The 72,089-nt window shown below is 35.2% G+C and overlaps 1 protein-coding gene across 1 annotated transcript; it reads right to left on the reverse strand.

Annotated features, from left to right (window-relative positions):
• Positions 1-4,060: 4,060 nt before the first annotated feature.
• LOC145693161 (uncharacterized) lies at positions 4,061-31,911 on the reverse strand. The gene is made up of 2 exons (XM_081768913.1): positions 31,856-31,911; positions 4,061-8,515 (listed from the first exon to the last, which is right to left on the reverse strand). The coding sequence occupies exon 2, from the start codon at positions 6,187-6,189 to the stop codon at positions 4,072-4,074; it is 2,118 nt and encodes a 705-aa protein (XP_081625039.1). The 5' UTR covers positions 6,190-8,515; positions 31,856-31,911; the 3' UTR covers positions 4,061-4,071.
• Between the last annotated feature and the right edge of the window lie 40,178 nt (positions 31,912-72,089).

The raw sequence follows: 72,089 nt of genomic DNA on the forward strand, positions 1-72,089 counted from the left end.
TTGTCATAGTCCATATTTTCGTTTCACTTCCAGAGACCAGCATATACAGAGTGTTCCAAAAATACAGGCAGCTCCAACTCAATGTAGCTGAGCATGCTACATTTCTCCCCCTCCAAAGAAAAAAATCTGAGAAGGATTTTTTTGTATGGCTACCAGGATTCATCCACCTTAATGTCTCAGCTGGAAAACTCACAAAAAAATTTCATAACAAAAATAGGCATTAATATAATGAAACACTCTCCTTTAATTACATTTAAAACAATTCACAAATCACAATTTAAATTTCACTCCAAATAAAAACCATTCTCAAAGTTACTAGAAATTTCAAATTATTTTTTAATTATTTAATATCGCAAATTTTAAAAGTTTTCTTTCCAAAATATTTAACTTTAAATCTCTCATTAAATTTAAAAAAAACATTAAGATCATGATCTTTTTAACAATTTTAAAATTTTTAATTAACACATTAAAAATTTATATACAATTTCATACAAAATATATCAAATTACAACAAATTAAAATATAATCTGATCAAAGACATCTTACTCCCTTTACATTTAATCTTACCATTACTGTAATTCCTTTTTTCCAGAAAGCGACGAGAAAATCATCTGATTGAATTTTCAGAGATTGTAATTAAACATTTCTTCTAGGGAAAAACTTCTTAACATCCGACACATGAACTCGCTTATATGAGTCGAGAATCATCAGCATCAGATATCAATAATGTATTAGGGGTCAAAAACCTCCGAATAATAAAGGGTCCATCCCACTTAAAACTCAATGATTTTGCTACTTTATCAGCAAGAGAGGATTTAATATGAGACTTTACCAATACTTGGTCATTGACAGAAACTACAACTGGACCTCTAATTTTGGATAATAAAGATTTCCTCTTTAACCATGCCTTTTCCATATTCTCAAGAGCATTGTGCCATACGTCAGCATTCTTATGCTTGAACAATTCTTGATCGCAAATCTTCCATTTTAATTCTAATGGGGTGTTCAAGGGACGTCCAAAATATAATTCGTATGGAATCGATTTGAGACCAGAATGCTCGCATATATTTAGCGTATATTGTAACACAGGTACAAAATTAGACCACTGTTGTTGTTTTTCAGCACAATAAGCTCTTAATGACGCCTTCAAAATTTTTATGAATCTTTCCGCCAAGTTAGCCTCAGCATGGTATGGACTAATCCTAATATGTTCTATTCCTAGCCCAAATAGAAAGGATCTAAAATGGGCAGATATAAAGACTGATGCATTATCAGTAGACAAGGATTCCGGAATTCCCAGCCTACTAAAAACATCCATTAACCTGTTACAAATAACAGTTGAATTCAATGTTCTTAATTTTTCGAGAAAAACAAATCTCGAAGCATTATCCACCCCAATTAATATGAATTTAAAGGAATTAGAGGTCGGCAAAGGTCCTATTATATCGACCATTACATTCTGTCCAACTCTTGTTGAAAATTTTGATATTAATGGACCCATTTTCTTTTTGTTGTTTTCTTTGACTAATTGACAGGTTTTACAAGTTCTGACATAGTCCTTAACGTCATTTACTACCGAGTCCCACGTGTAGCGTCGCATTATTTTCTTTAAAGTACGAAAAGTCCCGGTATGACCACCTGTCAATTCGTGATCGTGAAAGAACTCGATCACTAATTTCTGCAAATTCTTCGGAATTACTATTTTAAAAGGAAGGTTTAAGGCTTTACTCTTTTTCATTAATATGCCATTATTTAAAACATAATTTCGAATGTTCTCACCATATTCCAACCTTTCTATAATATTTCTCAACTCAGGATCTTCTTTTTGTAACTCCGATAAGGGCTCTTTCACCATAGGCAATTGCCAAGAATTTGCCATTTTAAAATTCCTTTTCATTATAGCCATACCCACAGGTCCGTCCACTTGCACAAATTCAAATGGATCATACATCCGTGTCAGGAAATCTGCAACTACGTTATTTTGGGACCTAACATGTTGGATAGTAAATGAGAATTGACACAAAGTCTCGACTAAAGGACCATATTTTAACAATCTCTTAGAATTACCCAAAATCCAGGATAACGCCTTATTGTCGGTAAAGACCACAAACTCATTAATCAAATAGTGGCGAAACCTATAAATTGCTTTAACGAGACTGATGAACTCGATCTCATAAATGCTCCTGTGTCGGTCAGCTTCCGTCAACTTTTTACTAAAGTATGATACAGGAATAAGATTATTATTCTCATCCATTTGACTTAAACAAGCTCCAATCGCTTTTCCTCCCCCGTCAACATGGATGAAAAACTTCTTGGACAGATCAGGAGTCCTTAATATAACATTATCTAATAATTCCTGCTTTAATTTATTCAAAGTTTTCTGATGCTCGATGGTCCATTCGAATTTCCTTTTTGTTGATTTTAACTCGCTTAATGGACCCATCAATTCCTGAAGACCACTACAAAATCGAGCATAATAAGAAAACAATCCTCAAATTTTTTGTACTCCGCGCCTATTTCTAGGTGGAGGGATTTTCTTAATAGCTTCAACCCTTGATGGATCAATTTCGATAGTATCCCCATCAGTTACAAATCCTAAGTATTTTATCTTTTTATAAAAGAAAGCACTCTTATCTGGGGAAACAGTAATTCCATATTTTCTCAATCTTTCGAGGACCATTTTCAAAACTTTTTTATGTGATTCTACATCAGATGTACATATTAAAATATCATCAAAATAAGTTTTTACGCCTAGATCCTTCAAATCACCAAGAATTTTATCAATTACCCTCGCTAAAATACAACTTCCAGTCTTTATACCGACTGGTACCCTCGTATACTGAAAGCTACCACGTGGGGTAACAATAGTGGTTATTTCGCGTGATCCCTTTTCCAGTTGCAACTGGAAATATGCTTTGGTAAGGTCTAGGCTCGTAAAGAATTTCTTACCCGCTAAACTCGTTAAACACTCTTCTAAATTAGGCGCAGGATACACGTCATCCTTAATCAAGGAATTCGCCTTACAGAAGTTACCTACAATGCGATGTGAACCATTCTTATTTCGTACTAAGAAGCAACTACTTCCATAATCTGAATGATCTACTTCAGTCAAAATACCCTGAGACACAAGGTCATCGATACAATCATAAAAAATTTTTTCTTTGTTTTTAGGAATCGGAAATGGATGCTCCTTAAATGGTTTTTGTTCTTTTAAATAAAGTTTAGCTTCAAAGCCTTGACAACATCCTATTTTTTCCGTAATAACATCAGAAAATTCAGTACGAAGACCATCAATGAATTCTAAAATATCTTTATCTTTATATTGAAAATCCGAACCCGAATCTCTCAATATATCATTAGAAGTGTCTTTTGAAAACGACTCCGTTTGCAAATTATCCTCAGGATCTATTAATTGTTTTTTATTTTTTTTACTAATTCATAGAATTTATTAGATTGCTCTAAATCCATATCTGAAGCTGCCGAATCACTATCACAGAAGTTCATATGAACCGCTGCAACACAGTCTTCCTTTCCTCCCACACATCGTTCCACTGATTTCTGTCTAAGTTCAGAAGAGGTAGCATTATTATTCAAAACTCGTCGACTCTTCATTTTCCTCTTCTTTCTCTTCTTTTTCTTCTTCACATCAATCTCCATTTTATCACCATTTCCATTATTGGGTGCAGATCCAAACTTCTTATCCAACTCTCCTTGATGCAAAGATGTGGAAGGAAACGATCTCAGATTCGCATCTCCAACAGATTCTTTCCCCAAAAACTGAAGATAATCGGGTTTACTATGGCTATTTCTCAAATCATGTGAAGAACCATTATTCTGAACTGATGCAGTTAAATTCACATAATTGGAATCTACAGAGTGTCCAATTAAAGTCTCTTTTTGTTCGGGTTGTTTCAATCCAAAAACACGATGAATTTCTTCAAGTTGTGCTAAAGTAGGTGTTTCCAATAGTTGCCGCTCAATGGTTGATAATTCTATATCACATTGGACCCCAACATCCAATGATCTTCTGCCATGATGAACTGTCTGACTCCTTTCCAAATTCCCATATGATCATGATTGGCCAACCGAGTACCCCGATCTAAGTCCGTTTCTTAGTGACGAATCATCTCGAAAAAACAACGAAATCGATTTCTTAGGTTTAAGTTCTTTCCAACCTACACTTCCACCTTGATGGTCAACACGATCAACTGACTTAAATCCTGAAGTCGAATTCTGAATGGATAATGTATCGTCTCTAAAATACAGGATAACTGATTTGCGATTATTACGCAAATTCAATCTTCCACGAACAAAGTCCACACTCGAAGAGGTACTTTTCAAAAATGGAGTTCCCAGAAGGCAATCGCACGGCAAATCATTCACTACTAGAAAACTAACTCGCTCGAACCAACCGGAAAAATTTAGAGTGAGCTTAATCTCCTTACTTGATTCATAAAATGATCCCAAAGGTGCACGAATTACAATCGGAGTGGTTTCCTCAAGATAATGCACGACCCCACAACGTTCAACTACCGATAACGTAAGTAAATTATAAGACGACCCGCTATCTAAACAAGCACGAATTAACTCATTATTAACGCGAACATTTACAAAGGTAGCTACTGTTCCGTTTAATTGCGAAGGTACAATATTCTGTTTTTCCGAACCCGCATTAGAATTCATTGATCGTCGCAAATTTTTTGAATTACTTTTACCAAAATCACATGATTCAATTTTTTGTCTATTTACATTCAATTCTTTAGAATGGTACTCTCTATCATTTTTCTTTACCAAAGCAATTGAAGTACCCGATGACTTATTTCCGATTCTTTTATTATATTCAACTTGATCTCGAAAGATTTTAGAAAACTCTAAAGAAATTCTTCTAAGTTCTTCTAAATTCCTAGGAATAGAAAGACCAAACATTTTAAATCTCACCGCGGGATTCATGCCATCAAGCATGATACGAATCAATTGTTCTTCATCACCATAACAATCCAAGATCAAAGCAGTATAATAAATATCATTAATATACTGATCAACAGATTCAGTTAACCTTTGCTTCCTAAATAACCTTTCTGATATTAACGCATGCTTAACTGAATTAGTGATAAATTTCTCAAAAATTAACTTCTTGAATCGCGGCCAAGAAATATTCAAATAAATAGCTCGCTGAATTTCATCCAGAAATTCTCCTTCACTTTTAGATAACAAGGTACTATAAATAGCATTCAAAGGAAAACTAGTACTTTCAATGATTTGCTCTAAGTTGACCAACAAATCAAAAATAATGTAACTATTTTTTCCATCAATCTTCCTAAAATTCTTAAATTTCTGATCCAACAATTCAGCAATTTTTTGAAAAATAAATTGATCGCAATAATTGCCAGAAAACAACATTGGAAGCGGTTTAGGATTTAATTCCCCTAAATGCTCTTTTCCTTTTGAACTACCCTCACACATCTGTTGATTACTTTTATTTATTAATATAGGATTTCCTCTACTATACAGATTAACTGGAGTAGAATTTTTTATTGCTGAAACTCTCCTGTAATACTGTCCTAAACGTTGATATTTATCACATCCCTTACTCTGGCCCACAGGTTGAGAACTCTCAGATGGTAAGTTAAATCCTACCTGCCTATTAGCTATATTGCTAACACTCGAACGAACTTTTCCCAAAAGATTTAAATTACTAGCACTTCCTAACGTGGCATTATTATCAAAATACTCATTTGAGGGGGCTTGTCCTACTTCTGGCTCATTCAAAAACAAATTTCCTCCAGAATGAAAACTATTTCTTTCAAAGGATCTATGGACAGTTGAAGGAGGTTGTGCTAAACAACTAAAGTTTCCACTAAAAGGATTCTCTAAACTGGAACTATTTGCCCTACCAAACAAATTCCGCTGACTTCTATCTCCTTCTACATTTTCACTCGGGCTATTCAACATTTCTCTATTTTCTCTTGAATTAAAAATTAACAATGAATCTCTAAGCGGTGGCGTTAAACTCATTGTCGATCTATCAAAAATACTATCGTCAAATCCAGTTTGATCAATTGTATTCCAATCGAAACTCGAATCTACCTCGGACATGTTTATGCTAACGTACTCCTCCGACATTTTCATTCCATATAAATTACAAAGTATAATTAGCAAAATACAAAAAACAGCAAAATTATTAAACATATACTATTAGCAAAGCAAACTACCACTAAATCTAAGCAAGATACGAGATACTACAGAAACTATCCCCAGGGTTCTAAATATACACAATTCAATCGTATTTTGTTTCCTCGCTCTCTGGAATTTTTCACGCTTTAGCATATATAGCATTAATATACCAAAACAGTAGTAGTCGTTACCCTAATTTTAAATAACAATTCAAAAAATGAAAAAATTAAATGCCTTACAAATTTCAGGGAGAGATGCCTCATCAAACCAGAGGTGAGTTGCTGCGCTGAACTTGTAACGAACCTTGTGCCGAGGATTGCTTGACACCCACCTTAATTCTATTTAATACAAATAAGCAGTGATTAAGTTTAGCCAAACTATCATTTGACACGGTTCTGATATCTGGCATAATAAAAAAAAAGAATCCCCCAAGTAATGCAGGCTTCAATCTCCCAAACGAAAATGCAAGGTTATCAAGATTACAAATATTAAATATTATTTTAAATAAAAGAAAATATTCAATTGGCTTTTTATTACAAATAATCAAATATTAACGAAATAAATACAAATTAACATCAACAAATTTTAATTCTGTGAATGAGCTTCTAACTATGACAAGTGAAAAAGTAATTTAATTGCAACTGAATAATAGGTGAAAGTTACTTGAAAAATAGTTAAATATACTTTGATAAAATGAATAATTCCAAACAAGAACAATTCTAACGCTATTAACAATTTCAAAAGTTAATAAAATTTACTCGGAATAGAAAGTGTCGAAACTTAGTCAAAAGCGACCGCGACTCGATCCAATAATTTTAATAAAAATATATATATAACGCGAAAACTATTAAACTCTCAAAGCAAGAAACAAGAAAAATTTAATTCGACGTCGAAATCAATCTCTCAAATAGAAATATCAAAAGATTAATGGGACGCTAAATGCAACATTCCTTTAGATATCAAATTACGAATTATTTTCATACCAAGTTAAAAATCTAATAATTAATAGTCTAATAGCTACTTCTACTGTTAGCAGGAAAAAGTATTAGTCAAATTGTTAGTTAATTAATCAAACCAAGGTTATCTGGGGTTTAGGTTCTAGAAACTACAGCTAGGTTTGTACTTACCAATTTTCAAACTGCTCTAATCGGTCACTGGGATCGTCTGTCCTCAATCACCTCTACTCGATTCTACTGTTCCCAATTATGCAGTTAATAGAAGAAAACTTGGTAGGAAATCTGAAGATTTTAGAAAACGCCAAACCGAATTTAATAATAACTTCGTATTATTCCGACCCGTTAATTCAAACGAAGAAAAATTCAACTTCAAACTTTCTATTCCTCCGTCCTCCGTTAACATTCGACCAAATACAACAGTCAGGTACTTCCAGAAGGACAATCCAGATGGACATTCCAGATGGACATTCAGCGCAGCAACTAACCTGGCTCACGGCTTTCGCTCACGAGCGAGGCAGCTGTCTACGCACAAACGACCAGACATTACGTCACGAGATTTAACCTTGAGTTTGTTGCAAACAAACTCGCTTCTACAACCTTCGCTCTTATTCTTATTACCTACAATTTTACTCTTTTTTTTTTTTTTTTTTTTTAAAAAACGTAAATACAATAGATTCTCTTAATCGAGGAAATACAAAAATAGGAGTAACTTATACAATCAGATATAATACATTTTTCTTTCTTTCTTTCATATTCTTGTCATAGTCCATATTTTCGTTTCACTTCCAGAGACCAGCATATACAGAGTGTTCCAAAAATACAGGCAGCTCCAACTCAATGTAGCTGAGCATGCTACAGTCCCCAGCCCTGGACTAGATCCGCCACTAGGGGCCGCGGTGGCTCAGTGGTACAGCGTTCACGTCTGGTGCTTGGGGTCCCGGGTTCGATCCCAGCCCCCGCCAAGTGAACTTTGTGGTGGACAAACACCGTGTGCGTGGGTTTTCTCGGGGTTCTCCCGTTTCCTCCCACTTTCTTCATTTCATTCCTCACTCATCATCACCGTTTCCTTTAGCCTAACCGGCATAACCGTGGGACGTAAAACTCAAAGATTTCATTTCATTTTAGATCCGCCACTGCCTTTCACGTTCCTTAAACCATTTCGAAACCTGCCTTGTATAGTTATATGATATTTTTGATATCTCTATTATAAATGCTTGAAGGTATATCATCTGAAGTTAAGCCATATGTCAACTATAATTTCTTTCCCTAAACCGTAGTATATTTATCAACTAGGCTATATCATTTTTCTAAGCTTCTATCGCACCAGGCACGCAGCCAAAATTTTTTGTTAGGAGGGTTCCAGTACTACGTTTATGTAGATACACCTGAAAAGATGATAAAGTAATTTTAAAATACTGCCATCTATATTTTCAGGAAAAATGATAGAACTAGATTGTTATATATATATATATATATATATATATATATATATATATATATATATAAGAGAAAGAGTACAAATGAAATGTAAGATCAACTGTTCATCAATCATTTCCTTGTTAAACAAGTATAGTTTTATTAAGAAAGTGTACAAATGTATGTTAGGAAGTTTGGGGAAGGGTCCGAACTCGGTGAGCCTCTACCGTCGGTGCTCCCCTACGTCAGATTTCATTATGCGTCCTGCTTTACTAAAAATAATACAAAATTTACCATTTTTCTTTTGCTTGCTTTTCGTAAGTGAAAGGGTATAATGAAATGGATCATAGCACAATCATAGATAATGTTATTCTACAACGGAAAATATGAACCTGAAGAATCATCAGTGTTGCCATCCATAGAAATTACAATGTTGCCAGAATAACACCGCCCCTAAAATCTAAGGGAAGACAGTGAGTGACTAGAGGAACGAACTCAACTGTATTTGGTAACGTATCATTTTGTTTTGGTTTTCTGTGAACTACTTTTTAAATAATAGTTGTACTTAGTTTGTAATAAACAAAATACTTTTAACATACAGTTATTAAAACTAATAACAATGTTATTTAAAAAGTAGTTCACAGGAAACCAAAACAACATGATACGTAACCAAATGCAGTTGAGATTGTTCCCCTAGTCGCTGTCTTAATTTAGATTTTGGGGGCGTTGTTATTCTGGCAACACTGTAATTTCTATGAATGGCAACACTGAAAATTCTTGAGGTTCTTTATTTTCTGTCCTAGAATAGCATTATCTATGATTGTGGTAAGTTGCATTTCATTGTCTTCTTTCACTTATGAATAAACAAGCAAAAGGAAGATGGAAAGTTTTGTATTATTTTTAGTAAGTCAGACTCTTATAGAGTAAAAATTTCCGTCCGCATATATTTTCCGAAATTCTCTGACTTGTCTCGTATCCCGTGGCGCCGACTTCTTACTTCTCACCTTCTTTCTGCATGTATGGTTCTGGTTCCTTCTACTGAACCTTTGTTTTTCTAGTGTTTAATGAACACACTCTCACTCTCACAGCTAAGACTTTAAATCTAGGCACACTATGATTCTATTTATTATTATGTGATCCTAAAATTAGTATTTATATAACGAGTTAGCGAGGAAGAAATATGTCCGCACTTTGACGTTTAAAATATAGTAACCCTATTCATATTCAGGCCCGTGCTGGCCCACCGGGACGTGTCCCGGTGCGCCCTCCGAAATATCACACTATAAATAATGGCACAAGTTTTTAGTAATAAATTCTTAAAGTTTTATTGGTAAAGAACCCGTGAAAGGTGCAGTGCGCCCTTTACATTAGGCGCCCTTCCGAGACCACATCAAAGATGAACGATATTATTTACTCTTCTGTATAGCACAGTTCTGTACAATAAATACACACAGTTACTATTGGCGAAGAACCCGTGAAAGGTACAGTGCGCCCTTTACATAAGGCGCCCTATTAAACATTACACTATAGATAAGTGGTTTTAGTTATCCTGTATACCAGCTTTGTTTAATAAATTCAAATACTGACTGGTAGTACAGAACCTGTGAAGAATACAAGGCGCCCTTTACATAGGATGCCCTGCGAAATATCACATTATTTTCTTTATTTTATTCTTCTGTATTTCAGTTTTGTATTATAAATTCATACACTACTCTTTCTCTCTTTCAGTTTTACGTCCCACGGTTATGCCGGTTAAGCTAAAGGAGACGGTGATGATGAGTAATGAATGAAATGGTGGAATGAAGAAAGTGGGAGGAAACGGGAGAACCCCGAGAAAACCCACGCACACGGTGTATAAATTCATACAGTTGCTATTGGCAGAGAATAGGTAAACAGTATAATCACTTACAAAAATATTATAAAGTTATATAGCTATAAAACGAAACAATGTGATACATCAAGAATAGTTCGGATAGTCAAACGTACGATGCATTTATGTAATACTATACTGACACTAGTCTCTAATTTACGATTTTTACGGCATCGAAACTTTCACAGTCTTAATATGCATCCATATATGCGAGCATATTGATTGTTCCTGTGTGTTTTAAAGCAGTGTTCGGATAATCAGTACCTGTTGTATTTCTGAAATATAGCTATATTAATTTCCGTAAAATGTGGTCTTCCTGTCACCGCGGCACGGCGCGTCCTCAGGTTGTGGATCGAGGAGAAGGCCTCTGGGATATAGAGGTAGCTGCGAATATACTGAGTAAGCAGTCGTGGACAGATAATCCAGCTTGAGAATTTGGTGTGAGGCTAACAACCTCATTCTGAAAAAAAATAAAGTTCAGATAAGTTCGCAGAATCCTCGGATCAGAACTGATAACTTGGCACGAATTCCGCAAATTAAAATCGACATAAGATTTGGAACATGAAATATAAGAAGTCTCTATAGGGCAGGCGCGTTAAAATTTGTAAAAAATGAGTTTATAAATAAAGGTTGGACCTAGAGGGATAAAATTACCAACTAGAAACAGGGCTTTCCGTTCACAAACGAATACGTAATATCAGCAATTACATAGGTTGAATTTGTTAATGATATATTTTCTTTTAGTCGATGGTGTAATATTATTTTAAATGAACATGGCCCAACAGCAAATATGGATGGCGATTTAAAAAAAAAAAAAAAAAAAACAGTTTTTACGAAAGAATAGAACGGGTATTTAATCATCTCCTGCAATGCCATATGAAAATTCTGTTAGGCGGTTTCAATGCGAAGGTAGGACCAGAGAGTATTTTCAAACCGATTATTGGGAATAAATGTTTGCAAAAGGAAGATTGTGACAATGGCGTTAGACTCGTGAACGGTGCAATATCCAGAAACCTTATCGTGAATATTACAAAATTCCAACATCGCGACATTCATAAATATACTTGGACTTCATCAGATGGAAAAACACATATTCAAACTGATCTTGTTTTAGTAGACAGTAAAGAACAGTCTGGCACAACTGATGTTCGGTCGTTCAGAGGAGTTGGTTGTGATAGTAAGAGAGAGACTATCGTTGAATAAAGGAAATATTCAATATCTGAAAACGAAGCGGTTTAATTTTCTTTTTTAAATAGAGGACAGTCGGGTGAAAGGGGAGCCAGATTGAAGTGTCGAATAGATTCTCGGTTTTAGAAGGTTCGGAGTGCACTAGTGTTCACGATACTTGGTTGAAATTAGAGATAACATTAAAATTTCAGCAAAAGAAATATTGGAGCACGCAGAAATACGTAGGAACAAACCATGGTTCAACCAGGAATGTACTAAAGTAGCAGAGAAGAGAAAACAGAAGAAACTGCGTTGGCTACAAAGTCCGAACGAAATAACTACATAAAATTTCATTGTCATCTGGCAGTTACTTCTAAAACTTTTAGAACAAAGAAACGCGACTTTTGAAAGTTAAAATTAATTAACTTGAAGATAATAGTGAAAACAAAAACATTCGGGACATGTATAAATGCATCAACGAACTTAAGAAAGGCTATCAACTTCGTGCTTATATATTAAAGAAACCTAAAGGAACAATTCTCACTGATACAGATAGCATCTGAAATAGATGGAAAGATTTCTTTGATGATTTGCTTAACACATAGCCAAAAACTAATGCGCGTGGAGAAAGTGAAATGCATGCAGCGTAACCGTATATTCCAGAACCTAACCAGACAGAAATAGAAATCGCTATTTAAAAAAATAAACACACATCTCCGGGTGTAGACGAAGAAAAATTGTAGAGCAAGATACACAAACTCATTATCTGGAACAAGGAGGAATTACCACAAGATTGAAGACAATCAATCATTGTTCCAGTTCAGAAAAAAAGCAACAAAACAAGATTTAATAGTTATCGAGACATTTCTCTTCTGTCAACATCCAATAAATCCTCTTAAACATTGTATTAGCAAGATTGACTCCAGATGAAATTATTGGAGGTTATCAGAACGGATTTAGGTAAAATCGATCAACTATTTACCATTCGACTAATACTTGAAAAGAAATGAGAGAATACAACATCCTGGCACATCAATTATTGACTTTAGACTCTGGTAGAAGGAAAACATTGAACAACATGCTAACAGAATTTGCAATACCCAAAAAGGTAGATTAATTAAGATATGTTTAAATGAATCCCAAAGTAAGGTTCGAGTAGAGAAATTCTTGTTCACGAGCTTTCACATTGAGAATGACTTGAAACAAGAAGATGCGTTGTCGTCATTATTATTTAACTTTGTTCTGGAGAACACGATAAGGAAAATCAAAGACAGCAATCAGGTCCTAGAGCTGAATTGTATTTGCCAGGTTATGGCGTACGCTGATGATGTAAATTTAATAAGTAATGATAGAATAATAGAAAGGAATGCAGAAATCTTAATTAACGCTTGCAGGGATATTGGCTTAAAAATAAATACAGAGAAAATTGAATAAATGGAAGTTTGTCGGGATCGTAATACTGCATTTTATTGATGCGTTAAAATACCCAGAGCCGTAGCTAATGGGGGGCCAGCGGGGCGCCCGCCCCGGGCGCTGATAGCAAGGGGGCGCCGAACGAGCGAGGAGAAAGAAAAAGTGGTGTTGGACATGAGTAAAATACGAGTCGCCCCCAGAAAGTATTGGCGCCCTATTAGATCAATATTGCTGTCGGTTATCAATGAAATACGCAGATTTCTTAAAAGTTTTCTTGCTCGCTTCGCTCGCAATCCAAAAGTTTAAATAAGTCATAAGTTTTTACTTATTACTTAAAGGGTTTATTATAGATGATTTCTTAATAACATGTGATATACAAGGTCCCGAATAATGACTTATAGTGTATGCAGGACAGTGGCGTATTTACGATTTTGTTTCGGAGGCTTTGCTAACTTTCGGGTGGGGCTTTTTACCTGAAAATGTGAAAATCCTGCAAGATATTTCATATACTTTACTATAATAAGTAAGATTTCGAGAGGGGGGTTAAGCCCGGAAGCCCCTTAAATACGCCACTGATGCAGGAGCATTTTTAAAATCAGAAAGAATCAAAGTCGTGTTCGGCATTTAACAGCGATGAGTTTGCTTGTTCAAAACGTTTTTTTTTTTCATCTACCCAATCGGATTAATCATGCACAGTAGGGCGAAAGCACTGAATTCTTGGCAAAAATAAGAATTCGCAATATGAAGCAGAAAATTGAAAGAAAACCAATTAGTTCGGTGTGTGCAGTGGCTACAATAATGTTATTTCGACATTATTTCATCAAAAGCATAGTGTTTTACATCATAAAAGGAAATAGGTCTATTCCTTATATTCGCGCCTAAATTATATAACAGATTATATGATTGGCATAAACAAACGCGTGGGCAATATGCTTTGATTTGGCAATTTACGATTGGCTTATATTCTTACGCATGAAAGGAAAAAGTGTACTTATTCATTTTACAACTGAAGAGTAATAAAATTGAAGAAAAGTTCTTGCTTCTCAAAATTATTTCAAACTTGTGGAGGATTCGTTATGACAATGAAGATGCAAGGACGCTTCAATACATAAAAATTATCTCTTCACAAGTTCTCGATATGGATATATTATCAGATATATTAAACATATTATGATTTACAAGCATCAGTAACTTGTTCAGTTTGTTTTATATAATGCATCGTGCATTACTTGAGCTCATTTCAGGGCTTGATTGGAACATTCTCAGTTGGAGCGAGCGGAGGCTCATTACAGTTGATTCCAATGTCACTTCTGTGCACGCATCACAAAAAAAAAAAAAAAAAAAAAAAAAAAAACTAAATTGATCAACACCATTTTTAACATGGTTCTACCTTATGGTCCATAGATTGTTTAGCATTGGCGTTTCAAAATGTCACCACCATTAATCAAATATATTTGACTAGAGTTTAGTTCTGTTGGTGAATGCCAGAGAAGTATGACTAGATGTTGGAAACAAGATGGGTCCTGGAGGCGAAACCCCCAACGAGGTCTGGGGGCAAAATTCTCAGAATCGACCTATATTCAACTTCGTCACTGCGTGCATGGGGATCACACGTCTAATAATCTAACACTTGCTCTCACATTCATCCCAGCTAAATTCAAAAGCAGCATTGCATCCAGAATGCGGTTTTCTTCAAACATTTTCATGTGCTATACTTCCCAAAAGTGCGAATATGTGCAGGTTTTCTTTTTGCATACAGTAAGAACAATGTTTCCGCTACGGCATATTAAAAAATCACAGACATTCGTATATGCCATATTTTCTACTAAAATGCCATTCTATCGCTTGACGATAGTTTATATGCTTTCAGTATCACAGCATTTTCCAAATATGATATTAAGTAGGGGATTACCATAGGGATATGATACTGATATTAACATCATTCCAAATATGACTATTGACTACACATCACATCAACATTCTAAATATACAAAACGATACATACATGTCGGTCGTGTCACCATGTTTACCAGCCACTGAATATCTACACGCAATGTAGGAATAGTCGCATTCAAAGTCAATTTCCTATCTTCTGTCGCTAAGCAGCGCCTCTCCGGCTTCGGCGGATAACCAAATTTGCACGTCCCATGAGTTCATTGTAAACTGCTATCACTTCTTTTCCTGCACACTATCTTATGTGTACACTATTAAGCTTTCATTATAACAAATCATATCAAGTCAATCTTTTACTTCATTTTTCGAGTTTTTGCTGAGAATTTGGGCCCAGTGTGCGACGGTGAGAATGAAGGTATGAAAATGAGAAGAGTGAAGGGACATTCAAGCTGCTGTTTGCGCGGGAATATTAAAAATAAACGTAACGAAGGGGAACAATAACATTTTCGAACTTCAAGCAGTTGTAGAATAGGGGCTTATCCCAAGGAAGTTCGACTTTTTCAGACACTAGTCACTATCTATGATTTATTTTCAAATTCCATTGACATATCAAATGCTTCCAATTTGGAGGAATTTATTGGGTTCATTTTTTCATAAACTTTTTGTATCGCAGTATATTATTTTGTGCATACGTGTTTAGTTGTGTGATGTTTTTATCTATCTACATACACACATTGTTTATATATGTACGTGTTAGTGTATTTTAATATTCTATGTTAATTAATAATAAGTACCTTAAATTCGGAACTTTCATTCATTAAGAAATTAAGTACTAAATAATTACTATAATTTCAGACATATGTAGTAGCCAAAGTATATTTTGGATTTTAAGTACAAACATTGAACATATTCTTCATCTCCATCGATCAATATTTAGAAATTCACAAAGAAGGCTCCTTCTGAATTTCCATTACATTTCACAAAATATTTTTTACCGTAAAAAGATCGAAATTAAAATGCTATTGATGTCGTCACATACAGAATAAAATTAAATAGTTTACAATTATTACTGGCAATTAATACTATCACCCATTTCGAACGATTAAAAGAACATAGTCTAAATGTATTGAAATTTCATTTCTTATCGTTAGTACGAAACGTTGTAAATAGTAGTAACTTTTAGTAGTATTAGTAGTAATCAAAGGTAGTTTTAACAAGTTTAACAAAAAAGTCCAAAATAACACTCTTGAAAACAACTCTTATTTGAAAAAGGTACATAATGATCGCGTTTGGTTTTTGCGATGGTCTTTCCAAGAAGATTAATAAAAATTCAACATAGCATAACAACAATAACAACAAAAGCTGTTTTGCTTATATATATATATATATATATATAATGATTGATAAGTAGAGTGTAGGGGCGCCGAATTCTACTTCGCCCCGGGCGCCGAAATCTCTAGTTACGGCTCTGAAAATACCAAATAATATTTTCTTTCGACAAAGTGGATACTTTCAAATATCTAGGATCATTATTAACAGACCAAAACCATAATCACTAAAAAAATTGATGTCAACTGAAAGCAGGGATTTCGTGCTATTATTCAGTTAAAAATCTTTTGTTGTCGCTAATTCTGTTGAGGAATTTGTTGCTCAAAATATAAAACGATAATCATGCCTGTTGTGCTGTATGGTTGCGAAACATGGTAACTGACTGAGGAAAAATCGCAGACTAAAAGTATTTGACAACAAGATTCCTAAACCAATATTCGAACTCCAAAATGAACGGGAATGGGGAAAGCCGGAAACTTCATAAGGAAGAACTGCATAATTTTATACCGTTTACCAAACATTATTAGGGTCATCCAGTCTAGGAGGCTCAAATGGACATTTTATGTAGCCAGAATGGAAGAAATTAGAAACGCTTTCGAAGTTGTAACTGGAAATCCAAATAGGAAAATGACCGTTAGGAAGACCGAGGCGCAGATGGGAGGACAATATTAAAATGGTTCTAGCAGAGATTGAAATATAAAATAGAAACTGGGTCCAGTTTTCTAAGAACAGAAATCAATGGAGAGCTTTTGTAAACGCGGCAATGAGCCTCCTGCGTCCATAGCCGTGCTATATTAAGTTGTTGATACACTTAGCTTCTTTTTATTTGACAGAAATGTTATTACAGGAACTAAAAAGTTTTTCTGTAGTAAAGTGGATATCTATTTACGTTAATACTAAAACAAATTTGGTGGTGATTTTGATATAAAATGGCACCCATACTTTCTTTCAAAGTCTCTATTCTCTCTCTCTCTCTCTCTCTCTCTCTCTCTGTCTCTCTCTCTCTCTCTCTCTCTATATATATATATATATATATTCCCGTTTGTATAGGCGCCCTTTTAGTAGACTTGTCCACCGCCCTCATTAGTATCCCAGCACGGCCCTGTTCATATTACATATTATACTCATACAATACGGCGCCTCTTTGCTCTCCATCTATCATTTCTTGTTTCCTTATAATTCTTCTCCTACTACAACTAAATAGAGCACAAACTACAGAAAAAATAAACATTTATTTTATTTTATTCTTCATAGCTTCTTGACCAATCTTTCTGTACAGTAGTTAGCCTTCCGGATAATAGATGGAAGAACAAACAATCGGTTTTACTTGTATGAACGCTTGTGACATCTGTTGAGATTACTGGAAACTGTTTTCTGCGTGAAGAAATTTAAAAAGAAAAAAAGTTTCGTAAGAAGAAAAATGTATCGTAGCACTTACACATTTACACGTCTAAAGTAAATTTCTCGCTTAGAACCATATTAAAGTTTTTTTTTTTTTTTCCTAGAGCCCCCGTGGATACGGGCCTGGTAAGTGGGAGGCTAATTTTAGCATAGGTAAATTTCTCCCTGGAAAATATAACTTTTTATTTCGTATATTTTTTTGTCCAACGCTTGTTTCTCAAGATATTTTGCTGTATGAAATAACAAAATTCACCCTATATTTTAATGAATCTCCTCCATTTTCTAAGTCGTTTAACAAGGGAGCATGAATGGTCAATCATTTCCAAATGCCTGTAAGTTCCTGCAGTGGATAATATTCACTGCAAATGTTTGCAGTGGCTAATATCCACAATTACAATGCAGAAGAAAGTTGAATAATACAATAAGCACTGCGTGCTATTAATCAAACACAATATTCAACCTGGCCGTGTAAAATACAACATACCCTGTAAATATACATTATAAGACAATCATTTCAACATTTTTGATTTAAAATCAGGATTTTGAGACAAAATTGGCTCCAAAATTTGGGGTGTCTCTTCCGAAATTCATTACATCGTGGGATGAGTACCGGTATATATAATTGTTATTTTCATATTCTTTGAAGATGCGAAATATTATGAAAAATAAAATATAATTACGCTTGGACTGGTAGACTTGACAGCAGATCTCCCCCTCATTTCCTGGCTACTCATCAATTTAAAAAATACTTAAGAGTTGAATTATTATTTAACACTGTATTAAGAATCCTAAACCTAACCTTGGTGGAACCAACAATACATTCCTGTATTTTGTTGATAAATGTATGCCCTAATACAGATTTTAGGTCCATATTCCTTGTGATTCGATTAATTCAAGATTGTTTACTTGTAATCATTGTCATCAATATTCCCTATCATGGCAAAATTGGAATTTGGTCAACTATTTGATTTTTAAGGTATATACGCTGAATAAAACGCAAAATAAGCATACAAATTTGTATCGCTCAACTCAATTAAACCACGTAGAATATTTATTATAATGATAACTTCTTTATAATCAAAGGATGAATACAATATCATATTAAGCAACTATATTTTTTGTTTCAACATGGTTACCCTTTAAAACATTTTTTTAAATTACAGTTCATTGCCTTGCGAGAATATTCCGAAAATAGTTACAAATGTTATCTTCTTAATACCAGTCCAAATGTGTCCCATTCAAATTTTTACAAAAGATTCCCTGAATCTATACCAAATTTTATAGTCCGTTACTGAATTCTCTATGTCTGTGTGTCTGTATGTTATTTGCGAATTTTTCAATTTTGAGCCCTCTATTAGATAGGGCATCAAAAACTATCTAAAAAAGTGATGGAATTTTTCGCGTCACTCTTACCGTTCCCAAGATATTGGCCAAAAAATGTCCAATTTCGGGAGATTTAAAGAGCCATATCTCAGGAACCGTAAGTCATAGAGACGTGATATTTTGCGAATTTTTGCTAGAAACAGAAGAAGGTGCGGATAAAAATATTTACTTTTACATGTAGGAAAAAACACAGTTGTCCTTCCCACTCCATATCTCTCCATTCTTTTTAAGTTCGTTCTGCTAATGTTCTTGGTGTATTCTCAGCTGGTTTATTATGGATTTTAAAAATGAATAATTGAAACTAGAAATATTACTAATTTCTTATTATTGTTTAAAGGGGAAAATTTCACTTTCTTTTTCCTATACAAAAATTTAAATTGGCGGGTGGAGAGAAGTCGACATTTACTTAAGTCATGGAAGTATTTGGTTATCACGTGTGCCAACCAGCGAATTTCACGAACATCCAGAGCACGGCTATCATCTTTATACATATATATATATATATATATATATATATATATATATATATATATATATATATATATATATATATATATGTGTGTGTGTGTGTGTGTGTGTGTGTGTTTCATTAAGAAAAGCCACCGAAGTAAATTCATGAGGAAATCAATGAAACATTACGGGATTCTCCTCCGTCAAATGCAGTGGTGAAGAAGTGAGTGAAAAAATTTAAACGTGATGATTTCTCAACAAATGATGCTTTACGTCCAAGATGACCAAAAGCAATGACTGTCCCCGAAAATAGTGGATGGAATTCATGACATTATTCTTAAAATTTTCAGAATTTCAGCAAAATGTGTGGCAGAGATTGTGGGCATTTCTCTGGAATACGTACATCAGTAACACAATTAATAATGACTTGGGCATGCACAAACTCTTGGCATAATGGGTTCCCGAAAATCTGTCGGAAGATCAAAAGAGTGAAGGAGTGACGGCATCAAGGGGAGTCTTCTCCCATTTTTACCGCAATGCCGATCAAGTTTTGTCACGAATAGTAACCATGGACGAAATATGGTTATACACGATTCTGAAACGAAGCAACAGTCAGTGGATTAACTCATTTTTCCCTCTCCTCAAGAAGTTCAAGAGACAAAAGTCTGTTGGAAAAGTGTCTGTAACATTCTTCTCGGATAAGGATGGAGTCTTACTCATAGACTACCTGCCCAAGTGTCAGATATTAAGTGGAAAATCTCTTATTACTCACAAAACTGAAAGGCAAATTGAAAGTGCAATACCACGAAAACTGACAATAAATAAATAAATAAATAAATAAATATTCTGTTTCTTCAGGAAAATGCATCTGTATATCAAACACTTGAAACACAACTGACATTGCATGATCTAGGGTTTCAATGTCTACATCATCCTCCTTATTCCCGATTTAGTTTCGTCTGATCATTACTTATTCCCTAAACTCAAATGACACTTAAAAGGATGCCATTTTGGATTTTGATAAGGGTAGTGCTATGAACAGTGGTGCAAGGAATCGTCTCCAGATTTTTAAATGGTCTTCAAAAATTGGAGCACCGTGCAAGGAAGCATTGAACTTCGGAGGAGAAAGTAAAATAACTAAAATTTCTTCATTCCAAATGCACTACTTCTACAGTATGTTGGCTACGAACTTTTCAGCAGCTCCTTGCACATTTCTGCTGAATATGGCAGACAAGATGGAGACGTCACGTCAGGGCTTAGGTGCAAAAGAGAGCACTAGTACACACCAATTACTAACTAAAGATCTGTACTCCGATAATACATTTTATTGAAAGCTAATCAGTTTAATCCCATACATTTATTATTATTTACGGTAACGGGGAATGCATAACACTTTTCAGCTCCTCCAAAAATTTAACTCTTGGTACTCACAAATTAAGCTGTTATAATCCCATCCTATGAATACTGAATATCGAGAATAATATTTCAGAATATATATCTATATCTATATCTATCTATCTATCTAAGAATATCTAGCCTTTGGCATAGGACTTCCCGGTGGGAGCTCATGTAGTTTATGAAATGAAATGAAATTTTTGAGTTTTACGTCCCACGATTATGCCGGTTAGGCTAAAGGAGACGGTGATGATGAGTAATGAATGAAATGGTGGAATGAAGAAAGTGGGAGGAAACGGGAGAACTCCGAGAAAACCCATGCACACGGTGTTTGTCCACCACAAAGTTCACTCATGTAGTTTAGATTCGACGTTAATCAGTAGATCCCATCTCATATAGCCTCACTGCTGAAAGGGATATATATATATATATATATATAAAACTTTTAAATAAAACAAAATGTGTAATTGAACGGATAAACACAAACGAGTTATTTAATGTCCGGTCTTTCATCTTTCTTTTGTTTCTAACAGCGTTGCCAATGTGTGTGTGTAATTACACAAAATGTGTGCAATTTTGTCCTGTGTGTGCATTTTGTGTGTAGTTTGGCACAAATCAAAATTTCGATCAATAACGATTTTTGCAAAGTTCCTTTCATTCAAATATTCACTATTTCCATTTTTTTTCTGAACATTTCCTTCTAAAATCTAGGAGCGTCTACGCCTGACTCCAGGGCGGCTCATTAAAACATATCTCACTCCCTTGGTATCTCACTTCTTGTTTTTCAGAAGCGGGTGTCATGACCATTAGCACCCCCAAGCAAAGATGCTTTGTTCAAGCAAGGCAATATGAAATAATATTTACCCTCGATGCTGGCCAAAACATGAGACGGAAGAAGTAAGAAGTCTTTTTTGTCTTCTCATCACTTGTCAAGAAAATGCCATTATACAAAGTGATGAAGGACAGAGTGTATGAGAGGGGTGTTTTATTGAACGAGAAGAAGGTGACGATTTTACTAAAATAATAATAATAATAATAATAATAATAATAATAATAATAATAATAATAATAATAATAATAATAATAATAAATCAAACGCTGAAGCTTTGAACAATGGCAAGTCAATGTGTGTATAGATGTGGGCATCATCAGACATAATATGCATAGGGTCTATAGATAGGTAGTTATGTTTTGTGCAATTTTGTGTGGGCTGTCTTCTAGTTTGTGTGTAAAATTGTGCAATTTGGACGGAAGGCGTGTGTGATTTCGCTTCCTGTGTCTGGCAACACTGGTTTCTAATGTGAAGAAAACAAGTCGACCAACTCGACTATTGTTGTTCGCCAGGCACAATGAAAGATCTGTTTCCAGTTGAATCGGATCTATCTACAATATAGCCAATTAAAAAAAAAAAAAAAAAAAAAAAAAAAAAGTTGCCTATTCTTACTGTTGGAAATTAAAATTTATAAGAAAGAACTATTCTATAATTAAATAACAGCGGAAATAATGCTAAAGTAGAAAATAGGAATATGCGTGCATACCCAGACACTCAAAGATGAAAGCTTGAAGAATAATCCGCCGCATACTAAATGCATGGATAATACTAAATGCATGGACAATTTGACATTGAGATTAGCTATGCTACTGAGTTATAAAATACGGTACAATATTTAAAGTGTTTTAAGATTGTACGAGTCTGGGAAGGCAGGAGTAGCCACCAGGGGTCGCTCGCTTCCCTTGCCCCCTTCTGGCGTCGTCACTGAGCACAATGGCTTAGTGGTAGATGTTTCACTTCTAATGTGAAGAATTCTTCTACTGACTCGATACTTTTTTTTTTTATGTCATGTATAGTTATCTCCATTAACAATATAGTAGGCCCATATTAACGCACGGGCCACAGGTGCCTTGGCTTAGAGCAAAATTTCCAGGGACAGCTTTTAAAAATCGAAATATGGTATGCAGAAAAAAGAGGCTGTCCATGTGAAAGAAATTTAAGGGGCATCCACATTAAAAACAATATTGGTACAGCAGTGTGACTGAGTGTTCTCGTTACGAGACTGGTAGCGCTAGAAGGAGGTGACGCTATTGGTTATTAGTTGCCAACGTACTCTGTGCTTTTAGTTCTTACGATCCATCATGTTGCTGGTAGCCCAATATAAGCAGCCTTGGCTGTATTGTTTAGGCCTAAGCCTACACTGAACACGGACAAATACGGGGGGCACAAAGTTTGCTTGGGTATAGGCGCGTTAGACACCTATAGATAGGCCTATTTCATTACGGCCGTCCCCGGTTTAATATGTGAATTTTGAGAACTGAATGTGGTCACACACTCGAAGTGTTTACAAATGATTTTTCCATAAATATTATGGAACATGAAAAATCTACTAGCTCTACGGAGCAGTGGCGTACACAAAAGGAACGTCCAAGATTTGAGATTTTATTGAAAACGTCCAAGAGCCCCTTACTCAATTATATTTTAAAGTCAATTTTATCTTTTCCGCACTGGTTGTAGATTCTTCTTCAGTAAAATCGATGTTCAGCACTTTTTCCCAATTCCATCTCAGTGAAGTCTTCCATCTTGCTATTCAAACAACTCTTGAATATCATTTGATTTCAAATGTTCGAAACTATCTCGTCCTACTCTGTTTTTTCAATGTTTACAGTAACTGTTTGTACAACTTGTATCAATCGTTTTTACTACTCATAGCCAAAGTAGATCTCATGCCGTCAATGAGAATTGCTTCAATTCCTGCAGTGACTCACTCTTTTATACAAACAACGCAGTTTATGTCAACATTTTTTAAAGCATTTTTAGAATCGCTTTCCATAATATCAAGCTCTCAGTATGTAAGAGTTTGAAGACCTGAATTATTCCTTGATCCATGGCTTCAGTGTTTTTTCCCAGGTATGTTTTTTGGGGGCACTGTCCCCCGGAAGACACCAAAATAATACGTCTATAATAAAATAATAAATATAATAAAATCTTGTGAAAGTAATATGTGTCACTTCGAATACTAAATGTGCCCCCCGGAATATGTTTTCTGAAAAAAAAAAAAATGCATGAGTTGGATAAGGATGTAGTATTTGACGGCAAAAATAAATCTTTATTTTAGGATGCGCTACACTTCAAGCTCACAAGGATGACCTGGTACATTATCCAAAATTTGAATCTTCTTGAAATTTAAATTATTTTTTCTTTAAATAAATGTCAACGTCGGAAGAAAAGCAGTTCTGAAATCAATCCTTGAAAATGGCAGCATTAATATAGGCTCTTCTGTATTCTGCCAAAAACTGATCCAGCGTCGCCAGGTCGGAAAGTCAATATATCAAGATCTACCGTAAAACATCTGTAAAAATCTGTATTTTTATTAAAATTTCTGGATAAATATATGTAATGATTATTTTTATTTACCTCAGCTATCTGCTACTTTTTCAACTCAGTAGGCCCATTTAATAGATAATGTTAAAAGAGAGTAAATGGAATAATTCCTTCTTGCGTCACTCATACGCAATAATCGGTGTTTTTACCAATCGGATAGTTTAGCCCTTTCTTGTCCTTACCAAGTGGGACTCGACATTTAATCTTGTTAATTTCAGTCAATTGAGTTACACTCGACATACTTTTTGCACTTGATTTTGCCCAATGTAGGGTTGCCATATTACCCGATTTTAGTGGATACTACCCGATTTTCAGGTTTTATATTCGTTCTCCGCTCAATCATCTCTTAATCACGAAAAACCACCCGCTCTTTTGGATTGAAGAAACATCTAAGCCGACTTTGTTGATAAAGTGTTGTTATATTCAACGTAAACCGCTACATCTCTGTGTCAATCTCAATTGCGATTGAGTTAAATTTGGACTCGCGCTCAGGCTCAGGCTGTGAGCTATTTGCCCAGTGCACGTGTGCAGAGCCGTTTGCTAATCAGACATTATGCACAGTGGTTTTCTTTGTGTAGTATATGATACGTATATGTATCATATATTCAGAAATGATTGTAAATTGAATTATAGTATCCTTATCATTTTGTTTAGATTAGATTCATTATTAATATTTTTTCTTTTAAAATTCTTCTGTATTTCATATTTTGTGAAACCGTGGTAATTTTGTATGTTAGAATGAGCAATCTTTAAGAATGATTAGAAATTTTATAAGAGATGGACCAAGACTCCTAAATATGTTTTATCTTTCTTATAATAAAAAAATAGGAATTATTTTGTGTTTCTTAAAGAAAATACCGTATGAACTAGGGATGGCCAATTCCGGAATTTTTACTTTCCGGAATCCGGAAAGTAAAATCGGAAAATTCCGGATTTCGGAAAAATTCCGGAATTCGGAAAAATTCCGGATTTCGGAAAAATTCCGGAATTCGGAAAAAATCCGTATTTCGGAAAAATTCCGGAATTCGGAAAAATTCCGGAATTCGGAAAAATTCCGGAATTCGGAAAAATTCCGGAATTCAGAAAAAATCCGGAATTCGGAAAAATTCCGGAATTCGGAAAAAATCCGGATTTCGGAAAAATTCCGCAATTCGGAAAAAATCCGTATTTCGGAAAAATTCCGGAATTCGGAAAAATTCCGGAATTCGGAAAAATTATTTTTTCTTTTTGTAATCCTAAGAATTTTGTTCAAATGCAAACGAACAAATTTCCTTTTTGTAATCCTAAGAATGTATGATGCAAGTTAAGCTGAAACTTATATCTTAAAGTATACACTACTCAATCTTCCCATGGTTAATGAGATGTAGTCCAAAAGTACGATGTACTCCTAATATTTAATTTTTGTTTTACTGTGATATTGTCCAGAGGTAAGACATATATTACACTGAGATAAACAACTTGACATAATGAAGATGTTATCATACGTAGTTTTCCAGAAAATCGTGAGAAACGATTTTTTATGAAGTTAAAATATGCGTCGCTTGTTGCCAGTGTAATGCAATTGATAACTTTTATGCTGGAATAGTCTTCTTCTTCTTCTTCTTCTTCTTCTTCTTCTTCTTATTATTATTATTATTATTATTATTATTATTATTATTATTATTATTATTATTAATCGTTTATGTACTGTAAAAGAAAAATATGAACCGTTAAGTAGTATATTTTATCTTGTTTTTTGATATCTTCTAACAGTAATAACAAATTGCTTGTAAATACGCAATGATTATCAAGGACAATGGCATATTAATGTAAGGACTACTCTGCAGACTAGCAATAAACAATAAACAATAACATAAACAATAGTCCCAAAAAAAAAGTAACTAACTTGGGCACGTCAGAATATTCGCGAGAATATAGGGACGCATTGAGACTAGCAAAAAACGTGGTGTTATTATTACTCAAAGGGCCGTACGATGGAGGCTTTAACGTTAATGTTAATGGCACCAATGAGCACTTACTTGCTCTAATGGTTAACCTCACTTTTGAGATGATTCTTAGAAGTGGGCGTGTTGGCATGCAGTTGGAGTACTAACGATTTGCGTCACTATCGAACACTAACTTAGCACTAGCGACGTTTAAAGTCGAAATTGGAGTCTGACATAAGTGGCTTGTCAACTTCACGGACATTATATTTTCCTTGAATGCGAGAATTTTGCGCCCTACCACAAAAATAGGAAAAAATGCACTCGCAATATATTTGCACTGGAATGTTTGCGCCCTACCCCAAAAAGAGGGGAAAATGCGCCGGCTATATATTTGCACTGGGATGTTAGCGCCCTACAATTCAACTTATTATTGTATTGTGTAAAGTAACTTCCACTCGCACTTGAACTAGGCTTGCCTCTCATCGTCTCAGTGAGTTACTCCATCCGTTATAATATTCCGAACAAATGAAAAAAAAAATACAATTTTAGTTCACTAAAGGGCAATCCATACAAATACAATTTTTCATTATATTACAAAATTTACAATAAACGTATAAATGACTGATATATAATTATTTATTAATATAATCAAAGAGTATAATTTAATCTACAAAAGGCTGTTTGGCTCTACCCAGATATCTCTGTTCACAATCCTTGAGAGTTGTTTGGCTTTTCAGGACACAAAATATAGAAAAGAAAATGTAAAGTGAATGTAAAATCAGTTCAGTAATATTATCAAGAAAACTATGTACAGTGTGTTTACTTGCTGGAATTACACTTCAAACACACAATTGCGTTCAGTCGTTCTTTCAGGAAAAATGTTCCGGGGGGCACATTTAGTATTCCGGAGGGGGGTCACTGCTGGTACTATTCTATTTATTATTATATTATAGACGTATTATTTTGGTCTCCTCCGAGGGGGCACTCTGAGAGCTCTGGGGAGGCCAGTGTTCCCCCAAAATCATCTCTGGAAGAAGCAGTGATTGCGTTGATCCGTTGTGTTCTTTTGGCTTATATTGAAGTTTATTCTCCCCTTATATAGCCACAATGAAAATAAATCACAAATGGCATGGTTGTGGGGGGAGGATTGTTTATGCTGTAATGTCAGCCCCTCCGAGGAAATGCGTAAGCTCCAATAGGTTCTTTTATTTCGCAGGTCTCAAACTTCCCGGTGGAGGTACATCGCAGGCGCAATTTTCCCTGTTCTTGAGGTAGGGCGCAAATTTCCCAGACGCAAAATTCTCGACACCGTTCGAATGACCTCGGAAGACTATATCTTTTTCAATACTTTTTTATAATTTTTTACTCGAGATTTCTTCATAGCTTCTTATTAAAATACTTACTAATATATCCTCATTTTATTGTCCTAACCAATCAATATGGGTATGGTGTCAGTAAAATATTTAGATTGATCGAGCCTCTGGTGTGTAACCACAGTATCATGCCCCCATTAGAAATCTTGGCTAAACGAATCAATATATGTTGCCAATAAAATAGTTTAGAATGATTGAGCCCCTGGTAAATAACCATAGTATTTCGTGACAGACCCCCCCCCCCTTCCTATTACCATATTCTAGCTACGTGCCTGACTCAGCTAAATCTCTACATTCTTTACCAAGCACACATTTTCTAAAGCGGAAAATGCTCTCTAAATACCTAAGCTCATTATTTTCAGCAGATGCACAAACTGGGTAACATGCTATCTACATGAATGTTATATATGTCGATTACTGGAAACCGCTTCTCGCTATCTATTACTATATTTACTATATAATGATTAACGTTAAAACCGGAAATGGTTGATTTGTACCGCTTCCGGTTTGAATATTACATTCATCAGGGAACTCGATTCTTAACTATTGACTCTGTACATCATGGCCAAAATTGATTGGTAATCCATCAGATAGTTCTTGAGACTGTTTGTTTCACTGACGGACAGAATGAATATATGGCTATAGAGTTTTGATAAACTAAATTCGTTAATGAGTGATGATGGAACAAATATAAGAAAGGGAACCAAGAGTACCACCGGGAAAATTTTCGAACACAAAATTAGCCATCGAAAACCCACATGTCCTGGGTTAGAATACCATAGATGAAAACTCTACCACTGAGTCATCAATCACCCGCTTATTAGTTTTGTTAACTATTATATTAATATAAATTAATGAATGCCTGCTTATGTTAATTATTGAACAATTACATTGTATACTTCGTAAAGTCAATTTGTATTTACTGTACATACAGTGAGCGCAGAAAGTGTTCGTACACCTATGCTATTGAAACGAGAATGCCTGCGAAAAAGAAACAGAAAATTTAAGAAGTGTAATAACACACACAATATGAATAATGAAAACTAAGCTTTATGAATATATCAATAAAGAACCACAAAGACAAGTTTAATGGTCAGAAAGTAAATAAATTCCGTAGAAAATATATAGAGTAGACGCAAAAAGTGATCGTACACCTGACGTACGAATACGAAACAAAGATACCACAACTGGGGTTCACTAGTATTCACCTGAGTATACACCTCTGTATAGCATGACGAGTAACAGAATGAGTTTAGTTGTGAATAGGAGTGAAAAAACTGCACGGTGGGCTGTCGAAATGGGAAGCAACCGAACAGAAACAAATGAGGAGACAAGAAAAGTAATTATTAAAGTGCATAAGAAGGGTAAGTCTTTGAGAAAGATAGCAAACCTCAGGGGCAGATCCAGAGGGGGGCGATCGGGGCCATCGCCCCCCCCCCCACATGAGGAAACTTTCTTATTTTATATATAAATAAACCCATCCATAACAAGTTTGGAGCTCTTAAAAGTAGCAGTATTACTGCCGACCGCCCCTTCCCCAGAAGTCCGTCCTGGATCCGCCCCTGTATAGAGTAGCCACAATCGAGTATTTTCCGCTGTATGTTTGGAGTCGTTGTCTTGCTGAACAATAAATTGTTTTCAAGAACCATCTTCTGCCCACTAGTATGGAGATATTCCTTTAATATGTTAATATACACTTTGTAGATCATCACTCCATCGATAAGGTGGAGACGACCCACTCCTGAGGCACTCATACAACCCCAGACGAGCACGGACCCTCCTCCGTGTCTTACTTTAGAGACGAGATTTTGAGGATTCATCTCTGTATTCACCTTGCGCCATACCATACGCCTCCCATTGGACTCGATAAAATTAAATTTATTTTCGTCCGAAAATATGACCCTATTCCAGAAAGAAGCCTGATCCCTTATCTTTATACTCTTTTTCAAACTTTAGTCTATACGATTTGTCTTGTTCACCCAGAACATTTTCCTGGCTATCCGACCATGATACCCTGCAAATATTCCGCACTGTACTGGCTGATACTTTAACACCGCGTGTTTCCAGATCCGTTGCCAATTGCACAGCACTACTTTTTGGAACCTTTTTTCTTTCCCTAATAATGTAACGTTTAACTTGTTCACTCAACACTCTTGGTCTTCGAGTTCTTTTTTTATTATTTTTTTTATGGTTTCGCACAGTGATAGAAACATTATACATCGCAATTATTGTTTGTACTGTTGAACAAGGCCTGTCTGCAAGGTTTGCCAGGGGCGGATCCAGGACGGACTTCTGGGGGGGGGCGGTCGGCGGTAATACTGCTACTTTTAAGAGCTCCAAACTTGTTATGGATGGGTTTATTTATGTATAAAATAAGAGTTTCCTCTTGTGGGGGGGGCGATTGCCCCCTCTGGACCCGCCCCTGACTCTATAATACCTTGAAACAGCTTCGCACACCTCCCCAATCCCCAGACATGAACCCCATAGAACATCTATGATCTGTTCTGGAGACAAGAATCAGAAGGCACAGCTTGTCTACTAAAGAAGGCCTAAGAAAAGCTATTCAAGAAGAATGGGACATAATCAGTCCCGAAGCTACAGAACTACGAACTACTACAGGTGAAATCAATGCCACGAAGATTACAGACAATCATTAACGCACAGGGTAATCCCACAAAATATTAAATAACGTAATATACTTTATAAGCATTAATTCAAGCATAAGTGTACGGTGACTTTTTGCGTTTACAAAAAAGGAATTCTCTCTTTTCTTCTGAACAAAACAGTGATTGTGTTTGTTTGGCCTTTCTCTTGTATATAGAAATAAAATGTATGAATGTGTAGTCTTAATTCTGGTTATATATATATTTTTCCACCTCCCGTTCTCATGCTAGCTGTTTTCAATATAAACTATGCACGGTGTACGAACACTTTCTGCGCTCACTGTAGGTATGTTGACAATAAGCGAATGTTATTAGAATATTTGTTGAGATTTATTTTCCTTCACTGCCTTTCGCCTGATTAAAAAGTAGTTTGCAGTGCTTTGGAGCAGCTGCAGGTGGGAACGCGATAATGTTTGAGACATACCGGCGACTTTTTTGTGTGTGAAAATAAGATCTTTCTCATAAAGTAGTAAATAACTGCAGTAGCAATTGTCTACGTAAATGATAAAGACATATCCAACTACAAGAATTTAATACAGTATATATAGCCTATTCATTATTGTGTTTCTCTTTTAACAACTACTAGCTAAGGATGGCCAATTCCAGAATTTTTACTTTCCGGAATCCGGAAAGTAAAATCGGAAAAATTCCGGATCTCGGAAAAATTCCGGATTTTTTCTGAATTCCGGAATTTTTCCGAAATCCGGAATTTTTCCGAATTCCGGAATTTTTCTAAATTCCGGATTTTTTCCGAATGTCGGAATTTTTCCGAAATCCGAAATTTTTCCGAATGCTGGAATTTTTCCGAATGTCGGAATTTTTCCGAAATCCGGAATTTTTCCGAATTCCGGAATTTTTCCGAAATCCGGAATTTTTCTGAATTCCGTAATTTTCCCGAATTCCGGAATTTTTCTAAATTCCGGATTTTTTCCGAATGTCGGAATTTTTCCGAAATCCGGAATTTTTCCGAATTCCGGAATTTTTCCGAAATCCGGAATTTTTCCGAATTCCGGAAAGTAAATTTTCCGATTCCGGAAAACAAAATTTCCGGAATCCGGATTCCGGAAAATTTTGGCCATCCCTAGTATGAACAATATCTGCCATCGCTTTCTTTTCCTTTTTTTTTTTTTTTGAAACTGCCTTATAGATACGCTTATGGGCGCCCGAAGGGGAGGGCAGGGTTGGGCCCGGGCCCCCCTCTGGCTCACGAAAATGTATTAAATTTCTTCAGATTTTATAAATATATATATAAAAAAATACCAAACGTAATATTAGCAACCAGCGAGATGAGCCTCCCTCTAGAAAATTTTCTTCGGGCGCCCATGCTTACAAATACAGATACCTTACTGCAATACTTAATATTTACTTTACATTTGAGACTTACATTTGTTGAACTTAATAAAACGTTAAAGACAAAAACTAAATTTGCTTTATTTTAGTTTCGTTAGAAAAGTATTGTTTAAATAGTAAGGTAGATAGGGATCTCTTGCCTGTCAGATGTCAATTAACAGATTAATAATTTTCTTCTACAACAAGCAAGAGTTTATTTTACATGAATTAAAGACCAAAAATACAAATTCAGTTTATGCCCTTTCGCAGGAGACCAATTCGTCAAGCTCGGAACCTTATATAAATGACAGCGTTTTGGTACTAATGAAAAATACAACTTACGGTATAAATGTTAATTTTCCACCTATGTAGTGCAGATGCTGGTCGATTACTCGATGAGATGCTGGTTGGTTGTTGAGATGACCTCTCCCTTACCTTTTTATATGGTATAAATTTCGTCATTCAGACCCTGAGGTTCTCCATAACAGCCTTGTTTGTTCACTTAATTACTTTTTACGCTACGTGACTGCCGGAGAACCTCATTAGTCCACGATAAGTGTGACTGTTTATCCAAAATTCTTTTGTAACCTAATTTAAGTACACATACATTTTTTTTTTACATATAATTACTAGAAAACAATGTTAGTCATTTGACAAAAAACTTTTTGATATATTCCCTTTTGCAATATGTTGAGCTAACTCTTTTTTACTCAACTCATGTCATAGTTTCATTACAGTAGGTCTATATTGGAAGTGTCACTTAACAGAGAAATCACAAGCCCCCGCTTTTCTAATTTTATAACATGGCAACCCTTACCCAATATCTATGTTAGTTGCTTGAGTTTTTTCAAGTACATTTAGTGGACAATAACACTAGTTAACAAAGGTTTTGTTACATAAAAGGAAATGCCTGTTCCTAAAGAAACTTTTTGCGCTGAATTCGAATATGCACTCGGTTTTTCTCCATCACGTACGATTTTCCCGTAACAAAGGGATTTTCGGGAAAATCCCTCAAAAATTTCCCTTTTCGTTTATTTTACACCCCAAGATCTTGTCCCCTTGCATATACTAACATAGAAATTATACCTAAGTATACTTTGATTCATATTTAACAAATCCTCCAAGTTTCGTAATAATCGCTTTATTCTTTCTAGAGAAATAAATATGTTTGTATGTATACTGTGTGTACTGTTTATTGCACCTTATAGTAATGCTTTCAGATCTCTTAAGTTGAGGTAAAACGTTTTGCTTTATTACCACAAACACATAGATAAAATATAATACAATATAATTTACAAGTGTGACAATTTACAATAAACAATAATACAAATGTACCAAAAGGTCGTGAAAAGACAATCAAAACTATCACAATATATGAAACTTCCATTGGGTTACAAAAACGTACACTACTTCCTTCTTTTGTAAGAAATGTTGCATTCTCTAACAAGACCCCAACAATAGTCCCCCATCATTGAAGGATCCCATCGTCCCTGGTACCTTTTCTCCATTGCCATTATATCTTGGTGGAATCTTTCCCCCTGTTCGTCGCTGAGAGCACCTAGGTTAGCAGGAAAGAAGCTGAGGTGGGAGTGCAAAAAGTGGATTTTTAAAGACATCCTACAACCCAACTCTTTGTATTTCTGTATCATGTCCTGTACGATTTCTGTGTAACTCTCAGCTTTGTTATTGCCCAGAAAGTTGCGCACAACACACTTAAATGCTGTCCAGGCAGCTAGCTCAGCACTGTTTAACTTGCTGTCAAAGCTATCATCAAGCATTAATTTCCTAATTTGGGGAACTTATCTCGCAAATACTTGAAACCTTCACCAGATGTGTCCATGGCTTTGACAAAGTTTTTCATAAGTCCTAACTTGATATGAAGTGGCGGTAGTAATATCTTATTAGGATCTACCAAAGGAGCTTATTTGACGTTGCATTTTCCAGGTACGTAATTCACTCTAGGTTCCCATTCCTTCACTTCATAATGTTTTTCATCAGCTCGGCTATCCCATAAACATAAAAAACATTGGTACTTCGTGTAACCGCACTGCAGTCCTAATAAAATACCAACTACCTTGAGATCACAACATATTTGCCAACAATGGTCCTTGTAATTTATAAGATTTAGCAAAGTTGACATGGTGTCATAGGATTCCTTAATCTTCACTGAGTGCGTAAGTGGTATAGAAGGTTTTTTTATTTCCATTATGTAAAAGGACAGCTTTAAGGCTGACCTTTGACGCGTCGATAAATAACCTCCATTCTTCTTGAACGTAAGGTATTCCTAGCTCCGCCATCAACCCATTTATATCCGTACATACGCACACATTATCTTGCATTGAGAAATAGCTTGAAAATTGAACATGCCTTTTCCTGTACACTGATATGTTCGTTTCTGCATCCAATAAGTTCCACTGCTGGAGCCTTGATCCCAGAAGTTCCGCCTCTTGTTTTGTCAGGTGCAAATCACGGACTAGGTCATTAAGTTCACATTGCCGGATGAAATGTGGCTCGCGAACACAGTCAGGGATGAACGTTGGATCCTTGGATGTACATGTTGATGTCGATGGTTCATCAAGGTCATGATCATCATCAGAGTCTTTTGGCCATATCTCTTCCCAGTTGGTAGGGGGCTCGGGAAGTGGAAGTTCATCCCCGTGCGGAATAGGTCTAATTGCGGATTTAACGTTGGGATTACTTATTGTGTATTTGCTTTTTTTAGAATGTCCCTTAACTACTGTGAGACAAAAATAACAATCATCCAGATGGTTGGTGGGTTCTCTCCACACCATTGGTACAGCAAATTTCATGAACCTCCGTTTCCCTTTGGCCCATGCAAGTAAAGTGACGTAGCACGACGCACAAATTATGTTGGGTGCCCAAGTTTTGTCCTGATCTCCCACACGACATCCGAAATATATATAATATGCTAGTTTCACCGATGGCGTAATGGATCTACACTGTCCTTTAACTACAAACTGGCCACACACATAACAAAAACTATTTGGTGAGTTAACACACGAACGCCGTCCTCTCGACGCCATTGTACTGATCACAAACTAAACTTCTGGTCTTAGTTGGGTATAATGCCGTTAAGATCAAACATGAAAGCACTCTTAGCAGCAAAGACAACTTTGAAAGTGAAGTAGTGTTAAACCACACGTCAATATAAAAATGTACAAAACTCCCTCACCAGGTGTCAAGAACACAAGAAAGAAAGAAATGCGCGGGGGAAGGGGGGAAACGATACCGTAGTGGAAAATTCAGACTGCATTAGTTCATTGTTGTCAACAATGAGTCTGTATTCCATTCTTTCTTTCTTTTGCATTCTGTTACATTTGATAACAAATATTGATAACCATTTCATGAACAAAACGAAAAAACATGGAGAATTGTATATATATGTATTAAGATATACATATACTGTACGTTTAAAAAAAATATACGTTGGAAGTACATTCTATTTTTATACACGTTTCTAATTTACAGAGAGCAATACAAGTGTGTTGTTGACTATTGTAAATATTCATTTTTGTCTGTTTGTAGTAATAAAGCAAATCGTTTTTACCCCAACTCAGGAGATCTGAAAACATTACTATCAGGTGCAATAAACAGTGCACACAGTATACATACAAATATATTTATTTCTCTAGAAAGAACAAAGCGATTTTTACGAAAATTTTAGGGTTTATTAAATATAAATCAAGGTATACTTAGGTATAATTTCTATGTTACTATATGTAAGGGGACAGGAGCTAGGGGAATAAAATATCTGAAAAAGGGAAATCTTTGAGGGAATTTCCCGAAAATCCCTCTGTTACGGGAAAACTGTACGTGATGGAGAGAAACCGAGTGCATATTCGAATTCAGCGCAAAAAGTCCCTTTAAGATCAGGTGATTTTTCTCATGTAACAAACAAAAAGTTTAAATTTGTTAACTAGTGTAATTAAACTGTTATTGTCACTTCTGTTTTAATAGATGGCGGTAATGTAACCGATTTTTGAAAATAAAATCTTTTTAAACCAAACTGTGTAATTTGGCAAATTCATTGCAACCTGATCACACCAATTTGGAAAATATAAAAGCCCGTAAAGGGTTAAGTTCATATAGATGTTTGTTATATACAGAACTAGAAATTAATTTTAAAAAATCGTAGATCACACCAACAATTCTTTAGTTGCTCTGTAGATCTGACAATGGTCGGTAAGTCGTTCTTGTTTATATATATATATATAAACAACAAGGATTAGAACAAAATACCAACATAACTCAGTCTTTTGCCTCCTGAAATCCAAGTGGAGAGTTGTCATTTTTTGATTTGAATGCTTTATTTGGCACCTTTTTCAAGAATAATCCTGTTTCATTCAGATTAAACATTTGCTCAGATTTGTATCCACCTTTAGAAATTAACTAAAAAAAATCACCTGGGTATGCTGCTGCTGTTGTTGTAGTGTCTGCAGATGCAGCTTCTCCTACAGTGGCGGGACGTTGTACCGTGACGATTGTTACCGGTTGTTGATACTACCAATAACTCTAGTTTCTCAATATCAGAAAAGTTAGTGCTCACTTTTTCTTTCAGCCTATCGGCAATTTCAAAATATAGACATTAGTAACGATCATTATTTATTTATTTTTCTCAAATCCCCCTTTCTGAACAGTGCAGCTCTTCAGGTTCGTCAGAGCTTTCCATTTTCTATGAAAAATAATTGTAAGTGTATCTAAATGGTATTTTAAAGAGTCCTAAAAGTTAATCTGTAAAGCTATAGAGGCCATCAATTATTCTATTTCTATAGTTCCACCTCGCGTTTGAGACTGTTGGGGTAAGTTTTTTGACTACAGAATCCAGAGCGCTTGTTCTTTTCGAAGACTTCAAGGAAAAAAGAACCAGATCTTTACATTTTTTTTATTTTTTATTTCTTTTTTTTATTTTTTTATTTTATTTTATTTTTTATTTTTTGGAAAAAGCAGTCTTTTGTACAGTCAATGGACCTTTCTAAAACTAAATTAAGCCTATGGGTATAACAATGAACAAATAACACTTGTGTGTACCTTTCTTCAACAAGAGGCTCGAGCTCCCCAAGTTTACCAATCATAACCGGAGCTCCATCGTATGTTCGAGCAACAATATTCCCCCCGGTAAGTACCCTACCAATAATGGCAGAATTCCTATGATGAGAATTAGTCAGACACTCAAACACAACTTGGAAAAGCCGAACTGCAGTAAGGTTAGCGCCGATCTCTATAAAACCTATAAATCTCTTTTGCGCGTTTCCACCTTCAGAAATATAGCGCAGAATGGTAAGAGCTGCGATTTGTTCGATACGTCAGTGGTTTCGTCCATAATCAAAGCAACAAAACTCGAACCTCTGATTTCTATTCATTAAGTATCTGTGCAGAGATACGATCGATTACGTTATTCTAAATCACATTAGGAGTTCCTGAAAAAAAAAAAAAAAACTGTGGGTATCCTTAAATAATAATACAATTTATCATCAATTTCTGCAAGCAGATTCAATAGTTCTAAGAAATTACCTTTGTAGATGCAGAGGATTCTTGTGGCACTAATTAAATGTTTCATGTTATATCTATTTATTACTTCTAACAGTTTTATTATTGTTAGCAAAGTTAAGTTCAAATTCTTTACCTAATGAAAAGCCAATTCTTGCTTTTCCGATTGTAGCCAAGGAACATATAGATGCAATGTATTGTTTAGAATTTCATGACGACTTATGATTCTAAAGTTTTCCATGTTATTGACATCATGAGAATTTCATACATTTTTGTCTCTACCAAACAACAAGCATGGTCAACAAAAAAAGTTTTATCATCTATATATGCCCACACAGCCATGGGTATTGGGTATACCACTGTGCTTTAAAATGACGTTCATAACCTCCCGCTGTTTTTGATTTTAAATTGTTTAAATGTAGTGTTTATCTTTCTCCACAAATTATTTGACTTTTTCCGTAAACGAATGGGCACTAAAATGTTTCATGATGCTCTCTGTACGACAGCCAATCTCACCGAAAATACTTCTGGCTTTGCTCAGCAACTGTCATACTTACTACTACTAAGAACCGCGGTGGCTCAGTGGTAGAGCGTTCACCTCTGGTGCATGGGGTTCCGGGCTCAAACCCTGCTCCCGCTAAGTGAACTTTGTAGTAGACAAACACCCTGTGCGTGGGTTTCCTCGGGGTTCTCCCATTTCCTCCCACTTTCTTCGTTCCACCATTTCATTCATTACTCATCATCACCGTCTTATCATAACTGTGGGACGTAAAACAAAAAAAAAAAAACTTACTACTACTGACACTATAAAGCCACAGCACTGAAGAGTTTGCATATTTCTTCTTCAACACATCAAACTGCTTCAAAGTGCAAATACAACTAATAAGCTTGCGACTAGCGTTGGAAATTTGTTGAATCGAAAGTATTCTATATTAAATTAAAAACAAAATATTTTCAACTTAATTAGCATTAATAATAATAATAATAATAATAATAATAATAATAATAATAATAATAATAATAATAATAATAATAATAATAATAATAATAATAATAAGTATTAGAATCTGGAGGAGCGCGGGAAACATCTCTACTTCTCTTTTATTATCATTACTATTCCTACTTGCTCTTGAAGCAGTTCCGATATAACACAATGTATTTAATCGATATACATTTCTATACTTTTAATGGCACACTTCAGAGACTGACAATGTCTTTGCTCTTTCAGGCATCTAAATTTTTCTACTATTTGAGCAGCAATAAAATCTCAATTAAAAAAAAAATATATATATCATAAGTTCGAATTAACAGTCAGTGAGAAACTTTATTTTGAATAAAAGTAAACCTATATCAAATTTGTTTGTTAGAATATCCTATGGAATACATTCTTCTTATTCTCTTGCCGTATTATTCAAATTTAAAGGTAAAGTTACAACGATATCGTATATCAGTGAATTACTTTCATTTTTATCTTGTAATTATTTTGGGCAACGGTGCTTAAAAGAACACAATCAGTTGTAAAGAAGAAGAAGAAAAAAGAATATATATATAATATATATATATATATATATATATATATATATATATATATATATATATATATATATATATATATATGTCGATATCGGATAGATATTCATGTAATGGTAGTTACAGTAACAAGATATAGTTATATGTTTAAAAGTTGCTATGACAACTGAAAAAAAATTATTACTAAGAGAGAATTGAGAATAAAAGGTTTCTGTGAAGTGTATTAGATGTGTCTAATTTCCAGGCTATGCAATTGCTAGTTCTTGTTGTGCATGATATTGGTGACTTATCTTATTATTCGAATTGTGGGCATAAATGTAACGTGTAAAAGGGAAAATTACGTATAAAGTAAAAAAAAATATTATTTATTAGTAAACTGTTACAAACTATTAACATATAAGGTCGAACGAAGATAATATGTTAACATATAAGTAATGTACTTCGGAATATACAAGGGGCCGCGGTGGCTCAGTGGTAGAGCGTTCACCTCTAGTGTTTGAGGTCTCGGGTTCGATCCCAGCCCCCACGAAGTGAACTTTGTTCCTCGAGGTTCTTCCGTTTCCTCCCACTTTCTTCATTCCATGATTTCATTCATTACTCATCATCACCGTCTCCTTTAGCCTAGGGACGTAAAACTCAAAGATTTCATTTCATTTCATTTCGGAATATACAGTCTCACAATAGCAGGTGTTCAGTGCTATTACTGTGAAATACTTGCTACTTATATTTGTCCGAAATTGTGTATTGTAAAGACGACGAAATTATCATATGATTACGATAATTACAGCTGTGTTTTTACTCTTGGAATGGGGAAGTAAACGGAACAGTGTAATAGAATATACACACTGATGAAATTCTAGATTCTTCTTGCTTGACAGAGATCGTTCCTATTCGTTTCCTGATCCTCACAAATACGAGAACCCAGGATGCTTCTGGCTGGTTCGCTGAAAGGTGTTTGTGGAGTGAATAGCCGGTATCGCGTTACCTGTGAAATCAACGGTATCAACAACAATATGTTCATATTTGACGTTGACATGCTTCGTTCGTTTACATTGTAATTCGACATAGGTCATCCAAGATTTGTTTAAAAGTAAAACATATAAGCATCTTCCCATGTTGATAATGAAATTTAGAGACGTACGAAAACGAAAAGAAAAACTGTCATATTTTTGCTGTTACCGCCAGTAACAGCGGTAATACGCACTACACGCCACTGATTCCGAACCACATGAGCTTCCACCAGGAAACGAACTATTGCAGAAAGTAAATAGATGACTTAACAATACTTAATACCATTTAGATACACTGCTACAATTTAAATTTGTTAAACCAGCTTGGAATCCTTCAGTCACGTGTTCAGTAGTAGGTTTCTTAAAATGACAGTAGAGATGTTTAACTTTCTTACGAATTATGACACCACACCAAGACACTTTTTTTTGATTATGGTCTTCAACTCATAGTGTTAGTGTCGCTTCCATTCTTTTCAATTGTTGGATCAGCTAATAGCAAAGTCGAAGTTATACAAGTGTGAAGGTCATTGTCAAAATCTGTTAGGTTCATTTTGAGAAAAATTGAGACGGTACTTGTTTGAGCATTGATATTTGTATAACCGTGTGTTCATTGATGGGTAAACTCAAAGAAATAATAATAATAATAATAATAATAATAATAATAATAATAATAATAATAATAATAATAATAATAATAATAAAAGTTAAGTGTATGCAATTAGAGTTTTTAATTAAACCCGATTTTAATTTATACTGAATATCTATCACGTTGAAGGCTTGAGCGCAACAACTAGTTATCTGTAATACAAAAACATCCACAATGCAACGCGCTAATTCGGGTCTGGCCTTTCAAATTATATATTTCTCGACCTCTTTACTATTTAAAATATTTGAGTTGTCCCCGCCCGCCTCCTTGACGGCGCCACTTGTGAAATCCACTTAGCTCAAAATATCATTATACAGGGTGTTTCAAAACAACACCGACAACGTTTGGGAGGTGATTCCTGACACCAAGATAAGACAAAAAGTATATACTATCCTGGGTACACAACTGCTTCCTTTCAGAGTTAGAGGCTGCCGAAAATATGAAAAAATGAACTTTAAAGGTCCATAGCTCCAAAACCATGAAAAAATGAACCTTAAAATTCCATAACTCCAAAACTATGGGTCAAGACTTCATTTAGGAACTAATATGTGCTCTATCCAAAAATTCATTTTTCAGAATCGTAAGGTAATCAAGCAACAATTTTTATAGAGGTAGTTGGTGAGTACTTCAAATTATATGCCCGTAGCCAAACTCTCTGTATAAAAATTGTTGCGTGAGTACCTTACGATTCTGAAACATGGATTTTTGTATAGGACACATATTATTTCCTAACTGAATTCTTGATTTGCACACAGGATATTCTATACTTTTTGTCTTATCTTGGTGTCATGAATCACCTCCCAAACGTTGTCAGTGTTGTTTTGAAACACCCTGTATATTGAATTCTTCACTTGTTTACTTTACCTGACTAGTTTGACAAATGGAAATTACAAATATATACAAATTACGTCAAGTATCAATTTATTAAATTAAAACCAATACATACCGTATCCTTAATTGAGCATGAATAAATTAACGATTATCTTTATTTACTAGTAATTGGGGTAATCTAGGTTCAAACGCATCTCCCACCCATTCGGACTGAGATTTTTCAAAGGATTTCTTAAGTTTATCCTCTAATTTATGGGTAGTTGTCGAGTTTTTGTCAAAAAAATTCTTCACACCTTCAGCTGCTAATGTTTCCAACGTAAAGTGTATTTTTAGCTTCATCTGGAACATTCTAAATAATTCGGTGTTTATTCTTAGAAATGTCATGAAGTATTGTAATCAGCAAACGTGGGAGAGGACTGATAAAGACTCAAATAACCATATCATAATATAAACAGGAGCATATCACTATTTTAATTTTCCATTGTATATTTAGAACTTAAAAAGGAAGATGACCTTCTCGATCATTCATAGCGTATTTCAACATTGTAATACGCACAAAAGCAATGTTGCAGATACATAAATAAATAGAATAATTCCAGAAGATGTGGGAGGTAGCTGTATTTTGTGTGCATTTAGACCTTGTACTGCCAAGATGGTAATCACGTTAACTCATCAAAATTTGTGAAGTTTTTTTCTTCTGTTGTTTAACATGTGGGCAAAGGTCTTTATGAACAACAAACTGCCACACTGAAGGCGAAGAGAGGAAGTGAACTTGTCATTACTACACCGCTGAGATGCTATTTGCTACTTGATATATGATCAGAGGTCATATTTACTTGCAGGTGGTTTTCCCTTTTGTTCCCTTGATGTATGCAACATACAAACATGAGTATGTGTGTATTTTGTTAGTCATTCTCTTCAGACACAAGGTTACCTCCACCAGAACAAAATTAGCCATCCAATCTATTGTATGCATTGCATGTGTGATCATCTTTCTTTCTTTAATGACCATCAAGTAAGTCATTACTCCATTCCATTACCCCTCTCTCTTGCTTACTTTTTTTTTTTTTTTTTTTTTTTTTTTTTGCTGTTAACATGAAAAATGACCTGTAAGTCCAAACTGACAACGCTAATAAACGTTTTGTTAACTCTCAAGGTGAGTGAAGCGAACGATGGCAGGCTGAGTGAGATGTTTGCCTTTGTTAGAATTACATTACTCTCTAAACCGAGTGGTAAGTTCGCTTTGGATCAGTATTACGGAATTAAAAAGATAGACAGCTCTACTCCCACGATAAAGGAAGACAATTATAAATATAGTATCAGTTATTTAATCAAGAATCAGTGTCAGCTTCCATTATTGGGATGACGGAACTAAATTTAACATATACATAATCAATGATTCAAAATCTGGCCTATCATATTTTAGCTCGTGTAACCTAATATATAAATGCAATCTTCAAACTCCACTCCAGACACAAATCTTATAGATTTTAAGTGGTACAGGAAACATAATTATTATTATTGATAGCCAAATGGTGGACCTAGATTATTATTATTATTATTTTTAAATGTATGCTTCGTTCCATTTTTACTTTCGAGCGACGAAAGGGGAGAAGAAAGTTTGGTGATTGCCAAAAAAAAATTGAATTTGAGGTTTTTCAACGAATTTACAGCTTCATGGCCCATAGATATTGATTTTTCGATATCTGTTCTTCTGTTCGTACTGATGTACACTTACCGTAGAGGTCATACCGTTCAACATGTCTCAACCAAATTTTAAACTTAGGGCTTTTATGTAATTCTCAAGGGGGATTCGAATTTTCTTCCTACAGCTAAAAATCTAAGAGTAGTTTACTTAAGGGTAAAAATAAAAATTGCTATTTTCTCAAAAATGGCTTTAAGGATTTTGTTTATATTTCATAAATAAGTTTTTCAAAAATAACCACATCACGTGATATAAGTCACTTATGTGGTAAAATTGAGAAGGAGTAGTATATTCTTGGGGGTGTTTTCTTTAGGACGATATTCTCCAAAACAACTCAGGCCATTTTATTCATGTTTTATAAAGAAATATTTCGCTGATAACCTGACAATATGACATAATTCATTTGTCCTCAGAAAATGTAGCTACCAGTAGTTTATTCTTGGGGGTGAGTTCTTTTTTTAAATGATTTTCTCAATAACATCTCATGTCAATTTGCTTACATTTTATAAATAACTCTATTATAGTGTGTAAATTATTCCTTATAAAAAATCACAAGGGTAATTTACTCCTGGAGATGAGTTTTTTTTTCTTCAGACTACTTTCTCAAAAATGACACGGGCGATTTTAATCATATTTCATACACAAATTTTTCTTTATTATTCTTATAATACTGCATAAGTAATCTCTATGAGAATATCCACAAGGTGTAATTCATTCTAGGGATTTTTTTTTCTTTGTACAATTTTGTAAAATGCCACTCATGTGATTTTGTTATAATTTTATAGTTATTTCATTAACAACCCTAACATATGTCATAAGTTATTTTTTATGGAAAAAAATTATAAGGGGTAGTTTACTTTTCGGAATGAGTGTTCTTCTAGTGTAGGAATTACAGTTCTGGGCTTTCGGCATCTATGACTATGTTAGGGCGTCACCTACAAGGGATGACGTCCCTTGGTGACCATACTACCCAGGAAATTGAGGAGGAAGAAAGGAATGGGGAAGGAAGGACGCGGCCTGGGACCCTTATTCTAGATACTATCTCGGCATTTACCCGGTGGGAATAAGAAAGCGCAAGGAAAACCTTATTCAGGATAGCTGACCTGAAAAAGCGACTTTTTCAACCGAGTGTTCTCATCGGGAATCAAATCCGGGACCGATCGGACCGAAAGCAAGAGTTTCAGCGACTACGTTGCATGGGGCCACCCAGGATCAATAAGTAAGCAGTTTGTTTTATTGCTGATTTCAAACGATCAAAACTTAAAATATAATCATCTATAATAGTGATTATATAAATGGATAACAATCAAAATCTAATGTGGTAATATCAGTGGTTTTGATAACATTGCTTCTTTCATTTCTCAACAGCTATGAAATTTAGCTTATGGATTAATGATACACCATTTTCCGAATCATTGAAAATATACAGTAATATTGTTATATTTGTTTCTACAATATAGGATATAACTCTTTGTATTCTTTCTGTGCCGAATACCTTATCCAAAAGGTTTCTTTTAAAGTTATCTCATAATTTAACACAAGCTTGGGAATTTCGAACTTTAATATGCAGCGTAACGCACCATTTATACCCACTGCAGGAGCGCATCCACGGGAGAAGGGTTCTACTGGGTCCGAAGCCCCTCCCATAAAACTTCCTAACTCAACATACATACATGTACATTCATGTCCAAAATGATTGTCGCATATCTATAACTGTCTTCTTGTAAGAGTATAATTTGATCATGATTTTGCAGGGTACTATTAATACTGATACTATGTGTATAATCGGGAACTGTATATTTGTAGTAAATTTCAAAGGAAAAGAAGTATAAATACGAAAATTAGAATGAGTATAACAAAATGTTGCTAAATGGACAATAAAGTTCTATTTTCGTTTTATTGTTCTTATTTACTGCTCTTTTGATATGAAATTTGCCACATACATGTCTTTGCCGATTATACACATACTAACATTATAAGAAATACCGGGCGAATTCGTTATCAAATTATATTCCTACAACAACATATTTATAGACATGCGACAATAACTTTGGACATTAGTGTACATTTTCTCAATACAACTATACTTGTTTAACAGGGAAATGATTAATGTAGAATGAAAATTTGATCATACACTTCACCTGTACTCTTACTCTTATAAAAACAATCTAGTTCTATCATTTTTTTTTTCTAAAAATATAGGTGGAACTATTTTACAATTACTTGTCGTCTTTTCGGGTGCAGTAAATAGTCGTTTAATATTACATAGGCGGAATGGTTTGTAGTATAGGACACACGTGTGTTTTCAATTACAACCAAAAGAAACAAAAAAATTATTCTGCACTTCTACAGAGTTACCGAGCTATAAACGACCAAAAGTTTTGTCGGTCAAATAAACAAACTCAAAGACTTGAAGAAAAGCAACCAACTTTGCACACATGTCCCTCACATTAAAGCAAGAAGAAATTTGATTTCATATAACTACAAAAGCCACATATGAAAATTGTTTCACTGCGTACATCATATAGATACTCTTGCATCTCTGCTGAAAAAGTGTATAGCACTCTATCAAGTGGCTGTCTTTCAAGATATATTATAATATTATTAATGTAAACTTAAGAAAAATAAATAAAGAAAGAAAGAGAGAGAGAGAGAGAGAAAGAAAGAAAGAGATGTGATAACTTTAGAGGTAACCTCATCTGAGGGAGACTTAACTATTTGTCTAATAAGAGAAAAGACAATTTATTCATTTAGATCTATTAAGAGAAACTAGTTTCTTTTCTTAAAAAAAAAAAAATTCAAATTCATCTCTGATCCTTAGTACATATTGTATGATAAATTCGAACTATTATATTTTTCGAGCAAGCCTTATGCGAACCAAAAACAAACTTTTTTTTTTTCTGAACTCTGGTACTAAATTAAACTGTTTCTAAATTTGCACTTGAGCTACAGAATCTTCTACTAAACCAAAATTATTAACAAACTGTCAAAACATCAGTATTCTATTAATATAAGAAGTTTCAAACTCTTCATCTTAGGAATTACAGACAATCCACGACTTTCGTAAACAGATCGTTCTATAGCTTTTTGTGTGTGGCAAATTTTCACCATAACCTAAGATTTGTCGAAAACCCTTAAGGAAAAGATACCAAAAAATCGAGAATAATACTGTTTAATGATTCTACTGTAATGCAGAAAGTCGATTTTAGTCTCCACTAGTCTAGTGGCTAGCTCGTACGCCTTTTGTGAACGTGATCTCGGATTCGATTCCCAGTGAGAAAGACTTGAACAATTTGAATACATTACAATGGTTCGGATTCCATTCCACCTGTAAGTTCACGTCCTACATAAAACGTCCTTGGTACTAAAAGGGACGCTATACACCACTGCAACAAAATATAGCAAAAGATCAATTATCATTTATAATATACTTTATAAACAGAAAATGGAAATTTCTACTTTACAGTTATAATAGGTAATTTAATGCTACTTACTACTTCAGATGTAAGTATGGTTCAATTTTTTTTTATTTCTATCAATAATTTCTTATTTGAGTGTGAATTTACGTAACTAGTGGACTGTCTAAAATCAGGCGCACATCCAGATATTTTTGTTGAGAGGAGTCGAAACTTTCGGGGGAGGGGTGAGTCTAATACTACTACATCTACTACACCTACGTAGTATTGAATGGGTATTATTCAGCACCCGAAAAGACTATAAGTAATTATAAAATACTTCTACCCATATTTTCAGAGAAAAATATAGAACTAGATTGTTTTTATGAGAAAGAGTGCCGATGAAGTGTAAGATACAAATTTTCATGCTACATCAATCATTTCCCTGTTAAACGAGTATAACTTTATTGACAAAGTGTATAAATGTAGCTTGAGTTCGCAGGTTTTGTGTGGAGTCCGGACTCGGTGTGTATGCCTCGGTGTGTGTGTTTTGTGTGTATGCCTCTGTCTGTAATTATAATACATCTCAAATGTTTGAATAAGATAAAAAAATACTACAAATACAGTGTAAAAAAAGGAAAAAGGAGTCGTCAACTCAAAGTATTGAACATTTCGCTTAAAAGTAAAGAAATAAATAAATTACAAATCGAGTTCTATATTCGGCAGAGTCTGTCCCACGTAGCCATTCCCACTAAGAGCAGCCCTACATCTTACAACCGCATTGCTTATGTACTTTTGTGCTATTATAACTCCAAATTGTGATGTAGATTATTCCGGCTTTACTTTAAAAAGAGTAAAAAAAATTAAAAAAATAATAAAAGAGAAAGATGAAGGCGAATTTAGAAAATAAAGCAATAATTCAATTTTTTTTTTTTTTTTTTTTTTTTTTTTTTTTTTTTTTTTTTTTTTTTACTGTGCAGCGGTACCTTATTTTCATGATTATAACAGTAATAATACTCTGAACAAAACAACAGAATGTTGTAGTCGGAAAACAGCAGAATGAAAGGACAGAATGTTGGTTTCAAAAGAATTTCTTGCCTCTGGAATTGAAACTCACTTGATATTCATAGCATTAGGATACATCATGCTTATATTCCACATAATTATTTCTTTTTCTGTTAATTCTTTGAGGCAAAACGAGTAGGAAGGCCAATATTAATTAATGTCTGACGTTATTTGAATGAAATTTTTGATCGTAATAGCTGTCTTATTAGTTTATTTTATTTGTTCAGAAACCTTTCCTCTTTGATATCAAACTGAAGCTGGTCCAGCATCGACCCTGGAGCCAAGGTTGGAGCGCTCTAATCTTTTCCTTGCCACGTGGTTCTCCAGGACTGACTTTGTCCTTTCAAACACTCTTGTCTTCTTGTTCTTTCTCCAGTTTATCTTGTAGAGTACTCACACATACGCACGTATGAATATTTACATGCACTGGATACAGCAGACTCTCTGGCACCGTTTATCAAAGTCCAAACAGTTTTTTTTTTCGTACTTGTTTTGGTAACTGGTAGTTCGAGAATATTTTCAGTCTCTTTTGAGAAAAGAGTCGTTGTCTTTTTACTCATGTTGAGGAACAAGATTACCAATTGAGCAGTTTTCCCACCAAATCTAAGTTATTTGTTTTTAAACAATGAAATATTTTTTATGAATAACACTCATTCTAGTTTTTGAATTACAAATAACTTAAACAAGATAAACAAAGTAAACATGTATTATTCTCACAGTTTCGGCAATATACGAGGGCAAGTCAAAAATTATCTACAATTCTGATATAACTCTTCTTACATTGTTCATACTGACTTCTGTCCTCGCGTATAAAGGTAACGAAGGAAGTTCTGTCGCTTTCTAACCCACCACATTCGAACATCGATATGTCACCTAAGACGTACATGGAAGATCAAAAATAGTCCCCATCAGCATCGACGACCTTCTGCCAACTTTCTGAAAGGCTATGGATTCCATCGTGGTAGAACTTGGTAGGCCGTGAAGCGAAGAAGGTATCAAGTGCATTTGGCACCTCTACTAGGGATTTGAACTGGTGTCCTCTAAGGTCATTGTCCAAGGAATGCAACAAGTGATAATCGGACGGTGCAATATCCGGGGAGTGTGGCGGATGCAATAGTGTTCCCCATACAAGCCGTAGAATGGTGTCCTGGGTCATCCTAGCCACGTGGAGCTTACCGTTGTCCTGTAACAGGAGGACCCCTTTGCGATCCACAGTTTTGAGTTTTTTTTTTCTTGAACACAGCTCAACTGCTGACAGTACAAAGTTACATTGATGCTCTGACCACCTGGTAGTAGTTCCCGGTGCATGATGCCCCAAGCAGTTCCACCAAACACATAGGAGGACCTTCTTCTGGTGCAGTGCTGGTTTCGGTTGTTTTGAAACCGGTTCATGGGATGCTAATCAATGATGACGGCGCCGTGGAGCTTCGTGCAGGACCCACTTTTCATTACATGTTAACATCCTATCCAGAAATGGCTCCTTCCTCGGACGACACAGCAAAGAAACACAGGTGTCTGCTCGCGTTGCTCTGGACCGAAGTCAAATCATGTGGGAACTATCGACCCAACTTGTAGTTCTTCCCAAATTGATGGAGGTGCTACCGAATAGTCTCTCCACTCACACTGAATTGTAGTCCCAGTTCCTCATATGTCTGTCCACTGTTCGCCTCAATTGCTGCCTGAAGATCTTCATTTTGTACATCTGTTGATCTTCCGGCACGTGATTTGTCTTCGAGTGTTTCGTCCTTAAACTTGTTAAACCACCACTGCACTGTCCGCGTGGTCACCACACCCTCACCAAAGGCATGGCATATCTTCCGCCCCGCTCCAGTGGCGTTTGCCCCAGTTTGAACTTGTACAGCATACACGCCCTTATGACGCTTTGTGGAGGTTCCATATCCACTCTCTCTTTAAGCAAGTTCACGGTGTAACTAAGCTACCACAACCAGATAGTGTGTTGAGTATACCCACACCAACAACTGACCTTCGCCTTATCTCCATTCGCATTCAACTCACGGTGTGAGGGCCAATGGAACACAAACCTCCACAAAAAGCGACAAAACTTTCTTGGTTACCTTTATATTTTATTGTTACGGTGTTGTGGTCATGGCATGAAAGTTTGATCCTAATACATCGATTTGTCTTTTTTGTTGTAGATAGATTATGATCACTCCATGAGAAGTTTGCACCAAAGAGAAAATGAGCAGTGATCCGGTTTTTGTGGTCGGAAGATGTATTAGGGGGTCCCCATCCATCCCAATCCATCAAAGACTTTCGGCACAATACAGGAACAGTGTCTTGCCGCAACGAAGTGTCTACGAATGGATTGAAAAATTCAAAAAATAGTCGCACAGGTGTTACGCACGAGAAAGGAGCTAGACAACCATCTACAGCCACAAATGATGGTCGTCCAGAATTAAGCGGTCTTTTTTTTAAGATTAAGTGAGTAACGGGAAATTTCTGAATATCTACTCTCTGGGTCTTTAGCTTATTAAAGTGACACGAATGCATATGTAACACGGATAGATAAAAACACCCATGCTCTTCGGTGTGACTCATAATGAATTGCACCTTGCGATCTGCAGTGGAACGCCGCTCCGTAGCCTGCTCGACTATGGCTACCGTCTTACAACTAAGCGAACGTGTCCCAAACATTTTAGGTTTAAAAAGAAGTGACACATTTGGTATGACGTCCCACGATTATGTCCTATAGGCTGAAGAGGACATGTAATTAACACAAGTAAATGATTACGGGTTTAAGTTGATTGAACCCCCCCCCCCAAAAAAAAAGTACAGGATACAAAAGAAAACAGAGAAAATTCTCAGATATGCTGTATTGTTAATCATAAATTACCACGTCCTGGGATCGACCCTCATCATACGGAAAGCTGAAAAATTTCTTTCCTTCTCTTAGTATGTTTAATGACGAAAGTAAGGAGCAGAATATATTACTTCCAGTGTAACTTTTTGGAAAATATACTGTATATAGTTTTAACATCACATGGTCAGGAGGCGATGTTAAATTAAATGGGATGATAAAGATTGAAGTAGTGAAATGAAAAATGAGGAGAGAGAGAGCAAGAGCCAGAGAAAACTAGTGATTAGCAAATGCAAGACCAAGACCAAGACTCGGGTGGTCTTGGTCTTGGTCTTGTACATGCAGTCTTGGTCTTGGTCTTGCACTGGAACCACTGGTCTTGGTCTTGGTCTTGCTTGCAAGAGTTTCGCAAGTACTGGCTTTTAAGAAATCTTATGCTTTTCATAGGTAAATTTTACTCTGGATATAAGGGATAATAAATTCTACAATGCGCTAATAATAACGGAAATACAATATATGTTTCTAAATGTAATATATTTTACCTTCGTATAAGTATGATTATGATAGTGTACAACATAGGCGATTACCTTTATTTTTTTTTCAATGGGTGCCCACACTTCACTACTTACAAGATAAATCACAACGTTTCGTAATCTTTATATATATATATATATATATATATATATATATATATATATATATATATATATATATATATATATTTAACAGATCCAATACTCCACTGTTCCCAAACTGAGGAAGCTACCCTTGAGACCCATGAACGAAAATCAAGACGCCAGAGATTACTGAAATACCATGAATTGCAAAATTATTCTTACACTCTGCAGGCGCCAGATTTATTTTCATTTCAACCACGATTGAAATGAATCTCTGGCCTTTGTATTGAATAAGCTTCTAATTAAATATTGAGATTTTATTTTACTGATTCCAATATGTACTCTATGGGTCAGAAACATGGACATTACGCACAAGCAATGAAAAAATTGGAGGCTTTGGAAATGTGGGTATGGAGAAGAAAGGAGAAAATTAGTTGTGTTGAATAGAAAACGAATGAAAAGGTGTTAGAAATAGTAGCAGTAGGACAGAAAAAAGAAGAATTTTAGATTTAATAAAGGAGAGGAAGAGAAACTGGTTGAGTCATTGGCTCACAAGGAACTCTATTATGAGGGAAGTGCTAGAGGGTATCATGGAAGGAAAGAGATGGAGGGGACGAAGGAGACTGTAGTTGAAGGAATATATAGGAATATATTAAAACAGAAAATTGCTACGTCAAGACGAAGAGACTAGCTGAGGACCACCGTACATCAAAGCTTCTCAGTTGCAGCAAGTGACCTGCCAATAATGACAGAATAGCTATGATAATGGTGATAATATGCTTAACAATACTGGGCAAAGAAGAGTGTGAAAAAAACTAAAATAATAATGATTATAATCAAACCTCTTGTTATTTAAGAACAATTTGAGTGCAAACTGAAAACGACTCAACTGCCTATGTCTTCGTGTCTTCTTTCAATTTATACAAATACTTTTGTCTTACACTATCTAGTCACTGGTCACTGGTCAGTCTGCTAGGACATTACCGTAAGCAGGGGTGCCCATCCCCCCCAAAGCTGATGGCGCACTCCCCCCCCCCAAAAGTGATGCCACTTTTGAGCTGGTTTTCAGTTTACCGCATGCCCTGGAAAATGTAATCGCACAAACAGAAAACTATACAAAATATTATCATTAATTCATTTATTATACATCATGTAGCAATTGAACAGCATTACTTATTAAGTGTCGTACATGATATAAATAAGAAATAAATAAATGCTCCCAGCAGAAAATGGGTAAATTACCTACACAAAGTGATAAACCGACCAGCCCTTCCTTTCATACAGCCACTTGCGCGGTACTTCATTCGTAGAGTTTCTAAGCAGGAGGTAGGGGGATTCATTCTCGAGATTAAAAAAAAATCGCATCGTGTTCCAATGTTATTCTGACGACAGCAAAATTACTTATTCGACATTAGAGTAAAATTCTTCCGGAAATTTTTTATTACCCCCAATTTTTTCTCGATGGCACAACTTGCGCCATTCATCCCTCCTGTGGGCGGCCATTTTCTCTTAAAACGAACCAACCTTTCCTTTCATACGGCTACTTGCGCGGTACTTCATTCATCGAGTATTGAAGCAGGGGGTACGGGGGTCCAGCCCGGAAAATTTTTGAAAATTAGCTTCTCAAAATCGTGTTTTAATGCTATTCCGACAGTAAAATTGCTAGTTCGAAAGTAGAGTAAAATACCCCCCAAAATTTTTCTCAATGGCGCAGCTTGCGCCATACATCCCCCTTGTGGGCGGCCCTGACCGTAAGGAATCCAGAGCAACCTGCACGACGCCGTCATTTGTTTTGGAGCAGAAGGCATTATCAGTGATCGTGCGTCAGGCGAGGAGTCAGTTTGACTGAGAAGAACAGGACAACCCAACGGTTCTGGGCACAAACAAGAACTTAGTGAGTTCGATTAGGGAGTCATCATCGGCTGTAATATTGTGGATTTGTCGAATCCTGCAATTAGTGCTCAATTACGCCACCCAAAATCAACGGTGGGTGATGTAATCCTGAAATGGAAACGTCACGGTGTCACCAGTGTCCCTAAACGGTCCGGACGACCCAAGAAATTGACGGACAGGGACCGGAGAGTGCTGAAACGAGTGGTATTCAGCAATCGCCGTCAAACTGCTTCTGCCATCCAGGACGAGTTCCACATTGTATCGGGCACATCAGTTTCACTAAACACTATCAGGACAGAACTGCATGCACTTGGTTTCCATGGTACAGCAGCTGTCCACAAACCACACATCACTCCAACGAACAAAGCCAGGAGGATGGCAAGGTGTAAGGCTAATCAAAATTATTATGCCTGGTAACATGACGAGTGCAAATTATCTAGACATTTTGAACAATTCAGTGCTTCCCACATTGTGGGAATTCTTTGGAATGGACTCATGTTACTATCAGAATGATGATGCCCCTTGCATAAAGCTGCTAATGTTATGTTGTGGTATGACGAGAACAATATACAACGACTCCAGTGGCCTGTTTAATTCCCTGGTTTGAACACCGTGGAACATCTGTGAGATGAATTGGAGCTGCGTTGAAGGCCCAGACCAACTCGTCCAAATTCACCTACCGCACTCGGAACCACCTTGCAGAAGAAGTGACCTGCCATCCCACCTGATACCTATCAGCAACGGTGGAAAACCTCCCTCGGAGGATACATACTGTGACCCAGGCCAAAAGAGGTCCTACCCAATATTAGGTACGTCATGATTTGCTTCATTCCGAAAGTTGTGGGGTGACTTTTTGGTAGACAAAAAGAAATACAAAATACAAAATAACGGCATCAAACTCCAAGTTATTTAAAATAACTGTTCAAAATCACCCTCCCTTGTGAATATAGATTATTTATTGTTGTATAATGTTATATCGCTCAATCCTCGATGTGCCGCATACCTAAAGAGGCTAAAAGTTGTATTGATAAACTAGCTGAAATACCATTCTTCGCATGGATCAGATAAAATATCTATGTAAACAAACTGAACAACGAAAGGAATAAATATCGGTCATTTTCAACTATCTTTACATATCCCGGTAAACGCCCCCTGAGACCCCCTGGTTCGAATTTTGAAAAAGTAAAACGCCTCTGGCCCCCAGCTGATGGGGGCTATATTTAGAAGTCAATGCCTGTAGGAGTATCACCATTCATCTCAGCGACTGCAAAAACTATGAATTTTACACTAATATCGGTCATTTTCTAGTACTTTTACATGTTCCCGTTCCTCGAGACACCGTTGGTTCGTTTTTTTAAAAAAAAGCTTCGTCTTGGTCTGCGGCCTGGTACTCGTGACCAAAATTTGATAACTCTCGGTCCATTCGTCTGGTCCCCGGGCCGCATACAGACACACAAACACTTTATTTTATTTATATTAGATTAGACAGAGACAATTATTCAACGTATGAGCATCCGGATACTTGAGCCTGAGAGCCATACTCATGTGGTCAGCGCTTAATGGTGTGATGTTCAATACTACATTTCTCTTTAGTTTTGGAAGAAGAACACCACTAATATGTTTTGAAATGAAACAAAATGTCTAGTTTAAAGTCCCACGAATATGCACCGACGCATTGAAAACAATGATGATGAGAAATGAATGAAATGGTTGTCCTGCTCTCCCTCACTTCATCTACAACGTAGACGTTATGGACAAAGGTGAGAAGCTTCTGATGATGTTAACGCGCAACGGAAATAGATTTTTAGGATTAAAGTAGTCCAACGCACAATCAAAGAAAACCGTGCTAGGCGATTTTGAATGGCCCGAGTCGCCAGCTTAGATCATAGCTCTAAGCAACAGTAACGCATCCAAGTTCGGAATGTAGAGAGTCCTTACTCCCAAGGAATCGAACATTTATCAAGTTGCATTCAGAAAGAACATATATTAATTAGATTATCAAAACAGTTACCGAAATACAACATATTATAATATTATAGATTGGACCTAAAACAAAGTTGGTAAATAAAACAAACATATGTATACAAAACATAAATATTCACATAAACAATATATCACATTATCTGTACACAATACTTATTTTCTCTTTTCTGACTATCTTTGATTTGCCCATGAAAAGAAATTCCAGTAATGTACAGTTCAAGACAATAAACAAGAGTAATACGATAAGAAAGATGTTTCTCAGTAATTCTTATTTTTACTAGTGGTGGTATCAAATTTATTGGTAGTAGATATATAAGTCGCTAGTCTGAAACACAATTCTAACTGAGCTGTTTAGTTTATTTAGCATTTCGATTGTAATATTATATTGGTTATTGACATAGTTTGTAATGCTCGTCCTGTAATTATTATGGAATAGTGCTGACTAGTATGCCATTTAGTTAACATTATTGCTTATGCATTATATTCGCTTTCATAGACTTTTATCATTATTTTCATTATTTCATTATTTTATATCTATATAATTCTTTTATTATCATCATACAACATTCATTTTTTTAACAATCTTCAGTAACAAATAAATATATTTCATGTTTTTCGATTCTCTTTGTTTCTTTATTCTACGCATAAACAAACATACCTCAAGCTTCACACCAAGCAATTATAAGAAGACAGCTTCAACACAAGATTCCCAAGATGGCACTACATATGAAACCTGTGTGTATCTTCTAGCCGACTTCAAATCTTCACCACAATCATTTATCTTATCAGCAACATCTTAAGTAGAAAAGTTGGTAAGACTTGCAGAGCCATCAACTGATTTTGAGACAGATAATGGATCATCATTTACTTAAAATTTAGACAAAACTCCAATGAAGATCTAAATTTCGTTATAAATCATCGGATTTAGTTAATGAGAACCCGGGATGGGTTCATTTGTTAGAACTGCATAATTTCACATAACATCTTATATTACAGTTACGATAAACAAGTAAATAACTTTTAGAAACAAAGTTATTAGTTATATTTCACTTCCAATTCTATATTTGAATATAGTATACGTAAGACCGTCAGAGTTCCAGAAGGAGCTGGACGCTCACACTTTTAGGGATTATTCATTGAGTATCTACGAACTTAAAAAGGGGGTAACAAACCCACTTTCATTTACTTCGCGAGTGAAACGAAAATTAAAAAAGAACGTACTTGTTTGTTGTTCTTCTGCCTTTATTTACCATGGCGTTTAGTGATGTGCAAATGTTTGAGAGCTGTATGCAGTAGTAACAGGTCTAGCGTGATTGCTTAGCGGTTTTTGTGCAAAGAACGGAAGGTTGGGGTTTATTCCGTACAGGTTTGCGTCATTGTGTAGAGGTTTTTGTGAGCTGAACGCAACGGGAAGTTTGTTTTTTTCTTGTTTACTTTCACTTACTGCTAATTTGCATTTTCGGGAATTTTCTTGCGGGCCGTATAACGTCCTGCAGCTGTAGGCAGAGGTTCCGCCTACGTGCGATGGTATTTTTACATGAACCTGGCAACATTTATAAAAGTGCCGATCGAGAATAGGAGAAGAATGGAAGCTGGAGTGGTGAAGACGTAGTTTGATGTGACAAAATATATTTTATTGAAGAAGCTTGAGTAAATATAAAAAATACATGAAGATGCATGAGTTCCCGAAAAAGGAGGACGCTGGAGTAACATGCATTAATGTGGATTGGTAAGTTGTGTTAGGTATGTGGTAGGGATGCGACATAAATTTCGTAGCACATGTGGCCTCCTTGCTCTTGAAGAAAAAGTATCCCCTACAAACGCGGTTTCATAACTTTCTCTTGGAAGTAGCTCGAATATATCCTCCTAGTATTTGATTGTGATTCGATATGAATGGTTTCTGCTCCTTATTGTCTTTTTACTTTCGTTCCTCACATTTGCCCTTGTACTTTATATCTGCATGTGTAGTGCCCTTGTACTTTATCTATGACTGTGTGGGGGGCGGATTTAACGAATATCGCAAGTCTTGTGCTCCTTCTGCACCTTATTGTCTTTTTACTTTCATTCCTCACATTTGTCCTTGTACTTTATATCTGCATGTTTAGTGCCCTTGTACTTTATGTATGAGTGTGTGTGTGTGGGGGGGGGGGATTTAACGCATATCGCATGTCTTGTGCTACAGGATACTTCTTACTCTTGCATTACGTAGGGAAATGGTATTTCATGTCGAAGTGGTAATAGAACACAGAAGAAACGCAGATCAGGGTGTATTCACACTTTCTATTGGAGTGTGAATACAACATGATCTGGGTTTCCTCTGTGTTCTGTTACCACTTGCACATGAAATAACATCATTTCCCTACGTAATGCAAGAGTAAGAAGTATCCTGGAGCACCGAAAACAAGGGCAGTCTCATGTATTCTATTACCTTATATTTGACTTAACGTCCAGAATATTCAATTACAGTTATTAATACTAAAGCAATTAACATTTTTCTGTAATCTGCTGAAGTACAATGTTTATATCAATTTTTATGCCATTATTTTTTTTTAACAAAAGACGATAATGTATCATAGGTACATTTTCCTTTTTCATCACGCAATTTCTTTAAGGTGCAGAATTAGATTATGTTCACCAACAAATTATACAATTATGAAACTATATTTAACTTTTGTATTGTCCTCGCAGAACGCGGGGCATTACATGGTGGGATGAAGAAAGTAGAAGGAAACGGGAAAACCCCGAGAAAACCCATGCTCATGGTGTTTGTCCACCAAAAACTGCTCACATGGAGCAAACTGGGATCGAACCAGGGACCCAATACACCAGAGGTAAACGCTCTACCACTGAGCCTCCGTGGTCATAGCGTGTTTTAATTTACTTTTCGCTCATCCGCTTCTTATAGACAACTATTCTTCGTATGATTTCCCAAAATCCAGTCATGGGCTGTCGTAAATGTATCAAATGATGACCAAAGTAAATCAGACACTGAAGTTCTTTTACCTTGTAACAATTCGTAGAATTCTGCTCTCGATCGTCTTCTAAACGCAGGAATGCATCGTAATTCAGCACCAACGATATATTTCTTTGTGTGCAACAAACTTTGATTAGAATGACACCTGTGTAGCTCGAAAACGAGTAATAACTACACAAAACGCGAACAACCGACTCAGAAAACGACATACTGTAGCTATATGCTACAGGAGTAGATCGATTCACAAGGATTGCACAAACTACTGGGAACATATTCACTCCAACGGCATTTTTACTGAAGCCAAGAAATTCAAGTGAAAGATGTAATGAATTCCCCTTTTCCTTCTTACATTCTATAAAAAAATCAAGTAGTACCGCTACTTGTGCAAGTCTTGCACAAGAGTCTTGGTATTGAAGGTATGGTCTTGGTCTTGCACCCCTTGGTCTTGGACTTGGTCTTGCATCGGGATTCATGGTCTTGATCTTGCTCTTACATGCAAGACTCTTGCACAAGCTGCAAGACCAAGACTCTTGCGCTCATAACTAGAGAAAACCAACACATTCTAGTCGTGAAATCTGGTCGAACAGAACTGCAAATCTCTGTTTTGTTTTGAATAACGACATTTCTGCGTGTGGTTGCTCTGATCACATTTTTGGCTAAGTTGAAGAAAGAGATTGGAAAGATGCTCCTCACCTATTGATACTGACGCATGCACGGACGGAGTTAGCTTTCTATCTGTCGGATACATAAGTATATTATATACCCTATACAATACTACACAGTTTTCTATCTGTCACGTAGCATATACGCTATACAACACTACATAGTTTATCTGTAGTGTATATATCGTACTATACAACATTACGTAGTTTTCTATCTGTCGTGTAGATAGATATATATATACCCTATACAACATTACATTGTTCTCTATTTGTTGTATAGATATATCATATGCTCTATATAACACTGAATAGTGTTCTATTCCTGTACAACCAACATAGTTTTCTATCTCTCTATATATTTTCCATTCTTCATTCCAAATAGAACATGGTATGACCTGAATGTAATTTATTTCAAGTTTTTTTGCCAATTTGTATGAATCTGAAACATCGTAACGAGAAGTGTATACGGGTGATTCATTAAATTTTAGCGAACAATACTTTTCGGAATTTTCAGAGTATCTACTGCGTTTACTTTTTTTTTTTTTTTTAATTTGGGACAGGTACGAGTACAGTATACAGTATAAATTGTAATTTTTCATGTTTTTGAATTTCTCACTACATTCATGTCGTTAAATCACTAACACAATCCTCCTCACCTTGATTTTTTTACACGAGTAAATTAACTTTAGTTCATTCATATTGATCCAGCGATAAACATTATTTTCAGAACCAGCCATTTAGTACTAAGAGATGAAATCAAGTCATTCAAGTGCCATTTTTAAAAGTATTTAGTTAACATTTTACATGTTTCTAAAGACGTAGTCAACTTTGTTTTACATGTAGCCTACTCAGAATTTCAGGATTACTCAATATTTTAAAAATTGTAAAAAAAAAAAAAAAAAAGAAAAAGAAAGAAATGGCGAATCTACTCAACACTCTCTTAAAACACTGTATCAAACAAAAATTCTAAACCAGTATGTCAACGATTTTTTTAAAAAAAGAGAAAAGATCAGTGATAATGAACTTCTTCAAATTTACTGCAATAATTACTTTATTTTTGACCTCTTTCTCATCATTCACATCATAAATTCTTTCTTTAACATATATAGAAATAGTTACATTTCATACGTAATTTCATATCCTTCTGTATCCTGTCCAAATTATTTACCATAAACATGAAATTCAATTTTGAAAGTGGTTTATACATTGAAAAGAAATTACTCCTTGATTAGCTATGAGTCCTGCTTTTAAGATTTTAAAATCCTGCAACTGTTTGCTATCCTATATTCCAGCTAGACTTTCGTCTCTTTTGTGTCTACCTAAGCAAACTCCTAATAGACTGAACAGGGTAAGGCTGACTAATACCCAAAAGCCTAAGAAGTAGTTGCTGTAAACCTGAGAAAAAAAGAAATTAATTAAGTATGGAAACAAAAAAAAATAATTTTACAATATTCTATATAATATATATATATATATATATATATATATATATATATATATATATATATATACTATTCTATTTTATATAATATTCTATTCTATTATGTTCTATATAATATATATACAGGGTCGAATTCAGGATTTTCTGAGGGGGTGCACCATAACTACCAAAATAACCAGTCTCATTGAAACTCTTCAAAGTGACATGTGCCAATATTCTTTACAACTGATACATAGAGGAAGGGGAGGGGATTTTAAAAGAGGGTCGCAATTGATATGCAGGATTTTTTTTTCTCTCTTCCTGGCTTCTGTTTTCTCCCCTACTTGACAAATGTTATATTGCTTTGCTTGGTGAATCTTTTTCCTTCAACCATCAGAAAATCGACTTATTTTATTTTATTTTTATTCTTTTATTTATTTATTTATTTATTTTACAAAACCCCTCTTTCTTTTAAGCCCCTAAAGGAAACACGACGGCAGAAAGTTCCGGAAAGTGTTGCTATTTTTAGTGCTAGCTTCTCATTTGAGATAGTGTATATTTACATCGAAGGGGGGGGAGGGGTGGTGCACAACTAAATCCGGCTATATATATATATATGTGTGTGTGTGTGGTGTGGTGTTATTAACTAGGTCGAAAACTGTAAAAGGTGGTTTCTCACATCTAAATAACAAAATTAAAAAAGAGTTCTTATGGACCTATGACGACAAGTGGATAGTTTCAGAGCTAATACATCGTTCCAGAATATTTATACAGAAGCTTTCAGTTGTGTCTATAAAAATATAAAGAAGAATTTGAACTACAGTGAACTTAACACTGAATTTGTACATAATATAGAAAAAGCTTTTTATAAGATTGAGGCAAAAGTATGTTAAAAGTGTAAATGAAAATGTTACTTTCCATTGTCTCTCTAATTTTTCGCCCTTGGAAAGAAAATTATGGAGCTAGGACAATCTGAAACAATGGTAAGTTCTGTTGAAAACCCCAAAAATTTAAAACGAAATTTGCAACTTCAGTGTTAGAGTGAAAATATGTTCTATACAATATTTTCCCGTTAGGGTTTTTGATTGGAAAGTTGCTAACAGCACTAAAGTTGAAAATTTCATTTTCCGACTTTTGGATTTCAATAGAACTTGACGTCACTCAACATTTCTACTTTTTCTGAAAGAAGTGATGAATATACGGAAACTTGGCTCTATTTTTCACTGTTACACGAATCGTGAACATACTACAAGGATTTACAAAATTTCACAGAAACAGATATTACAAGAATTCGTTAAATTTATACAGAATTGTGCCTTGTAATACAGTATACGTAACAATTGACTTGTGGTTTGAAAAATGGACAGTACTCTGGTATAGTAGAGCCCGTAAACTCAATTCTCTATATTTCAACATTACGTATAATTCTACGATCACTTCCTTTTTATCACATTATGACTTCTGGTAGTCAAACAGAATATTATCTTTGAAATACTGTAATGCGGTGATCTATTAAGAGCTAGACTATAGTAATATGTAATATAGACTAAGGTACGTTTTAGTTTATTGTGCTACTATAATCACAGTACATATATAAGTGTATGAATATCCACACGTTTTCTTGCTCTGGATAAGTAGAGTAACAAATAAAACACAGTTCTTCATTCTGGTCTGGTCAGAACTGTGTTTTATTTGTTTTCTTGCTGTACAAAGATTTATTACCGTCAATTCTTTCAACTTTTGTTCCTTTCTTTTTGTGTCACGGTTCTTGGAACCGTCTAACGAATTTGGTGACAGATTTTCTTCTTTTGATGGAAATTAAAATCTACCCCATTCCCGCTCTCAGAAACGGGTGGCTGAAGAAAATCATGTAATCGCTGTCAATCATCACGCACATTCTTTTCTATTGCTGCTGTTAGGAGGCGTGTATGAAGATTTATGGATATGCCCTATTATAAGTTAAACTTTCAAATTAGAGTAATTCAATATAATATTATGAGTTATTCTAGGATAATCCTCTTCTTCGATATTTTCGGTAACTGGTCACCGTTTCTGTCTACATTTAAGTCGATTTTGAGTGACTGTACTGTAATAATCTTGGATTAACACGAGAAATATAACTGAATCTAAATTAAGAACATATGTAGATATACATTATTTACCTTGATGATGATAATTTGAATAAATTGGTGAAAGGCACGTTCTGAGGCATCCCCAATTGCAACACTTATATATTCCTGGACAATCATAGTCATCGCTACATTCTGCAATGCATGGTGTAACTGTTCCAGGTGGAGCCTTAGGACATATACCATATTTTTCTCCTGTAATATATTTTTACAAATCTTGATTAATTCTGTAAATTGATCTCTTCTTAGACATAGACGAAAAGAAATACCTTTTCTATTATTTGAGATAATGTTATTTCATGGGTTACATGTCACCTTGATTTGAACAAATTTTTTCAACTGTATCAGAGTCTTAAAAGAATACATAAAAATGTCATTTCACATATTTTAATTATAATATAGTCATTTTAGATACAGTATGTACGTATTAATTACATATTTATACTTTATTTGGTACAACCTGACCTTTCTGACAGTTGATTTCCTCTGTATTTCTTCTTGAACATGGTCATAACAATCAGGCGAGAATAACTGTTTCTATAGCAACAGTACGTTCAGTCAATTATAGTGGCTCATTTCTCTCGCTTTGCAATTATAAACATTCCATTCTTTCAGGAGCACATCGCCAATTTGAATATAAACAAATGCATATTGTTTTAGTAGAATATCAACTTGAATAGTGGACCTGATAGTTATTGAGAGCATTCCTTTTAGTTCTCTTTTGAGCCATTTAATGTTTTAAAACAGATTTACTTGCAGTTTCGTACTTCAATACCCGACGCAAAAGCTGGCAACAGCATTGAGCACCATGTGCGCGCAGCGAGCTGTCAGAACGGACAAGTAGTATCAATTGCAGTGTAGTAACCTTAGAAAAATATTTACTTTAAAATCTGAAACGAAAATTAACATGAACTTGAGAGAAAGGAGTGAATAAGTATAAAAAGACCTAAGAAATATCGCAAGAAAGGAAGTGAATATAACTATAGAAATTGAAGGGAGTAATGATGTGTAGTTCCGGAACGATTCATTCCAAAAGAACAAATCTTTGGTGGAATGAAAAGATAGAATCTCTGAAAGGAACTTAATTGATATTGGCGGAATCAAAAGAAGGATTCACTTAGGAGGAAACAAAATATGGATTCATTGAGTATTATTGACAGGTTTGGTTAATGGAACCAGATAACAGACGAAAGGATCCAGCTGATGGATTGATAAGGATAGACGCGGAAACAGCAATACTTCAGTGCAGAGAGAATAATGAATCTACTGAGTATGCAAGTGTCATGTATTTTAGGTATTTAGGTACGTTAAATACCTAAAATACACGATGATTATCACTTGAAAAACAGAGACAAAGCAATGTTGAGCTCTCGTCGTGAAACCTTAAAACAACGAATTCTTTCTTTGTGTATCCCTTCTTTGCATATTACTAACAAGAGAAAGAAATCAGGAACAAATGGAATTTTTTGCCCATGTCTCGAAACATTTCGAGACTACTTCTGTTTACAAGAAAGTACCATATTTATCTCTATTTACACACTATCGCCTTCATAATAGTCACCCTTTAATGCAATACAGCGCTTACGGCGTTTCTGCCACTGCTGGAATGCATCCTAGAAGTCTTCTTTTCGAAGAGTGTCAAGCATCTTCTGCGATTCGCGTTAGATCTCCGCAATGCCGACCTTTGAGCTGGATCTTCAGCTACGGGAAAATGGCGAAGTCAGCAGGAGCCAAATTTGGAGAGTAGGGTTATTACAGAAGTACGTTCATCTTGTTTCTGGTGAGAAACTCACGTGTGAGGAGAGTACAGTGACAGGGGTACATTGTTGTTGTGAAGCAACCAGTTTTCCGAGCTCCACAGGTTCTGTAGCTTTCGCCAAATGCCCTCCCTCAGACACCTTGAAACCTGGCAGTACAGCTCACTATTGACTGACTGGCCCCTAGGGACGAATTCGTGATGTACAATGTGGTTACTGTCGAAAAACATAATGAGCATGCACTTGGTCGAGCTGTGGATCTGCCTCGCCTTCCTCGGTTGTGGAAATGATGGGCTCTTCCGCTGTGAAGATTGTTATTTTGTCTCAGGTCGTACCCGCATACTCAAATTTTATCATCGGTAATGATCCTCGATATGAAGAATGGGTCATTCATTGCACATTAACCGAGTTCTTGGAAGACTTCGACGCAGTGGTTTCTCTGCTCCTGACTCAGCAGCCTGGGGTCGAACTTAGCAGCAACACAGCACATGTTCACATCATAAGTGAGGATTGCCTACACTGTTCCGTATTACACATCGATAATAGTAGCAATGTTGTGGATTTTGTTCCGACAATCCTCATGCGCAAGTTCCGAATGGCTTCAACATTTTCGAGTGTTGTGCTCGTTGAAAGTCTAGTCGTCCTCTAGTGATGCTTTTCCGATCTTGAAGCGCGTGTACCACTCAAAACAGTTCGAATAACTCATTGCAGAATTGTGGTAAACTTGTCAACCGTTTCTGTAATGGATTTGCCCAGTTTCACACAGAATTTCACGTTCTCTTGCTCTAACTTGCTGCCCATGGTGAAGTCGGAGACGTGGTAACGCAAGTGGTCATAATAGCATCAGCTTTATAGCTCTCGATGTATACAGGATGTATCTCTCTATTCTGATTTATGAAGGTCGGTGCTCCCTATGCCTGTGCGTGCAGCCTTGCGCTGCCATCTTTTGGCGAGTTACAGAACTAGTCTATAAACTTTTTGATACCACCGCGTACACTTCTACTTATTTCCCCTCTCCTACCAACACCAACTTTGCAATAGCTCATCAGTTGACAAAAGTGTTTGACTAATTTGGCTGAAAGAATTAATCATATTGGATAACCATACGGAAACTCAGAGTTTTAATTCATCGGAACTAAAAGATTCAATCCAGGGGAAGGATCTAATCCTCGTTTGTAGGAATCAAATAGAAAAATCAAACAATTTTCTGATTCGATCCGAAGAAATTAATTCTTCTTTGGAATGAATTGAAAGGAGTCGATTTAGGAAGAAGGAAACAAACTGCCCAACATTAAAAGGGAGAACAAGTGGCAGCTATTGATGAAGATCTTACATGTGATCGAAAAGTTATGTAAGAATACGAAAAAAAAAAAGTATTTGATAAGTCATTGAAAATGAATTACTATAAAAGACTCACATGTGTTTCATAGTGTAGAGTATTACACTGAATGGAACATAAACATTTACTAAAAGCAACGTAAAAAATAGAGGCTTTCAAAATGAAGACTGGACAGAAAAAATAGCCGAATGTAATGTAAAAATAATAAAAACGATTATCACAAATTGGGAGAAGACAGATAATGTTAGAGATCGTTAAAGAAATAAAAATAAAGTTTAATACTATTTCAGAAGAAATTGTCCAATTAGAAATACGATAGAAGGCATGGTAGAAGCTGAAAGAGGGAGATTAAGAAGAAAATATTAGAACTGGTGGATATGATTATCTCATCCATCAACAGTGATTAAAAATTACGACAAAAGGAAGGGATTGACTGAAATCCGAAGTGCTTAGAAAAGACCGTCTGCTAATATTGGCAAAAATCTGTTCTTAGGTACTTTTAGCAAAATATTTCAAACAAAGATTTTCAAAATAGTACAATACTTCACTGTTGGGAGGTAGCTATGGGATAGTTTAATTGTAATTGAGCGAGAACTGTTGAGAATAGCAATATAGACATTGCCAATTGAATTCCTTAGAGATAGTAATCGTCAGACAACGCATTAGAGGTGGCATTTGTTACCCACTAACCTATTGCTCACTGCATTACAGACAGCATCTTCTAAACACTGGTGAATTTGACTACTTTCACTTTCAAGGCCTCCATTTTTCTTCCTTTTTTATTTGATTCTACTTACTTACCTGAGATGAGTATGTCTAACAAGGTATATTCGTAAAGAGTCTCCTCAGGATTCGTGTAAAATTGATTCAAATGCAAATTTCTCCACAGCCCAATGTGCATTGTACTAATTTTAGCGGCCCATACCAGTAATTTGCATATTTATGGACCTTCATATATCCGGAATTCATACAGTAGTATAACACTCGAACACAAAATTGCTTTTAGTTTCTTTAAATGTAACTGGACATCAATGTGCACACATGCAAAACAAATTGGATCAAATACTGCTTCTCTGATACACGTTACCCGCCCCAGCCGCCATCTTGGATCCAGCATATTGGATTCAACTTTCGGTTTTTCAAATGGGAACAGGTGCTCGGAAATTCATTGGTGTAGTGAATTTTACCGTATCTTGTACCATTTGGAAGGTATTGCATGTTAAATGTCAGGCACTTAACGAACATTGAATCAAATAGAAAGTTGTGCAGAGCCCCGTGTGAATATGCAATCTTTTACGTGATATGTCGTTGACAAAATATTTTCTATAATTAGGTATATACATACAGACACACAGATGTCAATACGCAAATGGTAGGTCTTCACCCAAATCTGATCGTATCTGGATTTACATTAGGCATTTTGACCGTAAAACAATACTTCCTTGTTATAGTATAACATGGATAATAACAATCACTCATAGAAATGTCATAAGTTTATGACAGCAATGTCGTAAACAGTGCTTGTAAAGAGTTTGTTTATACATATAGTATATTTCCAGTTAAAAAATTGTTTTGATTTGTCAACATCAAAAATATAAGCCTAACTGATATTCGCAAAGTTCCTGGAGGGATTTAAGTTGCAATACCTTCCAAACGGTACAAGCTACGGTAAAATTCACTACACCAGTGAATTTACAAGAAAATTGTACATGCATTTGATTTATCAGATGAACCTATTTCCATTTGAAAAATTGGAAGTTGAATCCAATACGGCGGATCCAAGATGGCGGCTGGTGTGGTTTACATATGTCAGAGAAGCAGTTCTTGATTCAATTTGTTTTGCATATGCGCACATTGATGTCCAGTTACATGTAAATAAACTAAAAACAATTTTGTGTCGGAGCCTTATAGTAGCGTATGATTGAATTCCGGATATATGAAGGTCCCTAAATATACAAATTATCCGTATAGGCCGCTAAAATTAGTACAATACACATTGGTCGGCGAAGTACTTTGCATTTGAATCAATTTTACACGAATCCTGAGGTGACACTACGCGAATGTAATAAGTGAAAAAAGAACTTCAGCACTTTTGGATATTGATATTTGTAATTGTAATAGCAATAGGACTTACTGCTTGACTTTCAAGACACAGTCGAATTTTATTTTATTTATTTATTTATTTATTATTTTTTTTACGTTGGTCTACTTTACCTTGATTTGAGACTTCCAAATTTCATGCTATTTATAGCTGAAAAGTATTTGTAATTCAACTCATCGTAATATGGGCCATGACAAGCACTCTACCATTTTATATTGTAAATGTCAGATCCACTGGTGCTATAAGTTGGGACAAGCGGTGCTTGAGCGAATGGCCGTAGAAATTCAAACTCCTATCAATGATAATTTCATAGCTATGCTTTGTTACAAGTGTAAACTCTTTGTTCAATGGAAAGGAGGGCATGGATCATGGGTCAGAGTTAATGACGATGGGTTTTGGTGAGTGGTGGGTCAGGGTGGGTCATGATGTGTGGTGGGTCATGGGTCAAGTTTTCATGGAACCATGCCATCTTTGCTCCATAGTAGTGGTGATTTCAAATGTTCTCTCCTGGAACAACGGAGAATTTCAATATTAGAAGGGTGGGAGGGAGAAAGTAATACTGTACTTTGAAAATACTAGTAACTTATATCGAGCACGATCGAAGATGTGCCTACGGGAGTGAGTGAATTCATCCTCCAGGCTAACCTGAAATTATCACTGGTCTATGGTATATCTTAGGCATCGAAAGTAAATTCTACGCATACATTAATAATAACTGACGTACCTTAATTTAACACTCACGTCCACAGGCTTTAAATAAAATATATTTGTACTTGTAAAAGAAAATATATGTAGACACAACTTAACTAATATTAAGTTATAAACTTATACATTACCTAGGCCTACCCAAACACATTCTGCTATCTGACAACATGGAGGTCTAATACACTGAACATCGCGCTGAACACATTTAAATCCAATAGGGCATTGCACCGAGAAGCATGGGTCAAAACATGCTATAAACAAACATGAAAGGATAATATTAAAAACAAATTTATGATAAAATTATTAATGTAATTTTACTTCTAACATTTTTTATTTATTTTTATTAATTTCTCAAAATAATAATAATAACAGTGGACATATGAACATATTAACTTTTAAACGTTGACGTTTTAACAAAAATAATCAAACATCAAAATACCAATATTACTTTTTATTTCTAAATATGTAAGATTTCTTTAATTTAATATTGGTATTACATAATAGCAGGAAGTACATATTAGTTTTCGTTAGTAATTGAATGCTATCGAAAACATGTTATAATGATAGATATATATATTCATACAAGTTATTAGAATGTATATAGCCTTTGCCTTATTAAATATATAACATGCTATTTTTATAATCTATACCTCTTTGAGATCCTTAACTATAGTGTGTGATATACAATGCACTTTAATTTTCTTTTTTCTTTCTTTCTTCCTCTTTGGATAAAATGCAGTTGAATTTTCTTTTTTTCCCTTCCCTTTTGGACTAAATGCAGTTGAATTTTCTTTTTCTTTCTTTCTTTCTTTTTGAACTAGTATTGAGTCTAATATTACAGTTTTAGAGATGTGTGAAAGTTTTCATGAACCGTTGAGCCCAAATCCAAGCAATAGACGTACTTGAAAAGCCTCAGATAAATAAGTTCGCGGCATATTTTGTACGAGAATCGAGTAACTATTAGAAATATTACTAACCCTTACGTAGCTATCACATTTCGTTTCTTGAATCTTAAATTTAGGTTTTTGTGGTGGTCAACATTGTTACCGTGGGTTTTCGTCTCTTCCGCAAACTATAAACTCCATTTCATTTTTTGAATTTTTATTATATTTATTTTATAGGATTTTCTTTTTTAAAAACATTAGGCCTTTATTAGGATCACGCAAGTGAGCTTTATAAGATTATAATGTTACTATGTCCGTCCGTTACCCCACACAATAACTCTTGAATGACGACAAATTTTTAAATTATATATATATATATATATATATATATATATATATATATATATATATATATATATATATATATTTGCAAAGAGGGGTTATCTCCGTTGATTTCGTTAATGGAGCCCCAATCTGTTAACATTTTAACGAGTAACTGCGATTTACGTCGGTCCATCACTTCACTTGCTAACTCTTGAACGAAAGTGAATTTTTATTTATTTATTTACTTTTGCAACAGAGAGTTATTGTTAATGGAGTAAATCTATTAACATCTTAACAGGTAACGGCTAGAACGGTTATATCGGCCGAGTTCGTTAATGGAGTCAAAATCCGTTAATATCTTGAAGGGCAACGGTGGCTGCCCAGATCTCATATTCTACTAATGAAATAAAAAAAAATGTAATTATAAAATGCTTTAAGTTATATATCGAGTCGCTAGATAGCAGCAAACATCCTTCAGAGATTAACATCTACCGGACGAAATTGAAAGTTCTAGGTATGATCCTTTTTACTGTCTTTAGCAGAGCCTGTTTTATATCTAGACTTTGTCCTTGTTCTTACAATGTAAGTTAAATGTCCTTGAACTTTCTTTTCTACACTCAATTTATACATACAGTATTTATTAGCTTCTGTCTGTGGAACGTTGTTGAAATGAAATTTTCTTAACATGGGAACATTTTATTTGTCACAATGTTCTATAGATCACCTTACTACTCTTCCCTTTGAAAGCAAATGCATCATTTTTTTAAAAAATCTTTTTATGAAAGTCCTGTGAAATTGTTGTCATATTGTGTAGCTATAGGGGCAAACTTTCAACTACAGGTAGAATTTACACTATAAGTTCTTTACGGCGGCTTCAACCCCAAATAACTGGCCTATGTTGTAGGTCTGTTTGTTATGCATAAGAAGGGAAGGACACACGACAAATTTAATTAAAATCATTTACGACAGTTGACATGGACAAGGCCGTGTTTATGCATGGGCAAAAATAGACCGCGGTCCGGTGAGACAAGTTTAGGGAGACGGAAAATTTCTAGCCTCCTGAGACCCTGCATATTGCATGCAATATAATTTTTAAATGCCTTTCTTTATTAAGAAAATTGTTGGAAATGTTAGATTCCGAGCGATTGTGTTCAGTACAGTAAGCCTGCTATGTACTGAACACAATACCACGGAATCTGACCTTTCCAACAGTTTTCTTAATAAAGAAAGGCATTTAAATATTTTATTGCATGCAATACTCAGGGTCTCAGGAGGCTAGAACTAGTTTTGGAAATTTCAGAATTTTTTTTAATGCACGCACATATGAATACAGCACTGAATTTTTGACCTAATATTTCGCTTTCACTTTGATTATTCATTTTGCTATCTCAAATTTTCTGCATTGATTTTTATTCATATTGAGAGAATCGATATTTTAATGAAACGGGGCTCCAAAAATGTTAAATATGGCTTTGATCATGGAAGAAACAGATAGATAGACACACACACACACACACAAAAGCATATTGAGTTGAATGGCAGAAATTTGCTTACGTTTGTTTCAATTACACACGTATCTACTTACAAAGTGTACTTCCTCCATATATTAAGGAGAAGACAACGAGCAGTGTACTAATCGAGATCATCTTGCCTGAAATAAATAGAAATAAAACACAGTTAGTTTATTTGAATTGTGATTAATGCAACATAATTGGAAATACACATGTAAGACGAAATCAAATATTATAATTGATATGTGTTTCCTAATATTTTGAAGTCGCTATGAATATAATATGGTCATGTCACTTAACCTATTTCTATCAAATGGGCCATCTTGAACTTCATTAGTTGTGTCATGCAGGAACTTACGCAGCGACTAGAACCTAGGGGTACGGACTCCCCGGGTTCTGGTCCGATTTCAGGCCATGTGAGCAGTGGCGGATCTAGAAGGTAAAAACTGAGAGGACAAGCCAGAACCCAGAGTGTGATAGGTATATCATGAGTTCACAATTCTTCATGGGTCCTCCGGAAGTTTTCAACTTAACTCACCTCCGACGGATATTATGGCTGAGTTGGACGTTAACATTGTGACTTCAAGTATTACTTTACAGATTGTATAACAGAAAAACTGCAGCTGAAATTATATCTAATGTTTCAAAAAATTTTTCCAATAAAGAATAAGAGGCAATGTTTACTATAAACTTTCAAAAATATACAAATAATAGTTTCAATTATTTTCGTCACTCAAAAAACTGGGATCCTAGGACCTCTCGTCTCTGGCTAGATCCGCCATTGTGTCAATGTATGGCAGACTACATCGTGTCCGTGGATTTTGACGAGCTTGTTCCATTTCCTCCCACATTCCCATGCCACTAGTTCTTTCATAATCATTCTCCTTTTTTTTAAACCATCTGTCTCCTTTATTCAACAGAACATAACTACTATTGTACGTACATAACTTAAATATTTCATGTTTCATTCTAAAATTTGATACCGTAATTGTATACTCTTTTAGAAACAACAAAAGAACGTTTGAAATGCCATCTGTAAAGTAACAATACAAATAGATAGAAGAAACTAACCTCTGATTATCTTCTTGAATTATCCTTACAGTATGAAGCTTCACTTGCAATTTAATTTTTCTGAGAGAACTGAGCGCTATTTATACTGAATCTTGAATACAAGTAAGATACGTTACAGTTATTCCACACGTGTTTCAATATCACATTATCAACATGTCTGTTGCAATTATTTACTAAATTTGTTTATAATGAAGTTTTAAGGTTTAATTACTCATGGCTACACGTGTCACTTTGAGTAAACTTTTGTGTTCGATGATTCTTCATTTGTATTTACTTATAAAATAATATGTAATAATACGTATACTAAGGAATCTGGCATGCTTAGTTTGCGAATAAAAGAAACACATAAGATGCTGAGTACTGAAGGGCATTTCATATTAAAGGTATCAAATTATTTTGTATTTTCGGCTCCGTGCATACAGTCGTGTAATTGAATAGTAATTACAGTTTTGGTGGAAGTCTCTTGTTCGATTTCCAGTAGGGTTCAGATTTATCGGCGTTAAACGAGCATTCTAAAGCAATTGAACAGTTCAGTTGTGTAACGAAATGAAATGGAATGAAATGCCTCAGTTTTACGTCCTACGGTTATGCCGGCTAGGATAAAGGAGACGGTGATGATGAGAAATGAGTGCAATGGTGGAATAAATAAAGTGGACGAAACGGAAGAACTCCAAGAAAACCCATACACACGGTCTTTG

Source organism: Thermobia domestica, chromosome 8 (assembly GCF_964235325.1).
Source record: "Thermobia domestica chromosome 8, izTheDome1.hap1.1, whole genome shotgun sequence".
Classification (NCBI taxonomy): domain Eukaryota; kingdom Metazoa; phylum Arthropoda; class Insecta; order Zygentoma; family Lepismatidae; genus Thermobia; species Thermobia domestica.

Coding starts and splice junctions, on each gene's coding strand:
- LOC145693161 (XM_081768913.1), bottom strand. CDS start 6,189: ATGTTTAATAATTTTGCTGTTTTTTGTATTTTGCTAATTATACTTTGT.